Raw genomic sequence first — 72,089 nt, forward strand, 5'->3', positions numbered from 1 at the left:
ATATATATATAATTAAATTTAATTATATATATTATATTATATAATAAATAAATAAGCAGCCCACGTTTTTAAAGACTTTTGAGCCTCCCCAGCTGGCCATGCGATCGCATGGCCTTGAAGGGCAAAGCCCATGCGATCGCATGAGGCTCTTTTCCAGCCCACATGCCTATAAAAATCGAGCTTTGGTGCATCATATAATCATATATCCATCCAACTCTCTCATACGATATATATATATAATTATATTATAATTTTAATTTTAATTTTAATTTCTAATAATAAGGGTATGTTAGCGAATGTTGTAAGGGTGTAAGTCGAAATTCTGTCCGTGTAACGCTACGCTATTTTTAATCATTGTAAGTTATGTTCAACCTTTTTAATTTAATGTCTCGTAGCTAAGTTATTATTATGCTTATTTAAAACTAAGTAATCATGATGTTGGGCTAATTACTAAAATTGGGTAATTGGGCTTTGTACCATAATTGGAGTTTGGACAAAAGAACGACACTTGTGGAAATTAGACTATGGGCTATTAATGGGCTTTATATTTGTTTAACTAAATGATAGTTTGTTAATTTTAATATAAAGATTTACAATTGGACGTCCCTATAAATAACCATATACACTCGATCGAACACGATGAGCGGGATATTTATATGTACGAATAATCGTTCATTTAACCGGACACGGGAATGAATTAATAGTCTATGAAATTATTAAAACAGGGTTGAAATTATGTACAAGGACACTTGGCATAATTGATAACAAAGTATTAAAACCTTGGGTTACACACAGTCGATATCCTGGTGTAATTATTAAACAAAGTATTAAAACCTTGTTACAGTTTAAGTCCCCAATTAGTTGGAATATTTAACTTCGGGTATAAGGATAATTTGACGAGGACACTCGCACTTTATATTTATGACTGATGGACTGTTATGGACAAAAACCAGACGTACATATTAAATAATCCAGGACAAAGGACAATTAACCCATGGGCATAAAACTAAAATCAACACGTCAAACATCATGATTACAGAAGTTTAAATAAGCATAATTATTTTATTTCATATTTAATTTCCTTTATTTTATATTTAATTGCACTTCTAATTATCGCACTTTTATTTATTGTTATTGTATTTAATTGCACTTTTAATTATCGTACTTTTTAATTATTGCAATTTTATTTTATCGCACTTTTATTTATCGCAATTTCATTATCGTTATTTACTTTACACTTTAAATTAAGTCTTGTATTTATTTTTAATATTTTACATTAGGTTTTAACTGCGACTAAGTTTTAAAAATCGACAAACCGGTCATTAAACGGTAAAAAAAACCCCCTTTATAATAATAATATTACTTATTTATATATTTGTATTTTTATAAATTAAAACTAATATAGCGTTAAGCTTTGGTTAAAGATTTTTCCCTGTGGAACGAACCGGACTTACTAAAAACTACACTACTGTACGATTAGGTACACTGCCTATAAGTGTTGTAGCAAGGTTTAAGTATATCCATTCTTTAAATAAATAAATATCTTGTGTAAAATTGTAGCATATTTAATAGTATTTAGTTGTAAAAATAAAGCTATTTCATATACACCTCTGCGCACATCAGCTACCGAAAGGTATACTTGTATGACCTACACGAGAGTCACTATCCCAATGAATGACCGCAACCACACGTGTCATTGTGAATTCGAACTACACGAGACTCACTTCCTCAATATAATGACCGCATCCACATGTGTCATTGTGAATCCGAACTACACGAGAATCACGTCCACAATAAGATGACCGAACTACACGTGTCATCGTGAATCCGCAACCACACGTGATCCACTTCCCAAATCTTAACACATGAATGGTACTCAAATTTCCCACCGGTGTTCGTAACAACCGTTAGTGTACAACAACATATAACACTAACTCTGCGTAATCACTAACTCCCCGGGTGATGTCTTAAACATCGCGAATAACTCACCCCCATGACAATGTGGTGTCTTGAACACCGCGACTATTCCACATGTCAATCAAACCAATGAGTGGTGTCTTGAACACCGCGACAATCCCACTCGTTACGTAGAATGTGGTGTCTTAAACACCGCGACTATCCCACATTTCATGCTACACAATTTAAATACATTATATACGTACACGCATCACTCGTACGTGTATACATCGCCACCACAATCGAGCAAGAACCACCTATATCGCACATAGGCTCAAGACAATAATTCTCTAAAAGAGAATCCGACACGCACATCCCTTAACCGCGGGATCTCACCTTGCTCGTAAAACAAGTCCATTTTCTCTCAACGAGATTCACCACATTACCACCTCGGTGATAATTTAAATCCAAAAATCATAAGTACAATTTAACCGAAATTGTACTCTTCCACAAATCGACCAAATCTAGGTCCCGTCACAAATTCCAGATCTACTAAGAGCATCATCCGAAATCTCACACTAAAACCTCCTCGTGTGAGAGTGTAACTCCACCACTTGGAACCACGTTCCATAACCGCATCTTGTATGACCGTACAATGCTACCGAAAGGTATACTTTTCTAACAATTGGGTTCACACGACCCATCACCACATCTTGCTCCGATCTTGAGCATGCAAAGGATTTTAACCAATCCTCAAACACTTCGAACGAAAAGTGTACCACAAATTACACCAACTCTACTCTCGCAATCATCCAATTGCTCTAGTTTGTCAAATTTCAACCTAGTCACACATGTACCTAAGGGTTTCTCACCGGTACCCTAAGTACAATGTAACCGCAACACAATCGGAGTCGAACACCACTCTAGTAGGTATGAAAGAGGCACCTAACGTCGCGTCATGTAGACTCCTTTACCAACACACATCGAGATCAAAACACTCACTAAGGTTTCATCCACCCGATGAACCTCACGGTCCATCAACTTCAACACGAGAGCGAACACGCTCTAACATCCGAACACCAAAGCTCATACCCATGGTTTGGTAGAAACATTTCTCAACACTAAGGAATGTTTGGTTGCACCAAGTCTTACGCCCTTCACCCATTAATCAAAACGTCACCGTAGGGTAATTCCATTAGGAACGTCACCCATAACAATAATATGCACAACATAATGCATTCGACAAACCCGAACTCAAACGGCACATAATAAATATTCAAAGAACATATTTATTAAAATGAAACGTACCTTAACGTCTCCTTGCCGCACCCGTCCCCGCTAACTCGGGACATTCCGACTTACGATTTCCTTCCTTTCGGCAATGGAAGCACACCGTGCCATCACCCTTTGGCACCGAACATTCCCAAGACTTGTGACCTCTCATGTAACATCTAGAAACACAAGAATCCGATATACTCGTCCGTATACCACCCGTGCTCACACTTGCACCCATGGTCCTCTTACTTGGAGCACCATACGAAATAACCCTTCTCTCACTTGAAGGTTCACCAATCTTCGATCGCGAATACGACTCGAAACCCCTAGCCACGGCGAATAATTCCGCAAATGATTTCGCCTGACCTCTGCTAATTTTGTTCTTCAAGTCATCGTACAAAGTTCGATAGAAATCTTCCATCAACAAACGATCATTCCCCATATACTCCGGGCAAAAACGAGCCTTCGCCATAAAGGTCGTCTTGAGAGTATTCAAATCCATAGGACCCTGTTGCAAATTTCGCAACTCATTACGCAAATCCGACAAATCAGCTCCAGTTCGGAACTCCTCGAAGAATTCCTCCTTAAATTCGTCCCACGATAACGTCATAAACGGCTCACCACCGACAAGATTAATCTTACCATCCAACCAATCCTTCGCCATACCCCGCAACAAGCTAGTAGCGAGTATTGTCCTCTTCTCGGGAGGGCAATCAATATTACGAAAACACCCTTCGACATCCGAGATCCATGTTGTGCTTACCAAAGGATCCGGTTTTCCGTCATACATCGGGGGTTTAGTCCTCATGAAGCTCTTATGACAACGCTCCATTTCACCCCTACTTTGAATTTTGGAATACTTCCTATTCATTTCTTCTCAAAACGCACCCATTTGCTCCGCAACGGCGGCCGCAACTCTAGCGTTAAACTCAGCGTCATTCGTCTCGATCTCGTTTCCGTCGTCATTCTAGAGAATTCAAAACGATTAGTCCACGAACGTATAAAACCACACGCACAACACCACCCCATCTTGCTAAACACTCGTCGTACATCACTTGTTAGACACGATTTGCACCCGTAATAAGGTTTGCATGTCCTTATTACGCACACACGCCGTATCAACTCGTTAGTACAACGCCGCCTCGCTCGATGATATAAACCAACACAACGAAAATCCTACGCGATATAATTACACCCAAGAAAATAACATCACAACACGAGCCACATTCCTAGTTAGTTCACCTACACGCTAAGGCACTAACCAAGTCCCCGTCTGACCCGTTCACCTACAAGTCCTGCAGCAAATAAGCACACACAAAAGTCTAAGTCTAGGCACCTATATCAAGTCGCCTAAATCCCTTAGACCATGCTCTGATACCACTTGAAACAACCCAACCCGTATTTAAACCGGCCCGTAATTTTTTTTTCTTTAATACATCAATATTTAGGTCCCAATTATGTTCCCAAAACATCTTTAACACAAATAATAAGTTCAATAAACTTTTTAAAACATTTATTACATTAGTTTAAATATCCGAACGGGCAAACACGACCCGACTATTTTAATTTCCAACAAAACCGAGCATGGTGATTGGGGATACGCTACCCAATCCTAATCAATCCAAAAGCACGTCTTCTAAAGCACCCTACGTGAGTTCACTAGTTCTCACGCTTACCCGAGTCACCGCCTCCAAGCAAATCTATAAAAATGTAAACAACGAGAGGGTAAGCTAACGCTTAGTGAGTGAGAATATACTACATACATATATATGCATAAAATGGACACGCCACACGATAAATCAAATAACACATACCGGAGCATCCAAGCATAAAGGCAAGCTAATCTAAGCATACCGTACGAACACTAAGCAACAAGCTAATAACATCAACAATAAAGTAAGTACACCAACGACGATATGTACCACGCCAATAAGCTACACCGGAGGGTTAGCTACATCACAACAATACGACAATATATAACATTATATAAACATCCAAGGTTAACCCCTTAACCCAATACCGAAAACCAAAAACCACATTGAAGATTGGCCGAACTACACGAGCCTTAGTAAATCCGCATCCACACGAGACTACTAACTTCATTAACACAACAACGTCGAGGTTGGCCGAACTACACGAGCCTTAGTGAATCCGCAACCACACGAGATCACTACCTCAATACGATGACCGAACTACACGTGTCATCTTGAATACGCATCAACACGTGACTCACTTCTCACAACAAACCCATGCCATCGGGATTATACCAATCCACATTGATAGTGCCACAAACGAACATATATTTAGTCGCAATATCATCTCAATATGTAAAGTTTTTAGTTGTAATTATTCTATTTTTAAGTTGTAATCGTTTAAATAAATAAATGTGAAGACAAAGCACGAAGATTAAAGAATTGAAGAAAAAGTGCCACTAAAGCCTGAAAAGTACCACTAAAGCCATAGTGCACTCAAAAGTGCCACTAAAAGTGAGTTAAAGACTTGCGCGGATTTTGGGAGTTAAGAAAAATAATTTTTTGTGCAAATTACAAATTGCAAAACGCAAAGTATAAGATATTAAATAGTACGAAAGGACGTTCAAAAATCCAGAACCGGGACCTGAGCCAACTATCAACGCCCGACTCAACGGACCAAAAATTACAGGTCAACTATGCACATGAATATAATATAATATTTAAATAATTATATAAATTATTTATATATTATATATATTATATTAAATAACGTCGACAAGCTAGAAAACAAGGCATGTGGGCTGGATCCAGGTGGCCATGCGATCGCATGGCCTAGAAGTCATTTTTTCATGCGATCACATGGGCTGAAAATTCTGGCCACATCTATAAATACCAACGAATTTGGCCAGAATAATTACACAATAATAATAATACTCCCTCTGTAATATATATATATATATATATATATATATATATATATATATATATATATATATATATATATATATATATATATATATATATATATATATATATATATATTAGTTTAGTTTTATATTAGATTAAGTTTGAGTAAAGTAAAATGTTATTTTACGGGTTTTAATGTCGAAGTTCTGTCTGTGTAAAGCTACGCGATAAATACTCAATGTAAGTTATGTTCTTCTTTTTAAATTAATGTCTTGTAACTAAGTTATTATTATGCTTATTTAAGCCGAAGTAATCATGATGTTGGGCTAAAATATTAAAGACGGGGTAATTGGGCTTTGTACCATAATTGGGGTTTGGACAAAAGAACGACACTTGTGAAAATTAGACTATGGGCTATTAATGGGCTTTATATTTGTTTAATTGAATAATAGTTCGTTAATTTAATATAAAGATTTACAATTGGACGTACCTATAAATAACCACATACACTTGATCGGACACGATGGGCGGGATATTTATAAGTACTAATAATCGTTCATTTAACCGGATACGGGAATGGATTAATAGTCAATAGACTCATTAAAATAGGGGTGAATTACATACAAGGAAAATTGGTGTAATTATAGTTTAAGTCCCCAATTAGTTGGAATATTTGACTTCGGATATAAGGATAATTTGACGAGGACACTCGCACTTTATATTTATGACTGATGGACTGTTATGGACAAAAACCAGATGGACATATCGAATAATCCAGGACAAAGGACAATTAACCCAGGGTAATAAATTAAAATCAACACGTCGAACATCATGATTACGGAAGTTTAAATAAGCATAATATTTTTATTTCATATTTCATCGTACCTTTATTTACTGTCATTTTAATTACTGAAATTTACTTTATCGCAATTTAAATTCTGTCATTTATATTATCGTCATTTATCTTTACGCTTTATTTAAAATCGACAAACCGGTCATTAAACGGTAAAACCCCTTTTTTATAATAATAATAATAATAATACTATATTACTAATATATATATATATATATATATATATAAATATATATATATATATATATATATATATATATATACAAATATAATTGTTTAAAAATATAGTGTACGCAATAAGCCGTCTCCCTGTGGAACGAACCGGACTTACTAAAAACTATACTACTGTACGATTAGGTACACTGCCTATAAGTGTTGTAGCAAGGTTTAGGTATATCCACTCTATAAATAAATAAATAAAACTTGTGTAAATTATATCGTATTTCGTAGTAAAAATACTATTTCGTATACACCTCTACGCACATCAAGTTTTTGGCGCCGCTGCCGGGGAAGCGGCGAAACGCTATATTTTTAATATATATTTGTATAAATATATTTATTTATAATTTTTAAAAAAACAATATAAAATCTAAAAAAAAAAAAACTGGACTGACAGGCCATGCGGTCGCATGACCCATCAGCCTAAACCCCATGCGATCGCATGGGGTGGTCTGACACGTCTGACCTGGTACGCCATAAATGCAGTTAGGGTTTTTAATTTATAATTATTATTAATTAGGGTTTTAATTAGTTTATAATTTTAGTTTTAATTTATAATTTGTAATTTTAAGTTTATTTATTATTATTAAATATATAGATTAATATTTTTATATAATAATAATATAAAAATAATATTTATATAAAAATTGTAAGTTTATCATTTTTTTTATAATTTGTATATTTTAAACATTTGTATATTTATCGTTCGTAATTAGTTTTAAACTTAGTTTTTGTCGTAGTTATTTTATATTTCTAGATTTTTAGGCTTTGCCGTAAAATCCCTTAAGTGATTTTTCTTTAGAATTAAGATTTAGGCGCTTTAGAATTTTACGACGTCGTTTATCGCTTTAGTTTTAAATAGATTTTAGTGCCTTTTAAGTGATTGCCGTTTTTCGAATAAATTTGCATTTACCTTTAGACCTTTAGGCGCAACTTTTTAGATATAGTTTTTAGACTTTTAAGTTTCGACGTTTTTCTTTCTTATTTTTATTTTTCGACCTTTTATTTTTCGACGTTTTTCGACGCGCTGTTTTTCTTTCTTATTTCTCTTCGCTCTAGTTTTAGGACATAGAATTTTCTATTTCTTCTCTAAAATTTCAAAATTTCGACGAAAAATTATTTTAAGTGGTTAAATTGATAGACATCCAAAATTTTCTGTTTCGTAGTAATAGTTGGATTTGTTAGTGGCGAGTTGTGGGCTTCCAATTTAAAGGGTCCTAGCTACCTGCTGCATCTATTGGCTATTCAAAACGTGGGCAAAATCAGAAAAGTCTATTAATTTGATAACTTATATAATATTTTTTTTTTTGGTTTATAACTAACAGGATAATTAGTAAATGCACCACATTGTAGCTAAAATTTGGTAAAAAGTGTATTATGGAAAATTTTGAGAATATGTTGGAAACTCTTTCTGACATGCGAAATCAATTAAATCAATACTCTCAAACGAGTGTTGATGAAAATTCATTCGGTCAATCTTGGATCACGAATGACGAAACGATAACTGGTTGTGAAATCTGTGGAGATTATCACTCAACATGGGAATGTTTTTATTACGTTCCTATGGAAAATTATGCACCCATGGAACCTGAATGGAATGATTATGAAGAATACAATTCAAATTGGGATTATTCCCAAGAATATATCCAAACTCAACAACCAGAAGACGAAGAACATTATGTGTCTGAAAATCTTTTAGACAATATGAAAATCAAACTCGAAGAACTCGATGCTCAAAATGAACAAATGAGAGAGTTTGTAAATCGGCAAGCTGAAACTCTATCAAATTACACACCTGTTGATCTAAGGAGTATTGTGCAAGAAAATCTCATATCATCGAATTTTGATGAATTCGAGAGCTCCGAAATCACCAATTATCCCGATGATACTTTTTATTCAGCTTTACCAATTTCACAACATATCGACACATTAGCCTCTACCGACGAAATCAACGATCCATCAATGGATGAAGAAGAAGAAGTATGGGTGACAAATTGGTACTCTTGGGAAAATGATAACGTTGAAAATTTTACCCCCGAGACCAAAATGATGGGACCGATAAGTACCATTAATGAAGAAGAATTTGCTTCGATCCCGAAATTCACCATTCCACAACCTTCCAACCCAATATTCTCAATAGACGAGTCATCTACCAAAGATGAACTACAAGCTGTAATAGATATTGACACCTTGAATTTCACCCAATTGGGTAATAGAGGTGAAAACTTTGATCCCGAGAATAAACGGAAGGAAATGTTAGGAATTGTCCACCCTATAGAAATATGTATGTCGGTGTATATCGATCCATTTGACCAAGAACCAGAAAAGAGATATATCCATTTACAAAAAGCTACACTTAAAAAAGAATTAAGTAGTAACGATCGGGTGGGTCTAAACTTTAAACCCATTGATATATTTTATACCACCCGAGATGTAAATAACTGGCTCACTATTTTAATTCGTGGAACTTATTCTACCGACTTCACATGTCGTCAGCTAAGTATGGGGAAGTCTAACCCCACTTAACGTTAAATTCGGGGTTCGGGTTAGTGCATAACTCGTTAATAAACATGCATAATAAGTTAGGGTAAAAGACGCATTTTCAAAGATTAGCAAACAGTTCAGAAAAGCAACCGTTTTTGAAGAAAAACATGTGTGATAAAACAAGAAGGAATGAACGATGAGGCGCGCCATCTATCATTCGACGAGCTTTGTAATTACAAACTGGGTATTTTTAATCACTTTTTTACACTTATCACCCTCGTGAATTTATAATTATAGTCCGATTTCATGCAAATGAGCGCATTGCATGATCTCAAGTGTGGGGAAGGGCTATAAATTCTCTCTGGTTTGCACTTAGTTTATTTGCCAAATTTTGAGAAAATTTTAAAAATTTTTAAATAAATGAATTCAAAATCATGTTTATACATATTTATGAACGATGAAAACTAGGTGTTAATACCGAAATTATCGTTACCTCGGAAATGACATAAATTGAGAAACACCCTAAAACACTTGAATTCATTTAAAATGGAATAAAGGAGAACAAAAAGGCAAAGAGAGAAACTAAGTGTAGGGAGAATGTACCAAGTTATTCAATTAAAAAAAACTATCTATCACATGTTTCTGTAAAGTTATTGCAGGTGCTTTTATTTTAGACTAAATTGACTGTTTTACCCGCAATATTATAATAAAGATAAAAGAAAAGATGGATCTACACGATGAATCAATTCCATCATTAAAAGGAAGTAAAGTCTTCCGAAAAAGACACGCGCTTCTTGATTTAGGTCAAGAAGTTGTCGTCCAGACCAGCTGTAGGTTGACGAAAAATCTAGAAAAGTCATCTCTAGAATCAGCAGGAAATCCACGGACCTCAGCATCAAACAGGGTCGCCAAGTGGTCAGACTTATCCTAACCATAAGAGGATCTGTCTCGTAAAACGGGGAGGGCGCCGTGCAAATTAGCTTGATAAGACTAATGAATCAGACCCCCAGAAAGGATAATCTACTTAAAGATTAAAAATCAGCTTTTAAGACTGATATTACTCAATCCTTGAGATTGACTTTAAAGATTGAGAATTACAAACTCATGGAATTCGATGATATCTAAACTCGAGCTTGAATGAGAAAATATTTTGATCAAATTAAAACCGATTTGTTTTCTGAAAACCCATTTTCAATGCGTTCATTACCATTGAACGTAAAATCCTAGGAATTCACCTGGAATTCATTAGGTCACCTGAACCAATTCGGGTGTCAACCGTAAGAACGGTGGTTGCATAGCATGGTCGAAGACAGGACCTTGTGACAGACCTAAAAACTATAGGGTGATCTTTACTATTGCTCCTACAAAGGATAGTAATTGCATCCGACACGTTTTAGACCATGAACATCTGCATGTCATTAGACATTGCCTTAACAGTTGCTTGTTCAACGCTTTCCTTTACAACCGGACGGTAGTTTACCGAAAGGTAATATACGGAGCAAGTATACTGGACGTGTGCTTTCCTAAATACAAGGTTAGCAAGTGGGTGACACAAAACCGCAAGTTTTGAGCTAAAATTTTAAAATCTGAAACCCACAAAACTCACAAAAATATTTTGCAAACACCGGTGAAGGGTTATTCCGGAAAACTTATCTAGGGTAAAAGCTAGAATGAATTTTCAAAAGATCAAATGTTTTCATAAAGATCCAATTTCCTTAAGGATCTAAATTTTTATAGTCATATGGGACTGTAAACTACATCGTTACTATCATTGTTTATACCGCCGTATCAAAATCACTAATGTATAAAGTGTGAAGAATAAAGAAGTGATTCGTGTGATTTAATTTCAAGTTCTGTATTGCTTGAGGACAGGCAACGCTCAAGTGTGGGGTGTAGTGACCCGAACTTTTCCATGTATATATATATTAATTGAGATTGATGTTTACATGATTAAATGTTTCCAACATGTTAAGCAATCAAACTTGTTAAGACTTGATTAATTGAAATTGGTTTCATATAGACAATTGACCACCCAAGTTGACCGGTGATTCACGAACGTTAAAACTTGTAAAAAAAAAACTATATGATGACATATATATGGTTATATATATAGTTAACATGATATTATGATAAGTAAACATACCATTAATTATATTAACAATGAACTACATATGTAAAAACAAGACTACTAACTTAATGATTTTGAAACGAGACATATATGTAACGTTTATCGTTGTAACGACATTTAATGTATATATATCATATTAAGAGATATTCGTACATCATAATATCATGATAATATAATAATTTAAAATCTCTTTTGATATTATAAACATCGGGTTAACAACATTTAACAAGATCGTTAACCTAAAGGTTTCAAAACAACACTTACATGTAACGACTAACGATGACTTAACGACTCAGTTAAAATGTATATACATGTAGTGTTTTAATATGTATTTATACACTTTTGAAAGACTTCAATACACTTATCAAAATACTTCTACTTAACAAAAATGCTTACAATTACATTCTCGTTCAGTTTCATCAACAATTCTACTCGTATGCACCCGTATTCGTACTCGTACAATACACAGCTTTTAGATGTATGTACTATTGGTATATACACTCCAATGATCAGCTCTTAGCAGCCCATGTGAGTCACCTAACACATGTGGGAACCATCATTTGGCAACTAGCATGAAATATCTCATAAGATTACAAAAATATGAGTAATCATTCATGACTTATTTACATGAAAACAAAATTACATATCCTTTATATCTAATCCATACACCAACGACCAAAAACACCTACAAACACTTTCATTCTTCAATTTTCTTCATCTAATTGAACTCTCTCAAGTTCTATCTTCAAGTTCTAAGTGTTCTTCATAAATTCCAAAAGTTCTAGTTTCATAAAATCAAGAATACTTTCAAGTTTGCTAGCTCACTTCCAATCTTGTAAGGTGATCATCCAACCTCAAGAAATCTTTGTTTCTTACAGTAGGTTATCATTCTAATACAAGGTAATAATAATATTCAAACTTTGGTTCAATTTCTATAACTATAACAATCTTATTTCAAGTGATGATCTTACTTGAACTTGTTTTCGTGTCATGATTTTGCTTCAAGAACTTTGAGCCATCCAAGGATCCATTGAAGCTAGATCCATTTTTCTCTTTTCCAGTAGGTTCATCCAAGGAACTTAAGGTAGTAATGATGTTCATAACATCATTCGATTCATACATATAAAGCTATCTTATTCGAAGGTTTAAACTTGTAATCACTAGAACATAGTTTAGTTAATTCTAAACTTGTTCGCAAACAAAAGTTAATCCTTCTAACTTGACTTTTAAAATCAACTAAACACATGTTCTATATCTATATGATATGCTAACTTAATGATTTAAAACCTGTAAACACGAAAAACACCGTAAAACCGGATTTACGCCGTCGTAGTAACACCGCGGGCTGTTTTGGGTTAGTTAATTAAAAACTATGATAAACTTTGATTTAAAAGTTGTTATTCTGAGAAAATGATTTTTATTATGAACATGAAACTATATCCAAAAATTATGGTTAAACTCAAAGTGGAAGTATGTTTTCTAAAATGGTCATCTAGACGTCGTTCTTTCGACTGAAATGACTACCTTTATAAAAACGACTTGTAACTTATTTTTCCGACTATAAACCTATACTTTTTCTGTTTAGATTCATAAAATAGAGTTCAATATGAAACCATAGCAATTTGATTCACTCAAAACGGATTTAAAATGAAGAAGTTATGGGTAAAACAAGATTGGATAATTTTTCTCATTTTAGCTACGTGAAAATTGGTAACAAATCTATTCCAACCATAACTTAATCAACTTGTATTGTATATTATGTAATCTTGAGATACCATAGACACGTATACAATGTTTCGACCTATCATGTCGACACATCTATATATATTTCGGAACAACCATAGACACTCTATATGTGAATGTTGGAGTTAGCTATACAGGGTTGAGGTTGATTCCAAAATATATATAGTTTGAGTTGTGATCAATACTGAGATACGTATACACTGGGTCGTGGATTGATTCAAGATAATATTTATTGATTTATTTCTGTACATCTAACTGTGGACAACTAGTTGTAGGTTACTAACGAGGACAGCTGACTTAATAAACTTAAAACATCAAAATATATTAAAAGTGTTGTAAATATATTTTGAACATACTTTGATATATATGTATATATTGTTATAGGTTCGTGAATCAACCAGTGGCCAAATCTTACTTCCCGACGAAGTAAAAATCTGTGAAAGTGAGTTATAGTCCCACTTTTAAAATCTAATATTTTTGGGATGAGAATACATGCAGGTTTTATAAATGATTTACAAAATAGACACAAGTACGTGAAACTACATTCTGTGGTTGAATTATCGAAATCGAATATGCCCCTTTTTATTAAGTCTGGTAATCTAAGAATTAGGGAACAGACACCCTAATTGACGCGAATCCTAAAGATAGATCTATTGGGCCTAACAAACCCCATCCAAAGTACCGGATGCTTTAGTACTTCGAAATTTATATCATATCCGAAGGGTGTCCCGGAATGATGGGGATATTCTTATATATGCATCTTGTTAATGTCGGTTACCAGGTGTTCACCATATGAATGATTTTTATCTCTATGTATGGGATGTGTATTGAAATATGAAATCTTGTGGTCTATTATTATGATTTGATATATATAGGTTAAACCTATAACTCACCAACATTTTTGTTGACGTTTTAAGCATGTTTATTCTCAGGTGATTATTAAGAGCTTCCGCTGTCGCTTACTTAAATAAGGACGAGATTTGGAGTCCATGCTTGTATGATATTGTGTAAAAACTGCATTCAAGAAACTTATTTTGTTGTAACATATTTGTATTGTAAACCATTATGTAATGGTCGTGTGTAAACAGGATATTTTAGATTATCATTATTTGATAATCAACGTAAAGTTTTTTAAACCTTTATTGATGAAATAAAGGTTATGGTTTGTTTTAAAATGAATGCAGTCTTTGAAAAACGTCTCATATAGAGGTCAAAACCTCGCAACGAAATCAATTAATATGGAACGTTTTTAATCAATAAGAACGGGACATTTCAGTTGGTATCAGAGCGTTGGTCTTAGAGAACCAGAAAATTTGCATTAGTGTGTCTTATCGAGTTTGTTAGGATGCATTAGTGAGTCTGGACTTCGACCGTGTTTTCTTTAAAAATGATTGCTTAACATTTTTGTTGGAAACTATATATTTTTAACATATGAATATTATGTGATATATTAATCTCTTAACGTGTTTGATATTATGTGATAGATGTCTACCTCTAGAACAAGTCCCATTGACTCACCTAATAATAATGAAGAGTCAAATGTAAATTGGAATGATTTGTGGACTGATTCACAAGTTCCCGAAGAGGAACCGGAAGAAGAGTCGGAACCGGAAGAAGAATCGGAACCGGAAGAAGAATCGGAACCGGATGAAGAAATAGAACCGGTGGGGGAAATAATAAAACGGTTAAGTAAAAGAAAATCCTCAACCAACCGACCAAAGTTAATTATGGTCAATGGTGTTTCCGCCAAGGAAGCAAAATATTGGGAGGATTACCAATTCTCCGATGAATCGGACTCCGACGAGAATTCCGATGATGTTATAGAAATTACCCCAACTGAATTTAAAAAGGCAAAAGAAAATAATAAGGGAAAGGGCATAAAAATAGAGAAATCTAATTCCAACCCCGATGAACTTTATATGTATCGTCAACCCCCGAAGTCCTTAAGTTGTAACAATGACCCGGGAACCTCTAAACCACCAGGTTTTTCTAAACCAATGTGGACAACGACGGCTCGTATTAGGGGAACATCATATATCCCTAGAAACTTGGCAAAACGAACCAAAACCGAAGAAGAAGAAACGAGCGAGTCGGAATAAGATAGTTGTATTCGTGTGGTGTAATATATGGAATATAGTGTTCTTATGCTTTATGATATATGTAAAAATTGCTTGTATTAATAAGTATTTTTTTTATGAATCTAACTCTTGTCTATTTTACAGTTTAAAAACACAAAATGGATAGACAACCCAATATTTTAAGAGACCTACCCGGAGACATGATTGATGAAATCTTGTCTAGAGTCGGCCAGAATTCTTCGGCACAACTATTTAAGGCGAGATCAGTTTGTAAGACATTCGAAGAACGTTCCAAGAATGTCTTGGTTTATAAGAGACTTTCGTTTGAAAGATGGGGGATATCACATTGGGAAACCCATAAGTTACGATGTGTTTACTTTGACGCATATATTGCGGGGAACCCAAATGCTATTTTACGCAACGGGTTAAGAAATTATTTTGACTCAATATATCCGAATATTGGACTTCGTGATTTAGAAAAAGCGGCTAACATGCAACATAAAGAAGCATGTTATGCTTACGGATTAGTAATGTTCGCCTCTCACCAAAGTGAGAACAAGAACATCGGGCTACAACTATTAAACAAAACGTTTCCACAAGTGACGGAGTCGGTAATTGGGGTAAGAAATGAGGTTTTTAGATTATTACGGGACTGTTGGACATTACGTAACCCTCGTCCCTTTGATGACGTTACAACACGCTGTCTTATCAATGGCCATAACGGTTATGTTGCACAAGACCAAGGATGGGAAGTAGTCCTAGTAAAACCAGAATGCATGACTTGTTTCTGGACGTATGAATTACGTGTCTTTATTGCCTTTGCCGAACGACTTGTGTACTAGCTAGAATTGTCTTCACAACTATCTTGTATCAAAGTTATTGTGTGCTATATTTCATGCTTTATGTAAAATAAGCGGTATTGTAAGTTTGTAAAATATTGTATAAAAGTTTGAACGCGAAATATTATTACAATCAGTTTTTCATATAGAATTGTAGTAGTTGAATTGTATATTAGCTACTAAGTATGAACTTAACGGGTAGGTACTACCCGAATTTAAACTTATAAAACGCTAATATGAAGAAAAAGCTTTTATAAATCATATTATGCTACGAAATACTATTAACTACTCTTAATATTCTGTATGATTAACTTGTTCCATTTAACTATTTTGAAGGAAATGGCACCGACTACTCGACACACCGTGAATATGAATGAAGAGGAATTCCGTACTTTTCTAGCTTCAAACATAGCCGCAGTACAGGCTGCGCTACATACCAACAATAACCTTGGATCTAGCAGTACAGGAAATCGTGTAGGATGCACCTACAAAGAATTCACTGCCTGCAAACCTTTGGAATTTGATGGAACCGAAGGACCGATCGGATTGAAACGGTGGACCGAGAAGGTTGAATCGGTGTTTGCCATAAGTAAGTGTACTGAAGAGGACAAAGTGAAGTACGCTACGCATACCTTCACAGGTTCTGCGTTAACATGGTGGAATACCTATCTAGAGCAAGTGGGACAAGATGATGCGTACGACTACCGTGGTCAGCATTCAAGCACTTGATGAACGAGAAGTACCGTCCCAGAACCGAGGTCAATAAGCTCAAGACAGAACTTAGAGGGTTACGAACCCAAGGATTTGACATTACCACGTACGAAAGACGATTCACAGAATTGTGCCTATTGTGTCCGGGAGCATTCGAAGATGAGGAAGAGAAGATCGACGCGTTTGTGAAAGGATTACCGGAAAGAATCCAAGAAGATATAAGTTCACACGAGCCCGCCTCCATACAACAGGCATGTAGAATGGCTCACAAACTAGTGAACCAGATTGAAGAAAGAATTAAAGAACAGACTGCTGAAGAGACCAATGTGAAGCAAGTCAAAAGAAAGTGGGAGGAAAACGGTGATAAGAATCACCAATACAACAACAACAGCAATTACAACAATAATCGCAACAATTATCCCAGCAATCGCAACATCAATCGCAACTACAACAAACGGCCCAACAACAACAACAACAACAACAACAACAACAACAACAACAACAACAACAACAACAACAACAACAACAACAACAACAGCAACTACAACAATCATCCCAACAACAATAATAACCGCAACAACAACAACAATCAGAAGCAGCTATGCCAAAGGTGTGAAAAGTATCACTCGGGGTTCTGCACCAAATTTTGCAACAAGTGTAAAAGAAATGGTCATAGCGCGGCGAAGTGTGAGGTCTACGGACCAGGGGTTAATAGAACGAAAGGAACAAATGGTGTCGGAACGAGTAATGGCGGAGCAAGTAGTGTCGGAGCAAGTTATGCCAATGTAGTTTGTTATAAATGTGGAAAACCAGGCCACATTATTAGAAATTGCCCGAACCAGGAGAACACGAATGGACAAGGCCGTGGAAGAGTTTTCAATATTAATGCGGTAGAGGCACAGGAAGACCCGGAGCTTGTTACGGGTACGTTTCTTATTGACAATAAATCTGCTTACGTTTTATTTGATTCGGGTGCAGATAGAAGCTATATGAGTAGAGATTTTTGTGCTAAATTAAGTTGTCCATTGACGCCTTTGGATAGTAAATTTTTACTCGAATTAGCAAATGGTAAATTAATTTCAGCAGATAATATATGTCGGAATCGAGAAATTAAACTGGTTAGCGAAACATTTAAGATTGATTTGATACCAGTAGAGTTAGGGAGTTTTGATGTGATAATCGGTATGGACTGGTTGAAAGAAGTGAAAGCGGAGATCGTTTGTTACAAAAATGCAATTCGCATTATACGAGAAAAAGGAAAACCCTTAATGGTGTACGGAGAAAAGGGCAACACGAAGCTACATCTTATTAGTAATTTGAAGGCACAAAAACTAATAAGAAAAGGTTGCTATGCTGTTCTAGCACACGTCGAGAAAGTACAAACTGAAGAAAAGAGCATCAATGATGTTCCCATTGCAAAAGAATTTCCCGATGTATTTCCGAAAGAATTACCGGGATTACCCCCACATCGATCCGTTGAATTTCAAATAGATCTTGTACCAGGAGCTGCACCAATAGATCGTGCTCCTTACAGACTCGCACCCAGCGAGATGAAAGAACTGCAAAGCCAATTACAAGAACTTTTAGAGCGTGGTTTCATTCGACCAAGCACATCACCGTGGGGAGCTCCTGTTTTGTTTGTCAAGAAGAAAGATGGTACATTCAGGTTGTGTATCGACTACCGAGAGTTGAACAAACTTACCATCAAGAACCGCTACCCACTACCGAGAATCGACGACTTATTTGATCAACTACAAGGCTCGTCTGTTTATTCAAAGATTGACTTACGTTCCGGGTATCATCAAATGCGGGTGAAAGAAGATGATATTCCAAAGACTGCTTTCAGAACACGTTACGGTCATTACGAGTTTATGGTCATGCCGTTTGGTTTAACTAATGCACCAGCTGTGTTCATGGACCTTATGAACCGAGTGTGTGGACCATACCTTGACAAGTTTGTCATTGTTTTCATTGATGACATACTTATTTACTCAAAGAATGACCAAGAACACGGTGAACATTTGAGAAAGGTGTTAGAAGTATTGAGGAAGGAAGAATTGTACGCTAAGTTTTCAAAGTGTGCATTTTGGTTGGAAGAAGTTCAATTCCTCGGTCACATAGTGAACAAAGAAGGTATTAAGGTGGATCCGGCAAAGATAGAAACTGTTGAAAAGTGGGAAACCCCGAAAACTCCAAAACACATACGCCAGTTTTTAGGACTAGCTGGTTACTACAGAAGGTTCATCCAAGACTTTTCCAGAATAGCAAAACCCTTGACTGCATTAACGCATAAAGGGAAGAAATTTGAATGGAATGATGAACAAGAGAAAGCGTTTCAGTTATTGAAGAAAAAGCTAACTACGACACCTATATTGTCATTGCCTGAAGGGAATGATGATTTTGTGATTTATTGTGACGCATCAAAGCAAGGTCTCGGTTGTGTATTAATGCAACGAACGAAGGTGATTGCTTATGCGTCTAGACAATTGAAGATTCACGAACAAAATTATACGACGCATGATTTGGAATTAGGCGCGGTTGTTTTTGCATTAAAGACTTGGAGGCACTACTTATATGGGGTCAAAAGTATTATATATACCGACCACAAAAGTCTTCAACACATATTTAATCAGAAACAACTGAATATGAGGCAGCGTAGGTGGATTGAATTATTGAATGATTACGATTTTGAGATTCGTTACCACCCGGGGAAGGCAAATGTGGTAGCCGATGCCTTGAGCAGGAAGGATAGAGAACCCATTCGAGTAAAATCTATGAATATAATGATTCATAATAACATTACTACTCAAATAAAGGAGGCGCAACAAGGAGTTTTAAAAGAGGGAAATTTAAAGGATGAAATACCCAAAGGATCGGAGAAGCATCTTAATATTCGGGAAGACGGAACCCGGTATAGGGCTGAAAGGATTTGGGTACCAAAATTTGGAGATATGAGAGAAATGGTACTTAGAGAAGCTCATAAAACCAGATACTCAATACATCCTGGAACGGGGAAGATGTACAAGGATCTCAAGAAACATTTTTGGTGGCCGGGTATGAAAGCCGATGTTGCTAAATACGTAGGAGAATGTTTGACGTGTTCTAAGGTCAAAGCTGAGCATCAGAAACCATCAGGTCTACTTCAACAACCCGAAATCCCGGAATGGAAATGGGAAAACATTACCATGGATTTCATCACTAAATTGCCAAGGACTGCAAGTGGTTTTGATACTATTTGGGTAATAGTTGATCGTCTCACCAAATCAGCACACTTCCTACCAATAAGAGAAGATGACAAGATGGAGAAGTTAGCACGACTGTATTTGAAGGAAGTCGTCTCCAGACATGGAATACCAATCTCTATTATCTCTGATAGGGATGGCAGATTTATTTCAAGATTCTGGCAGACATTACAGCAAGCATTAGGAACTCGTCTAGACATGAGTACTGCCTATCATCCACAAACTGATGGGCAGAGCGAAAGGACGATACAAACGCTTGAAGACATGCTACGAGCATGTGTTATTGATTTCGGAAACAGTTGGGATCGACATCTACCGTTAGCAGAATTTTCCTACAACAACAGCTACCATTCAAGCATTGAGATGGCGCCGTTTGAAGCACTTTATGGTAGAAAGTGCAGGTCTCCGATTTGTTGGAGTGAGGTGGGGGATAGACAGATTACGGGTCCAGAGATTATACAAGAAACTACCGAGAAGATCATCCAAATTCAACAACGGTTGAAAACCGCCCAAAGTCGACAAAAGAGCTACGCTGACATTAAAAGAAAAGATATAGAATTTGAAATTGGAGAGATGGTCATGCTTAAAGTTTCACCTTGGAAAGGCGTTGTTCGATTTGGTAAACGAGGGAAATTAAATCCAAGGTATATTGGACCATTCAAGATTATTGATCGTGTCGGACCAGTAGCTTACCGACTTGAGTTACCTCAACAACTCGCGGCTGTACATAACACTTTCCACGTCTCGAATTTGAAGAAATGTTTTGCTAAAGAAGATCTCACTATTCCGTTAGATGAAATCCAAATCAACGAAAAACTCCAATTCATCGAAGAACCCGTCGAAATAATGGATCGTGAGGTTAAAAGACTTAAGCAAAACAAGATACCAATTGTTAAGGTTCGATGGAATGCTCGTAGAGGACCCGAGTTCACCTGGGAGCGTGAAGATCAGATGAAGAAGAAATACCCGCATCTATTTCCAGAAGATTCGTCAACACCTTCAACAGCTTAAAATTTCGGGACGAAATTTATTTAACGGGTAGGTACTGTAGTGACCCGAACTTTTCCATGTATATATATATTAATTGAGATTGATGTTTACATGATTAAATGTTTCCAACATGTTAAGCAATCAAACTTGTTAAGACTTGATTAATTGAAATTGGTTTCATATAGACAATTGACCACCCAAGTTGACCGGTGATTCACGAACGTTAAAACTTGTAAAAAAAAAACTATATGATGACATATATATGGTTATATATATAGTTAACATGATATTATGATAAGTAAACATACCATTAATTATATTAACAATGAACTACATATGTAAAAACAAGACTACTAACTTAATGATTTTGAAACGAGACATATATGTAACGTTTATCGTTGTAACGACATTTAATGTATATATATCATATTAAGAGATATTCGTACATCATAATATCATGATAATATAATAATTTAAAATCTCTTTTGATATTATAAACATCGGGTTAACAACATTTAACAAGATCGTTAACCTAAAGGTTTCAAAACAACACTTACATGTAACGACTAACGATGACTTAACGACTCAGTTAAAATGTATATACATGTAGTGTTTTAATATGTATTTATACACTTTTGAAAGACTTCAATACACTTATCAAAATACTTCTACTTAACAAAAATGCTTACAATTACATTCTCGTTCAGTTTCATCAACAATTCTACTCGTATGCACCCGTATTCGTACTCGTACAATACACAGCTTTTAGATGTATGTACTATTGGTATATACACTCCAATGATCAGCTCTTAGCAGCCCATATGAGTCACCTAACACATGTGGGAACCATCATTTGGCAACTAGCATGAAATATCTCATAAGATTACAAAAATATGAGTAATCATTCATGACTTATTTACATGAAAACAAAATTACATATCCTTTATATCTAATCCATACACCAACGACCAAAAACACCTACAAACACTTTCATTCTTCAATTTTCTTCATCTAATTGAACTCTCTCAAGTTCTATCTTCAAGTTCTAAGTGTTCTTCATAAATTCCAAAAGTTCTAGTTTCATAAAATCAAGAATACTTTCAAGTTTGCTAGCTCACTTCCAATCTTGTAAGGTGATCATCCAACCTCAAGAAATCTTTGTTTCTTACAGTAGGTTATCATTCTAATACAAGGTAATAATAATATTCAAACTTTGGTTCAATTTCTATAACTATAACAATCTTATTTCAAGTGATGATCTTACTTGAACTTGTTTTCGTGTCATGATTTTGCTTCAAGAACTTTGAGCCATCCAAGGATCCATTGAAGCTAGATCCATTTTTCTCTTTTCCAGTAGGTTCATCCAAGGAACTTAAGGTAGTAATGATGTTCATAACATCATTCGATTCATACATATAAAGCTATCTTATTCGAAGGTTTAAACTTGTAATCACTAGAACATAGTTTAGTTAATTCTAAACTTGTTCGCAAACAAAAGTTAATCCTTCTAACTTGACTTTTAAAATCAACTAAACACATGTTCTATATCTATATGATATGCTAACTTAATGATTTAAAACCTGTAAACACGAAAAACACCGTAAAACCGGATTTACGCCGTCGTAGTAACACCGCGGGCTGTTTTGGGTTAGTTAATTAAAAACTATGATAAACTTTGATTTAAAAGTTGTTATTCTGAGAAAATGATTTTTATTATGAACATGAAACTATATCCAAAAATTATGGTTAAACTCAAAGTGGAAGTATGTTTTCTAAAATGGTCATCTAGACGTCGTTCTTTCGACTGAAATGACTACCTTTATAAAAACGACTTGTAACTTATTTTTCCGACTATAAACCTATACTTTTTCTGTTTAGATTCATAAAATAGAGTTCAATATGAAACCATAGCAATTTGATTCACTCAAAACGGATTTAAAATGAAGAAGTTATGGGTAAAACAAGATTGGATAATTTTTCTCATTTTAGCTACGTGAAAATTGGTAACAAATCTATTCCAACCATAACTTAATCAACTTGTATTGTATATTATGTAATCTTGAGATACCATAGACACGTATACAATGTTTCGACCTATCATGTCGACACATCTATATATATTTCGGAACAACCATAGACACTCTATATGTGAATGTTGGAGTTAGCTATACAGGGTTGAGGTTGATTCCAAAATATATATAGTTTGAGTTGTGATCAATACTGAGATACGTATACACTGGGTCGTGGATTGATTCAAGATAATATTTATTGATTTATTTCTGTACATCTAACTGTGGACAACTAGTTGTAGGTTACTAACGAGGACAGCTGACTTAATAAACTTAAAACATCAAAATATATTAAAAGTGTTGTAAATATATTTTGAACATACTTTGATATATATGTATATATTGTTATAGGTTCGTGAATCAACCAGTGGCCAAATCTTACTTCCCGACGAAGTAAAAATCTGTGAAAGTGAGTTATAGTCCCACTTTTAAAATCTAATATTTTTGGGATGAGAATACATGCAGGTTTTATAAATGATTTACAAAATAGACACAAGTACGTGAAACTACATTCTATGGTTGAATTATCGAAATCGAATATGCCCCTTTTTATTAAGTCTGGTAATCTAAGAATTAGGGAACAGACACCCTAATTGACGCGAATCCTAAAGATAGATCTATTGGGCCTAACAAACCCCATCCAAAGTACCGGATGCTTTAGTACTTCGAAATTTATATCATATTCGAAGGGTGTCCCGGAATGATGGGGATATTCTTATATATGCATCTTGTTAATGTCGGTTACCAGGTGTTCACCATATGAATGATTTTTATCTCTATGTATGGGATGTGTATTGAAATATGAAATCTTGTGGTCTATTATTATGATTTGATATATATAGGTTAAACCTATAACTCACCAACATTTTTGTTGACGTTTTAAGCATGTTTATTCTCAGGTGATTATTAAGAGCTTCCGCTGTCGCTTACTTAAATAAGGACGAGATTTGGAGTCCATGCTTGTATGATATTGTGTAAAAACTGCATTCAAGAAACTTATTTTGTTGTAACATATTTGTATTGTAAACCATTATGTAATGGTCGTGTGTAAACAGGATATTTTAGATTATCATTATTTGATAATCAACGTAAAGTTTTTTAAACCTTTATTGATGAAATAAAGGTTATGGTTTGTTTTAAAATGAATGCAGTCTTTGAAAAACGTCTCATATAGAGGTCAAAACCTCGCAACGAAATCAATTAATATGGAACGTTTTTAATCAATAAGAACGGGACATTTCATGGGGATATTTGATAGTGCTCCAAACGAACATATATTTAGTCGCAATATCATCCCAATATGTAAAGTTTTAAGTTGTAATTATTCTATTTTTAAGTTGTAATCGTTTAAATAAATAAATGTGAAGACAAAGCACGAAGATTAAAGAATTGAAGAAAAAGTGCCACTAAAGCTCGAAAAGTGCCACTAAAGCCATAGTGCACTCAAAAGTGCCACTAAAAGTGAGTTAAAGACTTGCGCGGATTTTGGGAGTTAAGGAAAATAATTTTTTGTGCAAATTACAAATTGTAAAACGCAAAGTACAAGATATTAAATAGTACGAAAGGACGTTCGAAAATCCGGAACCGGGACCTGAGCCAACTATCAACGCCCGACTCAACGGACCAAAAATTACAAGTCAACTATGCACAAGAATATAATATAATATTTAAATAATTATATAAATTATTTATATATTATATATATTATATTAAATAACGTCGACAAGCTAGAAAACAAGGCATGTGGGCTGGATCCAGGTGGCCATGTGTGATGACCCAAAAATTTCTGACCAAATTTAAACTTAATCTTTGTATGATTAACATTTCCGACACGATAAACAAAGTCTGTAATATTGAGTCACGACAGTTTTGGAACTATATTCATATAATCAATTATTCTTTGACTGTTCCCTATGATTCACGAACAATATATATATAACTTAATGTGCATATATATATATGATTTCAAGTTATTTAGTAAACGATAGTAACATTCGTTTGTTAATTCGATTGATATTTAGATAAGTGAACTAAAACGTTTAAGATGAACCAGTTAAACACTAATTTGTTACAGTGTTTTCAAATTGCCACATTACTCAAAATGCTACAGTGTTTTCGAAAATCACTATTTGCTACAGTGAAATTGACTTTGCTACAGTGAATTGCTACAGTAAAATTTGGCTTTGTTACAGTAACTTTGCTACAGTAACTTTGCTACAGTAAAACGCTATTATAAAAATGTATTTTAACAAATAGCGAGACGATGATTTATAGAAGTAAATGACCAAAACACTCGAAAGTTTAAGATACACTTTGAGTGATATAATTAAGGGATAATTTAAGGCTATTGATAAGGCTAAAAAGGAACATATATTTCATAGCATTATCCCCCAAGAAAGACAGGATTTTAGTTGTAATTGTTCCATATTCAAGTAATATTCGTTTATATTTAATAAGTGCGAAGACAAAGGGCGAAAACGAAGAATTGAAGACGGAAAGGTCCAAAATGCTCAAATGTACAAGATACAATTAAAAAGGTTCAAATTATTGATGAAGAACGTCTAAAAATGACAAGAGTACAAGTTGCGGAACGCAAAGTACACGATATAAAATAGTACGCAAGGACGTCTGAAAATCCGGAACCGGGACCCGAGTCAAGAAGAAACGCCCGACGCAACGGACCAAAAATATCTAGTCTACTATGCACAAGAATAAAATATAATATATAAATAATTATATTAATTATTTATATATTTATATTTATTTTATATTATGTCGACAAGCTAGGAGCCAAAACAATGTGAGCTGTCCTTGGTCCTCATGCGAGTCGCACGGCCAGAAGGCCATTTCCATGCGAGTCGCATGACTCCAGATTTCAGGCCAGGTTCTATAAATTGCAGTTTTTGGCTCGAGATAATCACACACATACACAAATATAGATATACTCCGTAATATTATTTATTATTATTATTATTATTATTATTATTATTATTATTATTATTATTATTATTATTATTATTATTATTAATAAGATTATTATTAATCTTATTATTTTTATTATTAATGTTATTATTTTTGCGATACAAAAATAATAATGTACATAAAATATTACGACGGAGTGCTGTCCAAGTAATTTTCAAAACGTGTTTCCAAGCGAGCTAGAGCTAAGGAAAATATGGGTTATTGCCAAGGAAATTATGGGTAATGTTCGAGGGTATTTTTGTGAATCAAACCTCGTGTTTATCATCTCCGATGCGTCTACGTGCTTTTCTACAATATTGTATATCAATATTAAATAGTGAGTTTCATATGATCCCTTTTACTCTCTACATTTTTGGGCTGAGAATACATGCAAATACTTTATTAACCGATATACAATATTTATATGCGTGAGTTTCATTGATTCCTTTTTAATTGCTTTTGCAATATATATTTTTGGGCTGAGAATACATGCACTTTATTTTAAACGCAATGGATACAAGTACATACTAAATTCTACACTGAGTTTAAACCGAAAATCCCTTAGCTTTGGTAACTAGTAACTGCCGGTTATAAGAACTGGTGGGCGCGAGTAGTAGTATATGGATCCATAGGGCTTGACATCCCCGTCTGTTCCAGGTATAGAAACCCTAGCCTGAACTATAAAACAGACGTATGCTATTTGAGTTTAGTACACGTTGGTTTGCGTGTATTGTACATGTTGGTTGCATGTATGTTAAAATAGGGGTACTTATTATAGACGTTAAAGCTTAGTTACCAGGGTGCTCAATCTTGTAGAATCTTTTGATAAACGTTTCAGGTGAAACAACTGAAATCTTGTGATCCATCTTTATATACAGATTATGAGCAACATTAAAACTATGAACTCACCAACCTTTGTGTTGACACTTGTTAGCATGTTTATTCTCAGGTTTCCTAGAAGTCTTCCGCTGTTTGCTTAGATGTTAAACAAGCTATGTGCATGGAGTCTTACATGACATATTTTTCAAGGAGACGTTGCATTTACCAAATCATCACCATGTATCTTATTTTGACTGCATTGTCAACAGAAATGATGTTGTAAACTATTATTTATGGTGATTGTCTATATGTAGAAATCATCAGATGTCGAAAACCTTTGATTTAAATATTCATTTATGGTGTGCCTTTTCAAAAGAATGCAATGTTTACAAAACGTATCATATAGAGGTCAAATACCTCGCAATGAAATCAATGAATGACGTGTTCGTCCATATGGATTTGGAGCGATCGTCACACCATGCGATCGCATGGCCTGGAAGCCATTTTTCCATGCGATCGCATGGGCTGAAAATTCTGGCCACATCTATAAATACCAACGAATTCAGCCAGAATAATTACACAATAATAATAATACTCCCTCTGTAATATATATATATATATATATATATATATATATATATATATATATATATATATATATATATATATATATATATATATATATATATATATATATATATTAGTTTAGTTTTATATTAGATTAAGTTTGAGTAATGTAAAAGGTTATTTTACGGGTTTTAAAGTCGAAGTTCTGTCTGTGTAAAGCTACGCGATAAATACTCAATGTAAGTTATGTTCTTCTTTTTAAATTAATGTCTTGTAACTAAGTTATTATTATGCTTATTTAAGCCGAAGTAATCATGATGTTGGGCTAAAATATTAAAGACGGGGTAATTGGGCTTTGTACCATAATTGGGGTTTGGACAAAAGAACGACACTTGTGGAAATTAGACTATGGGCTATTAATGGGCTTTATATTTGTTTAATTGAATGATAGTTCGTTAATTTAATATAAAGATTTACAATTGGACGTACCTATAAATAACCACATACACTCGATCGGACACGATGGGCGGGATATTTATAAGTACTAATAATCGTTCATTTAACCTGACACGGGAATGGATTAATAGTAAATGGACTCATTAAAATATGGGTGAATTACATACAAGGAAAATTGGTGTAATTATAGTTTAAGTCCTCAATTAGTTGGAATATTTGACTTCGGATATAAGGATAATTTGACGAGGACACTCGCACTTTATATTTAGGATTGATGGACTGTTATGGACAAAAATCAGATGGACATATTGAATAATCCAGGACAAAGGACAATTAACCCAGGGTAATAAATTAAAATCAACACGTCGAACATCATGATTACGGAAGTTTAAATAAGCATAATATTTTTATTTCATATTTCATCGTACCTTTATTTACTGTCATTTTAATTACTGAAATTTACTTTATCGCAATTTAAATTCTGTCATTTATATTATCGTCATTTATCTTTACGCTTTATTTAAAATCGACAAACCGGTCATTAAACGGTAAAAACCCCTTTTTATAATAATAATAATACTACTATATTACTAATATATATATATATATATATATATATATATATACAAATATAATTGTTTAAAAATATAGTGTACGCAATAAGCCGTCTCCCTGTGGAACGAACCGGACTTACTAAAAACTATACTACTGTACGATTAGGTACACTGCCTATAAGTGTTGTAGCAAGGTTTAGGTATATCCACTCTATAAATAAATAAATAAAACTTGTGTAAATTATATCGTATTTCATAGTTAAAATAATACTATTTCGTATACACCTCTACGCACATCACACATCATCGGGGTTACTCAACCGCACTTCAAATACCAAATCCCACGCCATCGGGATTATCCACATCACAAGACCATGTGATACCGTACACACAAAATGTGCACCTCGCCAAAGGTGGTCAACCAAAACGCACAACCGTGCCGATTGGACCCATACACAAATCCATCAAATCCACCTATATGTGAAGTGAACTCTATAGCCGAGAATCACTTCACTCGACCCGCACCCATCCTACACATACATATGCACATAGGATATTAACACTCACCTTGAAGTCTTGATGGATGCCAAACCAAAATCCGAAATCGCCAACGGAAAGTACCTATTCCATTTATCACATAACAAACAACACAATTAGGGTGAATTTACAAATCACACAAATTGACACTTAGTGCAAATTTCGACCCAAATGCACTTCCAAGCACAAACCGCGCCCAAAACTAACCAATATTCACTAACATAAGTGAGAATGGTCCTAATACACCAATCAAACCCAATCATAAGCGTTAAACACCTATCTTGCCCAAATTGACACATAAACTCTAATTTTGACCCATTTCAAAATTAGTCAACCAAATACACCCAAAATGGTTCCAACACCTCCATAATCACTAACACTAGTGAAAATGGTTGCAACAACGCCAACATAACTAAACCACAAGTTTTAAACGCTTGTCTTCACCAAAATCAACTTACAAATTCTTATTTTGACCCAATTCAAAATCAAGTTTCCAACAACACCCATTTGAGTTCTTTCAACAATATAATCACTAATAATAGTGATTACACTCATATTAAAGCCCTAATCAAGGCTAAATCATCAACCATCCCAAAACCCACCAACAATAATTTTAAACCCGATTACTAGCATCAATAAACTCACTTCAAGAGTTTAAATGGGTTTCTTGACAATTTAAGTTCAAACCCTAACATTGAATCTCAAATCAAACAATGAAACTCGGAGTTAGAACTTACCAATACAACCACATCGTAGCCACGAACGAGATGAACAACTTTAACACTTGAGGTTTGACCCGAAACACCCTTCTTCTTCTCCAAATGGAGCTCTCTCTCTCTCTCTCTCTAAAAATGGGTTTCTCTCGCTAGATGAGATGAGAGAGTTTGAGAGGATGAGGATGAGTTGAAATGAGGATAAGATTGAGCTTGAGTCAGATTTGTGGCCTCAAATCCGTTCACATATGAAAAGACCGAAATACCCCTTCTTATTCTTTTACTAAATAACAAAACTGCACAAAAACCAGCCGTGGACCGCCGGTCCAAAGTGGACCGCCTGTCCGCTCCTGACCTGCCAATTCCTTGAATCATATGCTTGGACCGCCGGTCCAGGTTGCACCTGTTTTCACTTTAGATTGAGTTTAGACCGTCGGACCAAGGTGGACCGCCGGTCCACACCTGAGCTGTTAACATCTTACTTGTTGATGGACTGTCGGGCCAAAGTGGGCCGCCGGTCCAGTTTGTTTTCTAGATTTGGGATGTTACAAAGATATAGAAACAACTCATCTCCATCACCTGCATAACATTCACCATCATTTCCACCAGATTTTGTGTTCGGTATACTTAAGAGTGTATCTTCTAATCTATTTTCTATTTGAAATAATTGTAATTTAATATCGAATCGATATGAATCGATCAATATATATTGCATAAATGAATTTATGATTCATTAATTATTCATGAAGAATAACTTTATGATAATGAAAGATGGTGCTCGTAATTAATATTGTAAATTTATGAACGATACGTTTGTAAAAAATCAATATAGTGGACATTATGAATGGTGTATACTAGTTGATATTCTCTAGTAATTGAACGATTGGTAATATATAGAATATATGAATTGGTGTATTGAATGGTGCGTGCTATTTATAATGCTGGGATAAGTGTCACTATTCAAAATCCGTTAGGACTCAACGAAGGGGCTCTGTTATTCAGAATTTTAAAAAGACTCAACAGAAGAAAACTAGTGAGGTTTATTATCCAAATATAACATGAGAAATATTATACAACTAAGGTCTTTTTATATAGAGGAGCTTCGACACTATTGGACACTATACATAGATGCCCTGAGACCCGCGCACTACTTATACATTATTGCGCACTGAGACTTATTTAAATACATATCACACACGTATCTTACATTATTGGATCTACGGCCTACATGACCCACACCTTTAAACTATCGTTACCGACTATAATAATTACAATGACACGATACCTAACATTACATTATTACAATGGTTCACATGGATCCCACTTATTTATTCGTTGATATCTTTAGTCTTTTGTCTGCATCCGGAAAAAAAAGGACATATAGAAACACCACTTAATAAGAAACAAGTAATCTATTGCAATGGTGTGCGCCACAAACCTATACGCTATCATAAGTTCACAACTCATCCCCATCACCTGCATAACATTCACCATCATTTCCACCAGATTTTATGTTCGGTATAGTTAAGAGTGTGTCTTCTAATCTATTTTCTATTTGAACATACAAATAAGCAATACCACATACCTAGGTAGCTATTTTCAACAGAAAATAAACAGTGTCAAAAATTACTTGAAAACCACTTTATATATGCTTATTTAAAAGAAAATTAAGTTCTTAATAATTTACAGAAGATAACAAATACAAACCACCCCAAATTTGATACTGTTTGGTAGATCCGCCACTATATTATAATTTGTACAATCAAAAAAGAGTAGGTTGATGGTATATGGAAGAGGATGATACATTTACAATGTTACTCTCCTAGTGATATGCTAAAGTTAACTAAATTTTTTAACGATGTTAGTAGAGGGACTACTATCGTGCATTATGAAGTATAGTTGTGATGTGACAAATGTTATGGAAGAAAGATAAATAATAGGGATGGGTGATGGTATGCGATGAGGAGTACATCTAACCTTTTTCTGCTTATTTTATTTTTTTATTTAATTAGTTATATTGTTATTTTTCATCTTTTTTTTAACGGCGAATTTGCATCAGCGGATCATTTATTTCAACGACTCTCATCATTTGCACCCACAGACGCTAGAAGAAAACTCCTACCCGGGTTGCTTGGCAACTAATCGAGCGACCTGGGTTGCTTGGCAACTAATCGCAGGAAATTGGAGAGAAAACCTTCCGCCCCCAGGAATTGAACCCGGACTGCTTGACAACTAATCGCGGGCCCTTCCACACTGAGGCTTGATACCGTTGACGCAAACGTTCGTTGGTATTTTTCATCTTTTTTATTGGCGGGATATTTTGATACACTCAAATTTCTTCTTGTGATAGGTTCAATCACGCTAGCAAATTTCATCTCCATCACGCAGCATGATGGAGGCGCTATAGTGGTAATAAGATTCATGGCATTGCGTTAAAGATGGTTTAAAGATTACATTTAATCCTTTTTTATTTATTATGTAGACAAAATTACCCAAATCGTCCCTGTATTTTGATCATTTTTTTCGTTTCATCCCTATATTAAAATAGTTGCATTTTCCATCCTTAAATTTATAATATGGTATCAATTTTGTCCCTAGCTTAACATTCTGTTAAGTAGTACTTTAAGTGGATGCATGTGTCAGGCACGTGACTTACTAACTACTTCATCTTCATCATGTTAAAGATCATAAGCCCTAAATTAGTCAACCATTTAAATAATTTCAACATATTTCACTTTGATTCGTTCATCAAATCTCCAAACTAAAACTCTAGCAAAACCCTTAAAATCAAATCACAAACACCATCTTCTCCTTCCCAAACACAATTCAAAACTCTATCTTCATCTTCCCCACATCAAATAACATTCAAAACCCTAAAATCAAATTAAAATCTACACAAATTAATATTAATACTTTAATGAAAATCAAAATCAATTTCAATTTCACTTAAAATCTTCAATCTTCTATGTCACCAGAACCATAGGCAAATATCTTACTTCAACTTTCGACGACAATGATTCTGGAAGCATGTATACAGATTGGGATATCCTTCCGCCTCGTAAAAATAAAAAATGTTCATGCCAAAAAGGTGACTCTAAAACTGATTTCATGTACACTAGAGCCTGCTAAATGGATGATTCGGGCGGGTTTGGTAATGGGTTAAAAGTGTGTGTATTTTTTAGGAATGGGACAAAGCATAATTAGCAGTGTTCGAATACCTTGTAACACTTTTTGTCCGTAGCGTGAAAAATAAGATTACAATTACAAGAATTGTATTTGTAATATTAAAGTAGTATTCAATTTTCCTGAGTACAATCATTTTGGTATGCAAGTCATTGCCATTCAAAACATGTAAATGGACAAATCAAAGTGTAACTTTGGTGATGACTTTGTATTATTTACAAAAACTACTTTAAACTCTCAATATAATCATATTTTACCCTATTTAACAGACAGTTAACTTTCGTTAAGGGGAGAGATGAAATTGAGACCTGAAAATGTATTTAAGGATGAAAATTGCACAAAATAAAACACAAGGATGAAAATGGATAAAATGAGAAAATACAGGGACGAAATGAGCAATTTATTCTATTATGTATTTTGAAAAATGTTTTTCATCCTATTAAATGTAAAAGATACGACCTCGGTCTGGCGTGATGAAACGACGACATGAAGTAGCGATCGACGATCTTCATTACGAAGAGTGAGAGAATGTTGGAACTGTGACGGAGTTAGGGCGCCTTTTTGAACATTATTACCTATCAATTCCCGTCTCGCAGTGGCAAAGACGTCCATATTGATAAGCTCGAGGGGATGACATCACGTCCGGATAAACGGTATGGTAAGGGCGCCTCCTAATTACCTGTTTTTAGTTGTATGCGTTATAGGTTTATTTCGATTAATTTTTGTCTTGTGTTGTTGTATCGGTTTGTATTACCGTGTTGGTTTGTTTGGCATGGTTGATGTTATGTCCGTTAGAGTTTTGGGCTCGAATAGAGTTAGCTATTTTTAGACTTGTTCTTGATTGTTTACTCTTTTCGAGCCTTAATGGTCGTCGAGTTTGTTGTATCAGTTTTTTGGATCCTTCGTTTATTGATGTAGGCATCTCAATTTTAATAGTAATCGTTATCGTTGTTTTAGCAAAAAAAAAAAAAAAAAAAAAAAAAAAAAAAAAAAAAAATTGGATTTGTTTTGAAAACTCAATAAAATAATTTGACCCCTTTCTTTCTTTCTTTCTGTTCAAGTTACCCCACGTCCACATTCTAACATAAAACATTCAGCTACAAACCTCGAATTCTAACACAGATTTTAAAATTGCTGACTAATATGGAGATTGATCCATCAAATTCAGAAGCTGTAATCATTAAGGACGACGACCTGTTCAAAGCCGCCGAGAATGGCGACCTTTCATTCTTCAAAACCCTAACTCCGTCGCAGTTCCAACATTCTCTCACTCTTCGTAATGAAGATCGTCGATCGCTACTTCATGTCGCCGTTTCATCACGCCAGACCGAGGTCGTATCTTTTTTTGAAGAAAATAAACTTAATTTGTAGTCTATTAATGCTGCTTTATTGTAATTGTAATTGTAATTGTAATTGTAATTGTAATTGTAATTGTATTGTTTGAATTTGAACGAACTAGTTATGTTTTTATGTTTTTTTTTTTTTAGTTTAGTAGTTGCGTTCTAGTTCTACTTTGTTTATCAACTGCTTGTATTGATTACATGTGTTATTTTTAGGGTTTCGGTTTTGTTAGGCCTTATAACTAGATGTAAATAGATGCTATTTGTAATGGTGATGATGCAGACACCGATTTGAATTATTTTTTATTTCTAATTTCTAACATAGTTAGTTATAAAACGTTGATTTTGATAAATCAGGTGGTTAAGATACTTTCAGCTTTTGGTGAATCAGCTAGTGGTATTAACAGTACTGATGAAGAAGGTTGGGCGCCACTGCATTCTGCAGCAAGTAGTGGAGATGTTGAGATCGTCAAGATTTTACTAGACAAAGGTTCGATAATTGTTTTCCTGATGGATCCTTTGATAAAAAATCTGCTCTTTTTGTATCTCGATGATAGATGATTTTTAGTTTATTACGGAGTATATAATATGATATTGTAGTAATAGGAATGATAAATGTTGGCATGTAGGTTATTGGTTATATAAATAGGTCAATTTGTTTGCTTAATTGGTGAAAATATTGCGTGATTATGCTAGATGCTTTATTTCAGTTATACTATGTGTTATCTGATACGTTAACTGTAAAAAAATAAAAAAAAACTTGCCTCCTTAACATTGATTGTGTGTTTATAGTATATGGAGGTAAACTATTTCTAAGTGAAACATTCTTTTGACTTAGTTTATTTCGTTTAGACTGTTATTAGATTTTTGAAACATTCTTTCTGACTAATCTTATCTTTGAGTAATAATTTTCAAATTTTTTTCTTGTATATTAGTTAGATATTTTTTCCATCTAACTATCTGCCATAAATAACCATATGATGTTTAGGTGCTGATGTAAATTTGAAAAATGATGGTGGCCGCACTGCTCTTCACTATGCAGCCAGCAAGGGATGGGTGAAAGTAGCTGAAATTCTACTTTCTAATGGTGCCAATATCAATTCAAAAGACAAGGTTTTCAATTAAACTTATATATGTAATTTAATTTCCTAAAAGTTTCCATCTTTTTTGAATTCATCTTCATTTTGGTTGCTAGTTATTAATGTTCACCCAATGCAGGTTGGGTGCACCCCATTGCACCGGGCAGCAAGTACAGGGAAGTCAGAATTGTGTGAACTTCTAATTGAGGAAGGTGCTGACATTGATGCTGAAGATAGAGCAGGACAAACTCCTATTATGACTGCAGTAATATGCTATAACAAAGAGGTAGATACACGATTTTTAAGTGGATTTGTAGGCGTTTATACTTTAAACATATAACCAAATTTGTTTAACAAAACCAATAATTTATTCTTTGTGACTGTTTGATAATTTTTAATTTTTTTTTTTTGGGTGGAAAAGGTGGCTCTTTTACTCATCAGGCATGGTGCAGATGTTGATGTGGAAGACAAGGAAGGGTATACTGTACTTGGTAGAGCATCAGACGAATTTAGACCAATACTAATAGACGCTGCCAAGGCTATGCTTGAAGGATGAGTGCTGCTACAACGGAAGCTTTACGAGGAAAGCGTTGCACTTTTGTTTAGTATTTTTACAAGTGTATAACATGTCACCTCCTTTTCTTTTGTTGGAACTGGTTCGTTCAATTTTTATAAGCTTTATAGATGGATTTAATTTGAAGTGAACACCAAATTTTTTGGGGAAATTTTCAATTTAGATCATAGAAAGGTTAGTCGTGGTTGGTGATATTTCATGAAGAAAAATAATCCCTCCTAAAAGGTCAGTCCCGTACAAGCTTGTGAGCTGGGTCAGCTTTGCCCGAGCCATTAAAATTTTAGCGAGTCATGTTCACTTTCAGTTTACCTTTTGAGTCGCCACTTTTTACTGGTTTTTGACGTAACTCATACAATCCGAATTGCTGCTAATACGATCCGAATCACGACTTGTATCATCTGACTGGTTACTCATGGTAGTTTCATAACTAAGCTTTTCATAAAGAGGAAAACAATAGGATGATTAAGTTTCAAAAAAACAATAGGATGATTAAGCTTTTCTATTATTTGTATATTTATATATATACACAAGTTATGGCATATTGGTCAGGTATGTTATCTGGAACATCTAGGTTATACGTTACGAGTAAATTTTTAAGTAGTTATATAATTTTTATTAAAAGCCATCACTTTTAATAGTTTCAAGTTAATAAAAAAATGTCAAACGATGATATTATAGATATGAATAAAACTTTGGTTAATGAATTGCAATTCACAATCTCCGCTATGAAGTGGAATTGAACCAGCGACCTTCTGGTAGATTAACTACGCGCAAGACAACCAAGCCAGGAAATCAATTGTGTTATGTGTTATGACGTCTAGTATATATGCACTCAAAAAACACAGTATTTTTAAAACACATAAGACAAAATGTGAACAGTATTTTTCAATTTTTTCTAAATGATTATATATACAAATATATTTAAAAAGAATAAATTAACTTTATATTTTTGAATAAGTTTTAAGATTTGAACATTTCTATATTTTTGAATAAGTTTTAAGATTTGAACATTTCTATTTTTATATCTATTAATACTAGCTTAAGACCCGCGAATTCACGGGTTACATCAATAAAATTTTCAAAAATAATAAATTATTTGTTAACTCATGCAAAAATGCTCCACAAATTATGTATAATAAACACATGAATGCAAAATATGTAGTTAAACATAAAAATAGCTATAATAAGTAAAATGCATACATTAAATTAAGTATAATGCATACATTACGGAATAAATACATTTCCTTTACTTTTTATTAAAAGCTGCATCATTGTGGGGTTTGTCATCTTCTTTGTGCTAACGCTTATTATCTTATAAAGTTCTAGCAGCTTGCTCTTATCATTGCGTTCTTCGCCATATAACAAGGACCTCATACTCGTCTGTGACGTCAACAGTGTAGGAATTGATTTTTTTTAGAACGTTATATTCTGTCTTCTTCGTTATGAACACAAATGTGTTGTCCATAACATCTGCCCACTCTTTCGGAACAGCAAGAGTACCAATACACTGCGGTGCAATTAGGTACGACAATAATTAATAACTTGTGTTTAAGGTTCGTTTATATGGTACATGTAATAACAGCTTACAGTTAATATTACTCATATTAATAGCAGTTGCATTTAACCAAGCTGCCGAATGTCCATCCATCTTCGCAACTTGTAAACCAAAGAGAATCAGATTGCAACTACCAGTGGCGTCTCGAATATGAAACGTACTACGAATTCTAAAATGAACAAATAAGACAAGTTAGACAATGTCATATAGTATTACTGTAATATTATTAATAATTAATAGTATATCTTAAAATAAAGTAGTAAAACACTCACTTTGGGGAAAACGTCCACCTCAGTATTGCACAATTTACATTCAAATACGGACTCCTCTTTATCAACTGAGTAGATCTCCACGACCTTGTTCTTACACTTCCTACAGGCACAAAGTGAGAACATCTAACGTCCTATTAATGGTGCAGAGCAGTGACTCGTCCACGAACAACAAAGCTAGCGTCCTATTAAAAAAATATAGTTATAATTTACGAAGACGGATATATGTCATAAGGACACCACATGCCGGAAATGACATATTTATAAGTACCTTTGGTACTTGAGCAATTCGTTCCAAGACAACTGGAGCAAACGTAGTAAATTTACTCACTGCAGTTGTGATGTTCTGCCCAAAGTCAGGTGTCAGAGATGGGATCTCATTAAGTTGCTCGACCGTGTGATGATATACAGCAGAACATACCTATATCCAATGATGCTATATCTCGCGTCGTCAAAAAAAGATTGAATATATAACAACACGGGTTGAAATGTTCAAGTATTAGCAAACAGAGATATCAACAATGGAAAACTTGCAAGTTGATGCTAAAGTCGATGAACTTACTTAGACTATCAACCAAAAATCAAACGTATTAACTACATTTCACTAACAACGAATAAACACATAGAATCAATTTATACAACCTTTTGTATACACGACTCATTTTCTTTTACGCACTCCCATTTCCAAAGGCTCATCCTCAAATAACCAGTGGCCTTAAGTGACAATAAACACAAGAAAATCCCCAACTTTAGTTTCGTAAACAATGAAAGACTAAATACAACTATATTGACTTCCAAGCAAAAACAAAAGAAATGAATGTAAGCGTAATTTGTGTACATATTAAAATATATTGTCAATATATGTATATATATATGGTGAATATGTAAAATTTTCAATGACTAAAATTGTAACTAATCCAAACTTGCCAAGATTTGCCATTGACATTTCATTGAACACCTTATGTGTGTTCAAGAAACTTCAAAATTCATAGTATTATAATCACTGAAAATTCAAAACATATGACACGCATAGGTTACCATGATATTTGTGATTGAAAGTATTATAATTACTGAGAATTAAAAGATCCCAATGAATTGTAAGCAAACAAACAACAATATATTAACATCAAAAGTGAAAAAAGGTAAAACCGAACATAAGCAATGGATGAAACAGTATCTGCATTATTGATGAATCATCTGTGGAGTCTTGTGTGTGCAATTCATCGTCACATACTTGTTTGCAATTCAAATCGATGTTGAAAATAAAAATAACATTGAAAATGACGTAAATAAATATATCTAATCAAAATCGATTAGGTTAAAATCAAAATTAGGGTTTTGTAATATGAAACTGTTCATGAATTGTACAGAAATAAAAAAGTAGGGTTCTGAAACATTACATACCTTGTAACATTGGTTGATGTATGGAAACCTCATTTTGATCGAAGGGATTGTATGTACATGAACTATGATGATATAGGAACGATTGATCAACGAAATCTAGCCGCTAATCTTGTTAGATACTGATTGATTTTGGAAGAAGATGAATGTAGAAGGATTGGAATTTAGAGAGGTTGATATCCGTATACCATTAGTGGGTGTACCCCGCGTCTAATTTTAGGGGTATTAAGCGGATAAAAATGATTAAATTGAGTTATAATAATTAAATCAATCAATGGTTTAGAGATATGGTTAGTGATTGTGATTTATACATATATAAATATAAATATAAATTGTGGTAAATGGTGTTACCATATGATTGGTTGACACCATTCGTAAATAGTAACCTTTTTTTTTCTCTTCAAAACATGATTCTCAAGCCACTAACCCAATATCATCCGGCCCGAATATCCGCTACTGTAGCTACAGTACCTTTTTTATTTATTTATTTATTTATTTTTCGAAACCAACCCGCAGCGATAGTGCGGGCCAAAAAAACTAGTTTGTTTAATTTAATGGTTGAAATTAGAAGTTGAGTTTTAATATATCTCAATTAACAATTTCTTTTAATATATAGTAATAGATAGATAGATAATAGATTGATATAATCTAAATAGTAGATAGTAGATAGTAGAGTAAGTTTTCTATTTTATCTTTGAATCTTTCTGTTAATTTTAGTTATAAATTTATTTTGCTAAAGAACAAGATTTCAAATAACTTTGGATTTATGGTTCATTTTGTGTTCTGTGAATATTATAACTCAAAATTATTATCGCCTACTTTTATGAATCAATCTTGATTTAACATGTAGTATTTATCACTGTTATTTCAACTTTGAAAGGTAAATAACACAACCTTCGCCAAAACATTTTTCATATCTAGTTTAATGTCCGCGAATTCGCGGGGTTACTTTATGGGACTAATCAAGTATTAGTTAGAAGGCACTTAATGTAAAACATTATATTATTTGCGGGGCTTATTTATTAGACTAATCAAGAATAAATTTGAAACTATTGGTACCGATTACCTGTATTACACAACCGCATTAGATAAAAACACTTTAAATCCCTTGTCCCTTAGTGATGGAATAATTCGTATTTTCCGATCAAAGATTCAGTAGAAAATTGATGGACGATTTCATACACAAACACATGAATAAAGTTCACAATTGACTTCTTGTCATATTTTGTGATCGTTTGGGATCGTCGATCGTCTTTTTGAGATGAAACATATATTATATAGCTGGCTAGCACGATGCACCATAAAGCACATCTAATTCTATCTCCACTATATAAGTTAATATATAAGTTAAAACAATTATTATCTACACATATGTATTAGCAGTGGTAATTCAATGGATAAATGAAGTAAATGAAAATAATGACACAATAGGAAGATTGTTGTTAGCCCGAATCGTTTAAGAAAACTAAAGTATCATTAAACTTTGATGTAGAATCACCTATGTTGTGAGCTTATATCATGTAGGACTATTAAAAGAATAACAAAAGTTAAAGTTGTTCACAAATTAAGAAAAATATTAATCAGATTAAACTATGCAATTACAAATACAAATAAATAAATAATGATGAGCAGCCATTAAATTAATACATTTGGTTGTATTAATCATCATATAATCCATCATTTGATGGTCACAAACTTTGCCGCATTCGGAAGGCTCATAACCCTGGTAGTCTTCTTTACAAACAATCCAATTACTTGCGAAGTATAGTCGAGTATAAATTACTCCTAGAAAAAAGAAGAGCCTATAATGGAAACAACTCGATCAATAAATAACTTACCTCGAATAGTAGCAACAGCTTAATAAATTGTCATGGTTATACACTTGTACAGGATTAAAAAGAATGAAAAACTAAGTAGCCTGGAATCTTTACAATGATTAATGAGCAATTAATGAATCTGGATTGTACATATACGAATTCAGTGACAGAACAATTCAACCCAACCTGTTGCAGGTAATGACTGTATAAGGAAAAAAATAAGTATCACAATAAAGCGCAACATTTAATGAAATGTTGCTTTCGTTTTAAGGCCAAAAGGGACCAGTTGAGTTCCTCTTGTACATTCCTTATGTATCCGTTTGTGCTCGGTTTCAATAGTGAAAACTGCTCCTTAAAGTAGAATAATTCATCAAAAGTTTGTGTCTTAGATAGAGCCTGCAGATTTAGGATGAAAAAAATAAACTACTCTTAGTATGAATTTAATTAGGAAGTGAAAAAAGGCAAGATTAATCATACCCGTAAAGTAGCTTTACGAAGTTTTGATGCACAAATATAACGTTTCACAAACTTCATTATCGAAATGTCAAAAGGTGTTTTCACTATATTATCATTTCGAATCCATGGATGACCTGAAATAGTCAATCACTTTAAGATTAAGTGATCGAGTTTTTCAAAGGTAAAACTATTTATCTAGGTCTCAATTGCCATGTATATTTATATTTATAACTGTATAAAACAAAAGATAAAAATGACAAAAGCCATTTGGGTAAACCCAAACCGTTTCCATGTGCACAAAGAAATGCATGTCCTGGCCGCTTATCCAACGGACCCAACTTTTCTACCTCTGGCATGGTCTTTGGAGCCTCTGTTTCTATTACCAAGAAAAAATATGGTTCATGATAATTTGACTCGTAACTATTAGGTGCTCGATCAGAATGTCAAGAAAACAATCTCATGAAATTATTGATTGATCCCAAAGATATTGAGAAAAAAGATCAAAGAACTCATACCGACAGAAGGTTGAACAACAAGGCAAGTGGGGCCAGAATCTAAAATTTGATGAATGTGACCTGAATATATACAACATAAATCACTAAATGCCACCACACAATTATAATGTGAAGAAAAAAAAACCTAGACTAATGCTAAACCTTGTTCACTTTGTTATTCATCACGGGAGAGGGATAAGTTATCATTGTCATTATTTCGAATGCAAGATACTAATCACCAAGTTAAAACTTAAGACTAAGCTTAAGGTTCATATTATACAATAACCCTAATGACACAAGCTATATAACATTTGCTAAGACCTAGATAAAGTTTCAATAAGCAAGAACTTACATAGCAATCATTAAAGCTAAATAGAATGGTAGGTGTCAAGATACCTATATTAGTTGCCTGTAAGTTTGTTCCCATGAGCGATGGATGTCTATGAGAAGCTTGAGGGACATTTCTCCCACTATACTCAACTCCAAGACTTTTGGGAAACGGTGCATTGTTGGAAGCTGGCCTACAACCAACCCAACATACTTGAGGGGCTGTGTTCTCCTCTGAGTAGGCATTGCATTTAGTGATCCAAGATTCCAAGATGTCCTGAAAGAATATCATAAAGACAACTAATTGCTTCAATAAAAATAATTCACATTTATTAACACTAATAAACATGATTTATCATAAAGAAAACTCTAACAAGGTTTTCTTGTAAGAGTACCTCTTTTATGAAAAGATCATAATGTAATGAAACAACTCTAATATCATCAAACTTTCATACCTGGTGGGGATCCTTTGCCCGCTCTGCTCAGGATGATAGTATATAAGAAAATATACAGTAAAGGTTATTAAAAGCAATAAATTATACTCAGGCACCAATATTCCTCACATGTAATTTGGTCAAATTATGTACCATTAATGAAAATAAGTGAAATTAGTGTTCTAGTTGAGAAAGAGAACAAATATCAAATCGTTCAGTATACACATATCAGTATGTACCTCTCCAATGGTTTGACGAAGAGCTTCTCGTTGCGGATTCAAACTCTGCTCAAGATGATAGTAAGTGTATAAGAAACTAAAGGTAAAGATAAAAGCAATAATTTTTTATTGAATACACTTGCAATAAATTTCTATTGATTTACTAATCATGGCATATAAGACGAAGCAAAATATAAGTAGAGCTATATATAGGTTACCTGAAAAGCAAGTTATCAACATTCTGTTTTTGGTACTCTGAATGCAGCCAATTTCGTTTCATCGCAAACTGTCACTTATTAAGGTAGATATTGTTGTTAATTGCCCCTGGATTAACTGAATTTGCAGTTATGTTTGTTCCATCCTTCTATTTGTGAAACCATTTCCGTTATCAAAACACTATTCTTATCAACAACACTATTCAGTTTATTATGATAAACAATATACCTAATTTTCATGTACCTTCAAGAAACTTATGAGCAAATTAGATCCGATACATTTGCCAAGTATGACTGATCATATGCAGATAATGCGTCGTACCTGTACCGAATAAAGTTTTGATAGATTACAAAAATAAGTACTATATGAAAGATAGAGGTATTAAGGAGATTTTAACTCCTAATCTCCCCTTAATCACGTGATTAGCCATTGTTTTAAAAATGGATGGATGAGATTAAAGGATTATATACTAATGGGTGGCTAAGATCTTATTTTAATTGGAATTGTCACTCATTTAGCATGTTATTACCTCCTACATCATTTTTATTTATGAATTAGACTAATTTTTTCAACGTCTGTTATTGATTGTAACAATTAATAACATAGTTAATACAACATTTCTTATTAAATGAAAGGTTGAATAACATATTATGGTTCCGGTACCCGTCCAACAGTGAACCCATTCTGATGCTTACACAGCACCAGCTCCCTAACCCGCCTGTATTATCATCACTATATCTCTTTAGATTTAACGTAACCAAAAACACGTACTTGGTTACGTTATAAGCAATCTACTACCGCCCTCTTTGATACCTGTCCCGAAGGGCAGTAAAATCTTTTGACCCCTGACCACTAGATATTTTTAATCCTCTACCACCCAAGTATCCTACACTTTTATGAACACAACTAAAAAGCATGATTGCATATTTTAGTGTACATGATTACCTTTCAGTAGACAACGACAAAGGGTTCACGATTACCTTTCAGAATTTGAGGGTACATGATTATATATATATATATATATATATATATATATATATATATATATATATATATATATATATATAAAAAAAAACAAACAAACAGATAAGCTACATAATCAAAATCTAAAACTAACATGCATTATGGAATGTAATTCATAAAAAATGAGAATGGAGAGTTACCAAGACAATAATTTCAGTAAGCAGACTAATGGCTTCATCAAAGTTTTGATCGTTGATAAGGTCTCTAACTTTCTTGATTATTTCCAGCCGAGATACATCATTTGTAATTGCAACTGCAAGTTTTCAATTATTAATAAATGTAACAGATAAAAACACTTAGATTTTGTAGATGAAAGCCTTGATATCAAACATTTAATTTGCACACCTGAACCAGAGGCAGATGGGTAATGGAAAAATACTTTTTCCAATGAAAGTGAACTTTCACTTTGACCTCCAAGTCATCTCGGCCTTTTGTGCTTTCGTTGAGGGGGTGAAAACTTCATTTGCAGCCATTGTTTAGAGCTAGTGATCATTCTTGGTTAAGAGTATGAATAAAAATGAGGATTGACTGGCCTATATAATGAACAGAGATGAGAAAATCACAAAATTCCCTGAGCTAATTGGTTTGTAATTATCTTTAATACGCGTTTTAATTACGTTAATTAATTTGATTGCCAAAATTTTAGGAAGTTTATTACAATTATTTTTAGATAATATATTGGTTCCTTAACTTTAAAAATATTTTAATGAGTCGTAACTAACAGAATCAATTCCATAATTAAAAGGATTATTTTTTAGGGACCAAATATTGAATAGTATATTTCTGGAAACTATATACGTCGCATTTCCTGTTATATGGTTTTCCATTAGTATTTAAAACACTAACATAGTTGTAAGTTATAATATATTCATTAACAATGATGGAAAACGTAAGCTAAAGTAAATAATTTAGATGACCTGGACTGACCCGTCTATTTTGACACCTATGGTGAATTTACAGTTACATACCTCTGGTGCCCTTACAATTGCAACCCATTCACAAAATATAGTTAAGAATTGTTTACTACTGTTCATCAGTATTCATTATAAATCATTTACTACTGTTCATCATTATCATTATCATTATTCATTATAATTATAATAGTAAAAAAAGAAAAGAACTAAAACAAAACAAAAAAACAATACCTGTTTTCATTATTACATATGGAGACGGTGTATTTGTAACCTGAGTTGATGAGTCAGAATCACAAGCGTTGGAGAAAACTAAGATCTGTAAATACATTTCAAAATATCATAATCAAATATCAAAAACAAAATAAATGTAAATCAAAAATTACAGTCAGCCCAAAGTTCAGAGATATTTATTAGATAAATCTCAAACCGGAACCAAACAAAACATTTGTCCAGTCAAAAGATTGTTAGTTCATGATATAAACTACCAAGGAGGATCATAGTTGACTTTTGAGGTCAAAGTAAGTATTCAAAGGGAAAATTGAACCTTAACGATATTTTCAGGTTCAAGACCATTCTGAAACCGAGACTCATAAGAATGGGCCAACCAGTATCTGCTTGAATCGGGTGTATGAACCTGCATATACTGTCACGATTGCTATTATTTATATGAAATGGTCAATACATATGTTACCCATTGAACTTATATATGTGAATGCAAATAAGAGCAAGAAGAAGACAAATAGAGAAAAATTCCTCGTCAATCAATAGCAGTTAAACATTTAGACCAATTTCTTACAGGTGCTATGCTAAATACGATTATATATATATATACATATATATATATATATATGTATATATATATATATATATATACATATATATATATATAGTGGTAGGATCAAGATTCAAGAGGGAAGTAACCAATCGGGGGGAAGGGAAGCGGGGGGAAGCAAAAACTTTTTTTTTTTTTTTTCGTTTTTTGAAAAAACTTTGTTCACGAACATTATAGATGAGATGAAAATATGAACATTTAGTAGAGACACTTTGTGATAAATGTTTTTATTTTGGCGGAAAAACGCTCGAAGAAGTAATATATAACAATTATCGTGTTTTTCGAGCGTATATTGAGGTTTTAGCTATTGGGGTTTAGATATTAGGGTTTAGATATTAGGGTTTATAGGGTTTAGAAATTTAGGGTTTAGGGTTTAGATTTAGGGTTTAGATTTAGGATTTAGATTGAGTTTTTAACACGAACGGTTTAGAGTTTAGGTTTTAGGGTTTAGTGTTTTGGGTTTATGGAATAAACCCAAAACACCAAACCCTAAACCCTAAACCCTAAACTCTAAATCGGGCTAAATTTTACTTCACAAAACATGAAAAAAAACGTTCATATTCTTCACGAACAATATTATCTTGAATGTTATTTTTGTCGATCGTTTTCCCGCCTAAATAATAACATTCATCACGAAGTGTCTCTTCTAAATGTTCATATTTTCGTGTGATCTTGATGCCGGAAAAAAAAAAATTCCAAAAAAAACGAAAAAAAAAAAAAAATTTGCTTTCCCCCAATTGGTTACTTCCCCATTGATCCTGCCCCTATATATATATATATATATATATATATATATATATATATATATATATATATATATATATATATATATATATATATATATATATAGATTTATCAAGTAACTCAAAACCTATAATTTTATTAGCTTATATTGACCCGTTAGACAATACATCTGATCCGCCCTTTTTGCAACATCTAATGAACACACAGAGTAATAAAATTTGTACCTTCAATGTAATACCTGCAGGGCATTTCTTAAACCTCACCACCTTCAAACCCCGTCACCACTCAAAAAGGACACGATTTTTTGAGCCCAAGTCTAAAAACCACGCCCCCATGAGAAAACAAAAATTCGTGGTGCTCAATCAATTCATAAGCAGTCATTGCTTCCTCAATACCTAAAATCCTAGACGTTCACAGTTTTTTCACTTACATTTTAAATGCCCCATTGGCTTGTTGAAAAACCATAGTAATTTTCCGAGCCCAAACAAACTGACCCGTTTGGTTCCAAGACCAGAAAGCCTAAGAACAATATGAATGTTTGAAACACAGCAAAACTTCACTATGCTCTTATATTATAAGATCACGAGTATGTTCAGATTTTAGAATTTCCAATAAAAGCTCCAAAATATCTACAAATAATCATCATCATCAGTAAGTTTACATAGCAAATTTGAATGTTTATGTGCACCTTAATAACTAACTCAAAATAAACCACATCAGTGTCCAGGGTGGTCGGTGTGTATGGTTTAATCACATCTTCTCCTTGGCTATCCTCACCCCTGAAGTTTAAACATGTTAAATAATAGGGTAAAACAAATCAATGTTTTTCATCACATACAAAACCTAATACACCCTACACTTAAAAACAAAGAAGATAGACTTCCAACTTCTGATTTGTGCATTTGTAGTGCAATTTCATTCATCTAATTTTGATTATACTTTTGTTAGTAGTATTGATAACATGAAGAGTATGAATGAGTTACACACGTGAAAACATAGATTATAGAACAGTTTACATAAATGTAGATATTAAAGATGCATTGTCAAAATGGTGACTTATAGTCCCTAGTTTCCACAATTAATCACTCAATCAGATAACTTGACAACACATCGATTATAGAAAGATCAAGAGAACAGAATGACCAAAGGGGTCGATTTTCAGACCAATTTTCGATGTTACACATAGATTAGTGGAAAGCTAAACCAGGGTGTAATCAATCCTGCATCTCAGTTGCATCATCGCATAAATTGAAATAAAAGTTTATGTTCTCTGAAGGTCGTGAATGAAGTTTAATTGATTTCAATAATCAAAACATACCTTGTTGTGATATTACACTATGCGAGTTACATGTAGATGCATGACGAATTGAATTCAATCTTGATGATTGTCATGTATTTTCTTAGAGGGAATTAGGGTTGAGTTTTTTCTATCAGCGAGTATCGATCAATCTGATTCAAGTATCGATTGGTTCTTCCATCAGTTATCGAAATCGCGGGCCCGATTATGTGAAGGAAGAATTGATTCTCGAGCTTCATGGTTTCGTGTGATTTAGAGAGGAATTTAGGGGTTTTTTTTTTCCAGAAGTAGATGGATAGTGAATGGCTTGATTAGGATTGATAACGGATATCCTCAATTGTGGTTAGAAATCATATATCTTGAACAAATAGATGTTGAATAAAATAAAATTAGATGTTCTTGAGCAATGAGATGTTCTTGAGCAATGAGATGTTCTTGAGAGGTTGAGAGGGTTTTTTTTCTTTTTTTTTTTTTTTTTCCAGCAAACAAGAACAATATATTAATTTTCAAAAACATACATGGGGCAGTACATACCCTTAACCCAACACCAAAGGAAATACAATCAACAGGAAAAACAAATGCCAAAACAAACTCTAAAAATACCAGCACAGCCCAATACACCAAATTAACCTAATGTATACTTATGATCGACTAGAATAAGATTCCACATGCTAGCAGTCCTTAATACAGCATCCGTTTTCTTCACTTTCACCAGAAGTAACTTCAAGCGAACATGATTCACAATGCAATCACACACATCATCAACAGACCTATTCTTTTGTTTGAACATCCTAAAATTTCTTTCTTGCCACAAGAAATACACACTAGCAGCCACTACTAATCTGTTTATGGTGCACCAAATATTATTTTTGTAGGGGTATTGAGCAAGCCCGTGCACCACCTCATGAACATTATCTCGCAACCCTTTGAACACCAATCTGTTTTTTACATGATGCCATACCATCTTGCTATAATTGCAGTTATAAAATAGATGATCAATAGAATCCCTGCATTGACCACATAAAACACACTTGAATATCTGATTAGGCAACCATTTCTGAATCCTGTCATGAGTATTTAATCTCTTAAGCATCGTAAGCCATAGGATGAAAGCATGCTTAGGATCAAAATACCTAAACCAAATCACATGATACCACTCCACCTGGTTTCTATCATGTCTAAAGTCACTCCAAACCTGATTAGTAGAAAACTTAACCTTCCTGCCATCATTAGTAATCCACTTATATACCTCAACACCATTAATAACTTCCATACTAATATGAGGTTTCACCTTTTCTTTCAATTTCATGAGATATTTCCATCCCCAACTATCATTATAATCAGGTTTAACATCTCATAGACTAACCCCTTTAAGCTTGACTAAATTAACCCATTTTCCCCATAATGAGTCATTTTGGGTTAAAATTCTCCAAATATGCTTAACAAGGAGAGTTTCATTCCAAGCTTCAAGAGGCTTTATACCTAGACCCCCTTGATCCTTTGGCAAACATACATTATCCCAAGCCACCTTTGCCCTACCTGCTGACTTATAAGCCTGACACCACAGGAACCCTTTTAGACACTTATTAATATCATTAATAATCCCACTAGGCAGTAAATGAATGGATGCCCAATAAATCTGCATAGCAGATAACACAGATGTAACCAATTGAAGCCTGCCTGCATATGAAAGGTTCTTATTTTTCCAGTTGTCCACTTTGAATTTAACCTTGTCCACCAAACATTTACAATCACTTATACTAAGTTTCTTGGATAATAATGGAAATCCAAGGTATTTTGGGTTTTAGTCTCGTGATTGATAGTAGAAAGGTTGCAAATGATGAAAAAAGTGAAACCCCTAATTTTGTGGAAAAGGCATTTTTGAGATACAGGGGTATATGGCGTATATGTGTAATCAAACAATTGAAGTTTAGGATTATTAGCTCATAATCTAGATTAGTAGTTTATCAATAGTTGAGATTAAAGAAAGCTAATGTAGATTAGTAGTTAATCAATAGTTGAGATTAAAGAAAGCTAATGTAATGGGTGGTTAAGATTGTTTCTCTATATAGAGAGTGAGCTAATTTAGGTTTTGTTATTTATATATAAAAGAGAAGAGAGATTCGCCAGCAACATTCATTTACAAAAATAAAATAAAATAAAAAACATCTATGGTGCCCATTCAATATACTTATATACATCAAATCAAAACTTTTCTAATCAAAACTTTATGCAAATGACCTACAAACATTATACTCCTTAATATAGGTAGTGTTATAATTTAGAGTTTATGATTATCTTTAGTGGCCTAATTCTTAATTATAGACTACTGATAAAATTATAGGAGAAGTAGATAAAGTATATGAGAGAGTATATATTATCAAAAAATGTACATCTTGCAACATTACATGGTGCATATTTATAGTGCGACATGTAACAACTCAAACCAAACCACCATCGAACCCGCGGAAAATATCAAAAAATGTACATCTTGCAACATTACATGGTGCATATTTATAGTGCGACATGTAACAACCCAAACCAAACCACCATCGAACCCGCGGAAAATATCAAAAAAAAAAATTTGTTTGTTCAACAACTGGCGCGGCGCGCCAGTACCCCGCGCGGCGCGCCGATCTGGTCTGTCCAAAAAGTCTTGAAACGTGAAAAAGATTGGCCACTTCCCGACATAATTAGACAAAACGCTTTTAACAACATATTCAAATATGTACAACTAACACTTTTCAAACCTAAAATAAGTTTTACAAACCGGGGCCCACATCGGCCGTTTTACGAGTTTAATACATAACGAGAGTTTCGACCGTAAAAGTTTAAATACCAAACGACCCTACGAGCATGGTGTTTGGGGTTAAACTACCCAAGTCTCAGTCAAACCCCAAAAGCTAATATCTCCAAAAGCGTCCCCTAACACGACGGGATCTCTACTCCAAACAAACGCCCTTACCTTTGTCCATACCTGAGCCTATAAAAAGGTAAACAACGCGAGGGTAAGCAAAGCTTAGTGAATGCAATAATTACACATACATATATATAACTCATCTATTTGCAATCACATTCACCAAATACCTCATACGAACTTGTAACTCAATTAGCATGTCATCGTACCCAAAACACTTAACAAGTCGTACATTAACACAAAACCGCATTAGCATATATTCAACACAATGAATATATATATATATATATATATATATATATATATATATATATATATATATATATAAACAATATGCTAAATAATCGACAATCTCAATATGGTTAACCATAAACGCTATGGTGCTACCGGCTCGTGGTTCACACCATACGCAATTGAGTCATACTCTTTTATAGTGCTACCGGCTCGTGGTTCACACTCGATGCTACCGGCTCGTGGTTCACATCTTATTTTATAGTGCTACCGGCTCGTGGTTCACACTCGATGCTACGGCTCGTGGTTCACATCTTATTTTATAGTGCTATCGGCTCGTGGTTCACACTCGATGCTACCGGCTCGTGGTTCACATCTTATCGCACACATGTTATGGCACTACCGGCTCGATGGTTCATACCATAACACTCACAAATAAACGTGTCACATACACATACGTATAATTACTCCACTCACCTCAAAATCTCTTGTGAAAGATAATCAAGCTCGGAAATCTTCAATGTAACGTACCTATTACATTATACATAATATCAATCACAAACTCAAGTTGGTCAACCAACTAAAACTCCATTCTAGTGTTATCTTGACCCATGGTGCAATTTCGACCCATTTACACTCTTAACCCTAATATTTGGGTTAACATCTCCAAAACCCTAATCATTAGCCAAGTTAGGTTTAAAACGCATTTCAACACAAGGTTTATGCATTACACAACAACATTAACTAACTTAGGTCCATTTTGACCCATTTGACCAAATTAAGGTCAACGCACCCATTTCGGGTCATCCACCAACCCACACAACGCCCATTTACTTATATCTAGGTGTGCTAGTAATTAACTAACTAATTTAAGCTCATAAACATCAATTAATACTTCGAAAAACCCTAGTTAATCATCTTTAGGTCTACATGACCCAAATTCACCCAAAACACCCAATTTACTAACAAAGTGGGTTTTAAGTTCACCATTAGCCCTAACACTAACCCTTTCACAAAATTAAATTAGGAAATCAAGATTAGAGCATACCACAACAATCAAAACGTAGCTAGAGGATAGATGAACAACTTTAATGCTTGCACTTAGACCCGAAATCGGCTTCTTCTTCCTTGATTTGAGTTCTCTCACTCTAGAAAACCCTTTCTCTCACTAAATTAATTTGGAAGAGGTGAAGTAGGTGAAAATGGTGTTATTGAGGCTCACCAAACTGAATCTAGAGCCTTAAAGTCGGCCCTTTAGTGAATTTACCAGTTTGCCCTCAAAATATCTAATAAAAAAAGGAATCTGTCACAGACCAATGACGCGGTGCGCCAAAGTCCTGCGCAGCGCGCCACTCCCCCAGATCAGATTCTTTCTCCTTTTAAATATGTACAACAATACCCCAACTTCAAGCATCTTATTTACGCTTATGTACACAACAAATATTTGGGTCTTACAACTCTCCCCCACTTGAATCAGAGCGCGTCCTCGCGATCCAAACCGCATGACAAGAAGGAAGATAAACTAACACGAATTCTTCGGGCTCCCACGTAAACTCGAAACCTTTACTCCGACGCCATTGAACTTTAAAAGTCCTTACTTCTTTATTTCTCAACCTTTTGACCTTCTCATCGAGTATGGCAATCGGCTCCTCAATATATTCTAACTTGTTGTTTAGCTCAATTTCGTCTAATGGTACCTAAGATGAATCATCCGCAAGACACTTACGGAGATGGGAGACATGGAAAGTATTATGAATCCCCGCAAGCTCTTCGGGTAATTCCAAACGATACGCGACTTCACCAACATGAGCTAAAACCTTAAATGGCCCAATAAACCGAGGAGCTAACTTTCCCCGTTTTCGAAATCGAATAATACCTTTCCATGGCGAAACCTTAAGCATCACCATGTCACCTTCTTGAAATTTGATCGCTCGTCTACGTTTATTGGCATACGACTTTTGTCTATCTTGAGCCTTCTTCAAGTGATCCCGAATAATATAAATCTTGTTATTCGTCTCCAAAACCAAATCGGTACTCCCGATTTCTCTTTGACCAATTTCACCCCAACAAATCGAAGTTCGGCACCTCCGCCAATAAAGCATCTCGCAAGGTGGCATCCCGATACTAGTATGATAACTATTATTGTACGAGAATTTCACCAAAGGTAAGTGCTCGTCCCAACTCCCACTAAAATCAATAATACACGCCCGTAACATATCCTCCAAAGTTTGATTCGTACGTTCGGTTTGACCGTCCGTTTGAGGATGATACGCCGTGCTCAATTTCAATTGTGTACCCATATCTTTGTGAAACGTTTCCCAAAACCGAGATGTAAAACGGGTATCTTGATCCGAAATAATAGATATAGGAACACCGTGTCGAGAGATGACTTCCTTGATGAACAACTTAGCCAAGGTCTCCGACGATATCCTTCCCGAATGGGAAGAAACAAAGCACTTTTCGTCAATCGATCAACTATAACCCAAATCGAATCAAATTGGGTTCTCGCCATTTTAGGTAACTTTGTGATGAAATCCATGGTAATGTGCTCCCATTTTCATTTCGGGATTTCTAACGGTTGTAACTTGAAATGTCCCGTTCTTATTGATTAAAAACGTTCCATATTAATTGATTTCGTTGCGAGGTTTTGACCTCTATATGAGACGTTTTTCAAAGACTGCATTCATTTTTAAAAACAAACCATAACCTTTATTTCATAAATAAAGGTTTAAAAAGCTTTACGTAGATTATCAAATAATGATAATCTAAAATATCCTGTTTACACACGATCATTACATAATGGTTTACAATACAAATATGTTACATCGAAATCAGTTTCTTGAATGCAGTTTTTACACAGTATCATACAAACATGGACTCCAAATCTTGTCCTTATTTTAGTATGCAACAGCGGAAGCTCTTAGTATTCACCTGAGAATAAACATGCTTTAAACGTCAACAAAAATGTTGGTGAGTTATAGGTTTAACCTATATATATCAAATTGTAACAATAGACCACAAGATTTCATATTTCAATATACATCCCATACATAGAGATAAAAATCATTCATATGGTGAACACCTGGTAACCGACATTAACAAGATGCATATATAAGAATATCCCCATCATTCCGGGACACCCTTCGGATATGATATAAATTTCGAAGTACTAAAGCATCCGGTACTTTGGATGGGGTTTGTTAGGCCCAATAGATCTATCTTTAGGATTCGCGTCAATTAGGGTGTCTGTTCCCTAATTCTTAGATTACCAGACTTAATAAAAAGGGGCATATTCGATTTCGATAATTCAACCATAGAATGTAGTTTCACGTACTTGTGTCTATTTTGTAAATCATTTATAAAACCTGCATGTATTCTCATCCCAAAAATATTAGATTTTAAAAGTGGGACTATAACTCACTTTCACAGATTTTTACTTCGTCGGGAAGTAAGACTTGGCCACTGGTTGATTCACGAACCTATAATAATATATACATATATATCAAAGTATGTTCAAAATATATTTACAACACTTTTAATATATTTTGATGTTTTAAGTTTATTAAGTCAGCTGTCCTCGTTAGTAACCTACAACTAGTTGTCCACAGTTAGATGTACAGAAATAAATCGATAAATATTATCTTGAATCAATCCACGACCCAGTGTATACGTATCTCAGTATTGATCATAACTCAAACTATATATATTTTGGAATCAACCTCAACCCTGTATAGCTAACTCCAACATTCACATATAGAGTGTCTATGGTTGTTCCGAAATATATATAGATGTGTCGACATGATAGGTCGAAACATTGTATACGTGTCTATGGTATCTCAAGATTACATAATATACAATACAAGTTGATTAAGTTATGGTTGGAATAGATTTGTTACCAATTTTCACGTAGCTAAAATGAGAAAAATTATCCAATCTTGTTTTACCCATAACTTCTTCATTTTAAATCCGTTTTGGGTGAATCAAATTGCTATGGTTTCATATTGAACTCTATTTTATGAATCTAAACAGAAAAAGTATAGGTTTATAGTCGGAAAAATAAGTTACAAGTCATTTTTGTAAAGGTAGTCATTTCAGTCGAAAGAACGACGTCTAGATGACCATTTTAGAAAACATACTTCCACTTTGAGTTTAACCATAATTTTTGGATATAGTTTCATGTTCATAATAAAAATCATGTTCTCAGAATAACAACTTTTAAATCAAAGTTTATCATAGTTTTTAATTAACTAACCCAAAACAGCCCGCGGTGTTACTACGACGGCGTAAATCCGATTTTACGGTGTTTTTCGTGTTTCCAGGTTTTAAATCATTAAGTTAGCATATCATATAGATATAGAACATGTGTTTAGTTAATTTTAAAAGTCAAGTTAGAAGGATTAACTTTTGTTTGCGAACAAGTTTAGAATTAACTAAACTATGTTCTAGTGATTACAAGTTTAAACCTTCGAATAAGATAGCTTTATATGTATGAATTGAATGATGTTATGAACATCATTACTACCTTAAGTTCCTTGGATAAACCTACTGGAAAAGAGAAAAATGGATCTAGCTTCAACGGATCCTTGGATGGTTCGAAGTTCTTGAAGCAGAATCATGACACGAAAACAAGTTCAAGTAAGATCATCACTTGAAATAAGATTGTTATAGTTATAGAAATTGAACCAAAGTTTGAATATGATTATTACCTTGTATTAGAATGATAACCTACTGTAAGAAACAAAGATTTCTTGAGGTTGGATGATCACCTTACAAGATTGGAAGTGAGCTAGCAAACTTGAAAGTATTCTTGATTTTATGTAACTAGAACTTGTAGAATATATGAAGAACACTTAGAACTTGAAGATAGAACTTGAGAGAGATCAATTAGATGAAGAAAATTGAAGAATGAAAGTGTTTGTAGGTGTTTTTGGTCGTTGGTGTATGGATTAGATATAAAGGATATGTAATTTTGTTTTCATGTAAATAAGTCATGAATGATTACTCATATTTTTGTAATTTTATGAGATATTTCATGCTAGTTGCCAAATGATGGTTCCCACATGTGTTAGGTGACTCACATGGGCTGCTAAGAGCTGATCATTGGAGTGTATATACCAATAGTACATACATCTAAAAGCTGTGTATTGTACGAGTACGAATACGGGTGCATACGAGTAGAATTGTTGATGAAACTGAACGAGGATGTAATTGTAAGCATTTTTGTTAAGTAGAAGTATTTTGATAAGTGTATTGAAGTCTTTAAAAAGTGTATAAATACATATTAAAACACTACATGTATATACATTTTAACTGAGTCGTTAAGTCATCGTTAGTCGTTACATGTAAGTGTTGTTTTGAAACCTTTAGGTTAATGATCTTGTCAAAAGTTGTTAACCCAATGTTTATAATATCAAATGAGATTTTAAATTATTATATTATCATGATATTATCATGTATGAATATCTCTTAATATGATATATATACATTAAATGTCTTTACAACGATAATCGTTACATATATGTCTCGTTTAAAAATCATTAAGTTAGTAGTCTTGTTTTTACATATGTAGTTCATTGTTAATATACTTAATGATATGTTTACTTATCATAGTATCATGTTAACTATATATATATTCATATATATGTCATCATATAGTTTTTACAAGTTTTTACGTTAGTGAATCACCGGTCAACTTGGGTGGTCAATTGTCTATATGAAACATATTTCAATTAATCAAGTCTTAACAAGTTTGATTGTTTAACATGTTGGAAACATTTAATCATGTAAATATCAATCTCAATTAATATATATAAACGTGGAAAAGTTCGGGTCACTACAGTACCTACCCGTTAAATAAATTTCGTCCCGAAATTTTAAGCTGTTGAAGGTGTTGACGAATCTTCTGGAAATAGATGCGGGTATTTTTTCTTCATCTGATCTTCACGCTCCCAGGTGAACTCGGGTCCTCTACGAGCATTCCATCGAACCTTAACAATTGGTATCTTGTTTTGCTTAAGTCTTTTAACCTCACGATCCATTATTTCGACGGGTTCTTCGATGAATTGGAGTTTTTCGTTGATTTGGATTTCATCTAACGGAATAGTGAGATCTTCTTTAGCAAAACATTTCTTCAAATTCGAGACGTGGAAAGTGTTATGTACAGCCGCGAGTTGTTGAGGTAACTCAAGTCGGTAAGCTACTGGTCCGACACGTTCAATAATCTTGAATGGTCCAATATACCTTGGATTTAATTTCCCTCGTTTACCAAATCGAACAACGCCTTTCCAAGGTGCAACTTTAAGCATGACCATCTCTCCAATTTCAAATTCTATATCTTTTCTTTTAATGTCATCGTAGCTCTTTTGTCGACTTTGGGCGGTTTTCAACCGTTGTTGAATTTGGATGATCTTCTCGGTAGTTTCTTGTATAATCTCCGGACCCGTAATCTGTCTATCCCCCACTTCACTCCAACAAATCGGAGACCTGCACTTTCTACCATAAAGTGCTTCAAACGGCGCCATCTCAATGCTTGAATGGTAGCTGTTGTTGTAGGAAAATTCTGCTAACGGTAGATGTCGATCCCAACTGTTTCCGAAATCAATAACACATGCTCGTAGCATGTCTTCAAGCGTTTGTATCGTCCTTTCGCTCTGCCCATCAGTTTGTGGATGATAGGCAGTACTCATGTCTAGACGAGTTCCTAATGGTTGCTGTAATGTCTGCCAGAATCTTGAAATAAATCTGCCATCCCTATCAGAGATAATAGAGATTGGTATTCCATGTCTAGAGACGACAACCTTCAAATACAGTCGTGCTAACTTCTCCATCTTGTCATCTTCTCTTATTGGCAGGAAGTGTGCTGATTTGGTGAGACGATCAACTATTACCCAAATAGTATCAAAACCACTTGCAGTCCTTGGCAATTTAGTGATGAAATCCATGGTAATGTTTTCCCATTTCCATTCTGGGATTTCGGGTTGTTGAAGTAGACCTGATGGTTTCTGATGCTCAGCTTTGACCTTAGAACACGTCAAACATTCTCCTACGTATTTAGCAACATCGACTTTCATACCCGGCACCAAAAATGTTTCTTGAGATCCTTGTACATCTTTCCCGTTCCAGGATGTATTGAGTATCTGGTTTTATGAGCTTCTCTAAGTACCATTTCTCTCATATCTCCAAATTTTGGTACCCAAATCCTTTCAGCCCTATACCGGGTTCCGTCTTCCCGAATATTAAGATGCTTCTCCGATCCTTTGGGTATTTCATCCTTTAAATTTCCCTCTTTTAAAACTCCTTGTTGCGCCTCCTTTATTTGAGTAGTAAGGTTATTGTGAATCATTATATTCATAGATTTTACTCGAATGGGTTCTCTGTCCTTCCTGCTCAAGGCGTCGGCTACCACATTTGCCTTCCCGGGTGGTAACGAATCTCAAAGTCGTAATCATTCAACAATTCAATCCACCTACGCTGCCTCATATTCAGTTGTTTCTGATTAAATATGTGTTGAAGACTTTTGTGGTCGGTATATATAATAATTTTGACCCCATATAAGTAGTGCCTCCAAGTCTTTAATGCAAAAACAACCGCGCCTAATTCCAAATCATGCGTCGTATAATTTTGTTCGTGAATCTTCAATTGTCTAGACGCATAAGCAATCACCTTCGTTCGTTGCATTAATACACAACCGAGACCTTGCTTTGATGCGTCACAATAAATCACAAAATCATCATTCCCTTCACGCAATGACAATATAGGTGCCGTAGTTAGCTTTTTCTTCAATAACTGAAACGCTTTCTCTTGTTCATCATTCCATTCAAATTTCTTCCCTTTATGCGTTAATGCAGTCAAGGGTTTTGCTATTCTGAAAAAGTCTTGGATGAACCTTCTGTAGTAACCAGCTAGTCCTAAAAACTGGCGTATGTGTTTCGGAGTTTTCGGGGTTTCCCACTTTTCAACAGTTTCTATCTTTGCCGGATCCACCTTAATACCTTCTTTGTTCACTATGTGACCGAGGAATTGAACTTCTTCCAACCAAAATGCACACTTTGAAAACTTAACGTACAATTCTTCCTTCCTCAATACTTCTAACACCTTTCTCAAATGTTCACCGTGTTCTTGGTCATTCTTTGAGTAAATAAGTATGTCATCAATGAAAACAATGACAAACTTGTCAAGGTATGGTCCACACACTCGGTTCATAAGGTCCATGAACACAGCTGGTGCATTAGTTAAACAAAACGGCATGACCATAAACTCGTAATGACCGTAACATGTTCTGAAAGCAGTCTTTGGAATATCATCTTCTTTCACCAGCATTTGATGATACCCGGAACGCAAGTCAATCTTTGAATAAACAGACGAGCCTTGTAGTTGATCAAATAAGTCGTCGATTCTCGGTAGTGGGTAGCGGTTCTTGATGGTAAGTTTGTTCAACTCTCGGTAGTCGATACACAACCTGAATGTACCATCTTTCTTCTTGACAAACAAAACAGGAGCTCCCCACGGTGATGTGCTTGGTCGAATGAAACCACGCTCTAAAAGTTCTTGTAATTGGCTTTGCAGTTCTTTCATCTCGCTGGGTGCGAGTCTGTAAGGAGCACGAGCTATTGGTGCAGCTCCTGGTACAAGATCTATTTGAAATTCAACGGATCGATGTGGGGGTAATCCCGGTAATTCTTTCGAAAATACATCGGGAAATTCTTTTGCAATGGGAACATCATTGATGCTCTTTTCTTTAGTTTGTACTTTCTCGACGTGTGCTAGAACAGCATAGCAACCTTTTCTTATTAGTTTTTGTGCCTTCAAATTACTAATAAGATGTAGCTTCGTGTTGCCCTTTTCTCCGTACACCATTAAGGGTTTTCCTTTTTCTCGTATAATGCGAATTGCATTTTTGTAACAAACAATCTCTGCTTTCACTTCTTTCAACCAGTCCATACCGATTATCACATCAAAACTCCCTAACTCTACTGGTATCAAATCAATCTTAAATGTTTCGCTAACCAGTTTAATTTCTCGATTCCGACATATATTATCTGCTGAAATTAATTTACCATTTGCTAATTCGAGTAAAAATTTACTATCCAAAGGCGTCAATGGACAACTTAATTTAGCACAAAAATCTCTACTCATATAGCTTCTATCCGCACCCGAATCAAATAAAACGTAAGCAGATTTATTGTCAATTTGAAACGTACCCGTAACAAGCTCCGGGTCTTCCTGTGCCTCTGCCGCATTAATATTGAAAACTCTTCCGCGGCCTTGTCCATTCGTGTTCTCCTGGTTCGGGCAATTTCTAATAATGTGGCCCGGTTTTCCACATTTATAACAAACCACATTGGCATAACTTGCTCCGACACTACTTGCTCCGCCATTACTCGTTCCGACACCATTTGTTCCTTTCGTTCTATTAACCCCTGGTCCGTAGACCTCACACTTCGCTGCGCTATGACCATTTCTTTTACACTTGTTGCAAAATTTGGTGCAGAACCCCGAGTGATACTTTTCGCACCTTTGGCATATCTGCTTCTGATTGTTGTTGTTGTTGCGGTTATTATTGTTGTTGGGATGATTGTTGTAGTTGTTGTTGTTGTTGTTGTTGTTGTTGGGCCATTTGTTATAGTTGCGATTGATGTTGCGGTTGTTGGGATAATTGTTGCGATTATTGTTGTAATTGCTGTTGTTGTTGTATTGGTGATTCTTATCACCGTTTTCCTCCCACTTTCTTTTGACTTGCTTCACATTGGCCTCTTCAGCAGTCTATTCTTTAATTCTTTCTTCAATCTGGTTCACTAGTTTGTGAGCCATTCTACATGCCTGTTGTATGGAGGCGGGCTCGTGTGAACTTATATCTTCTTGGATTCTTTCCGGTAATCCTTTCACAAACGCGTCGATCTTCTCTTCCTCATCTTCGAATGCTCCCGGACAAAATAGGCACAATTCTGTGAATCGTCTTTCGTACGTGGTAATATCAAATCCTTGGGTTCGTAACCCTCTAAGTTCTGTCTTGAGCTTATTGACCTCGGTTCTGGGACGGTACTTCTCGTTCATCAAGTGCTTGAATGCTGACCACGGTAGTGCGTACGCATCGTCTTGTCCCACTTGCTCTAGATAGGTATTCCACCATGTTAACGCAGAACCTGTGAAGGTATGCGTAGCGTACTTCACTTTGTCCTCTTCAGTACACTTACTTATGGCAAACACCGATTCGACCTTCTCGGTCCACCATTTCAATCCGTTCGGTCCTTCGGTTCCATCAAATTCCAAAGGTTTGTAGGCAGTGAATTCTTTGTAGGTGCATCCTACACGATTTCCTGTACTGCTAGATCCAAGGTTATTGTTGGTATGTAGCGCAGCCTGTACTGCGGCTATGTTTGAAGCTAGAAAAGTACGGAATTCCTCTTCATTCATATTCACGGTGTGTCGAGTAGTCGGTGCCATTTCCTTCAGAATAGTCAAATGGAACAAGTTAATCATACAGAATATTAAGAGTAGTTAATAGTATTTCGTAGCATAATATGAACTCATTTATAAAAGCTTTTTCTTCATATTAGCATTTTATAAGTTTAAATTCGGGTAGTACCTACCCGTTAAGTTCATACTTAGTAGCTAATATACAATTCAACTACTACAATTCTATACGAAAAACTGATTATAATAATATTTCGCGTTCAAACTTTTACACAATATTTTACAAACTTACAATACCGCTTATTTTACATATAGCATGAAATATAGCACACAATAAATTTGATACCAGATGGTTGTGAAGATAATTCTAGCTAGTACACAAGTCGTTCAGCAAAGGCAATAAAGACACGTAATTCATACGTCCAGAAACAGGTCATGCATTCTGGTTTTACTAGGATTACTTCCCATCCTTGGTCTTGTGGAACATAACCGTTATGGCCGTTGATAAGACAGCGTGTTGTAACGTCGTCAAAGGGACGAGGGTTACGTAATGTCCAACAGTCCCGTAACAATCTAAAAACCTCATTTCTTACCCCAATTACCGACTCCGTCACTTGTGGGAACGTTTTGTTTAATAGTTGTAGCCCGATGTTCTTGTTCTCACTTTGGTGAGAAGCGAACATTACTAATCCGTAAGCATAACATGCTTCTTTATGTTGCATGTTAGCCGCTTTTTCTAAATCACGAAGTCCAATATTCGGATATATTGAGTCAAAATAATTTCTTAACCCATTGCGTAAAATAGCATTTGGGTTCCCCGCAATATATGCGTCAAAGTAAACACATCGTAACTTATGGATTTCCCAATGTGATATCCCCATCTTTCGAACGAAAGCCTTTTATAAACCAAGGCATTCTTGGAACGTTCTTCGAATGTCTTACAAACTGATCTCGCCTTAAATAGTTGTGCCGAAGAATTCTGACCGACTCTAGACAAGATTTCATCAATCATGTCTCCGGGTTGGTCTCTTAAAATATTGGGTTGTCTATCCATTTTGTGTTTTTATACTGTAAAATAGACAAGAGTTAGATTCATAAAAAAAATACTTATTAATACAAGCAATTTTTACATATATCATAAAGCATAAGCACACTATATTACATATATTACACTACACGAATACAACTATCTTATTCCGACTCGCTTGTTTCTTCTTCTTCGGTTTTGGTTCGTTTTGCCAAGTTTCTAGGGATATATGATGTTCCCCTAATACGAGCCGTAATTTTCCACATTGGTTTAGAAAAACCTGGTGGTTTAGAGGTACCCGGGTCATTGTTACAACTTAAGGACTTCGGGGGTTGACGATACATATAAAGTTCATCGGGGTTGGAATTAGATTTCTCTATTTTTATGCCCTTTCCCTTATTATTTTCTTTTGCCTTTTTAAATTCAGTTGGGGTAATTTCTATAACATCATCGGAATTCTCGTCGGAATCCGATTCATCGGAGAATTGGTAATCCTCCCAATATTTTGCTTCCTTGGCGGAAACACCATTGACCATAATTAACCTTGGTCGGTTGGTTGAGGATTTTCTTTTACTCAATCGTTTTATTATTTCCCCCACCAGTTCTATTTCTTCATCCGGTTCCGATTCTTCTTCCGGTTCCGATTCTTCTTCCGGTTCCGACTCTTCTTCCGGTTCCTCTTCGGGAACTTGTGAATCAGTCCACGAATCATTCCAATTTATATTTGACTCTTCATTATTATTAGGTGAGTCAATGGGACTTGTTCTAGAGGTAGACATCTATCACATAATATCAAACGCGTTAAGAGATTAATATATCACATAATATTCACATGTTAAAAATATATAGTTTCCAACAAAATTTGTTAAGCAATCATTTTTCAAGTAAACACGGTCGAAGTCCAGACTCACTAATGCATCCTAACAAACTCGATAAGACACACTAATGCAAAATTCTGGTTCTCTAAGACCAACGCTCGGATACCAACTGAAATGTCCCGTTCTTATTGATTAAAAACGTTCCATATTAATTGATTTCGTTGCGAGGTTTTGACCTCTATATGAGATGTTTTTCAAAGACTGCATTCATTTTTAAAAACAAACCATAACCTTTATTTCATAAATAAAGGTTTAAAAAGCTTTACGTAGATTATCAAATAATGATAATCTAAAATATCCTGTTTACACACGACCATTACATAATGGTTTACAATACAAATATGTTACATCGAAATCAGTTTCTTGAATGCAGTTTTTACACAGTATCATACAAACATGGACTCCAAATCTTGTCCTTATTTTAGTATGCAACAGCGGAAGCTCTTAGTATTCACCTGAGAATAAACATGCTTTAAACGTCAACAAAAATGTTGGTGAGTTATAGGTTTAACCTATATATATCAAATTGTAACAATAGACCACAAGATTTCATATTTCAATATACATCCCATACATAGAGATAAAAATCATTCATATGGTGAACACCTGGTAACCGACATTAACAAGATGCATATATAAGAATATCCCCATCATTCCGGGACACCCTTCGGATATGATATAAATTTCGAAGTACTAAAGCATCCGGTACTTTGGATGGAGTTTGTTAGGCCCAATAGATCTATCTTTAGGATTCGCGTCAATTAGGGTGTCTGTTCCCTAATTCTTAGATTACCAGACTTAATAAAAAGGGGCATATTCGATTTCGATAATTCAACCATAGAATGTAGTTTCACGTACTTGTGTCTATTTTGTAAATCATTTATAAAACCTGCATGTATTCTCATCCCAAAAATATTAGATTTTAAAAGTGGGACTATAACTCACTTTCACAGATTTTTACTTCGTCGGGAAGTAAGACTTGGCCACTGGTTGATTCACGAACCTATAATAATATATACATATATATCAAAGTATGTTCAAAATATATTTACAACACTTTTAATATATTTTGATGTTTTAAGTTTATTAAGTCAGCTGTCCTCGTTAGTAACCTACAACTAGTTGTCCACAGTTAGATGTACAGAAATAAATCGATAAATATTATCTTGAATCAATCCACGACCCAGTGTATACGTATCTCAGTATTGATCACAACTCAAACTATATATATTTTGGAATCAACCTCAACCCTGTATAGCTAACTCCAACATTCACATATAGAGTGTCTATGGTTGTTCCGAAATATATATAGATGTGTCGACATGATAGGTCGAAACATTGTATACGTGTCTATGGTATCTCAAGATTACATAATATACAATACAAGTTGATTAAGTTATGGTTGGAATAGATTTGTTACCAATTTTCACGTAGCTAAAATGAGAAAAATTATCCAATCTTGTTTTACCCATAACTTCTTCATTTTAAATCCGTTTTGGGTGAATCAAATTGCTATGGTTTCATATTGAACTCTATTTTATGAATCTAAACAGAAAAAGTATAGGTTTATAGTCGGAAAAATAAGTTACAAGTCGTTTTTGTAAAGGTAGTCATTTCAGTCGAAAGAACGACGTCTAGATGACCATTTTAGAAAACATACTTCCACTTTGAGTTTAACCATAATTTTTGGATATAGTTTCATGTTCATAATAAAAATCATGTTCTCAGAATAACAACTTTTAAATCAAAGTTTATCATAGTTTTTAATTAACTAACCCAAAACAGCCCGCGGTGTTACTACGACGGCGTAAATCCGGTTTTACGGTGTTTTTCGTGTTTCCAGGTTTTAAATCATTAAGTTAGCATATCATATAGATATAGAACATGTGTTTAGTTGATTTTAAAAGTCAATTTAGAAGGATTAACTTTTGTTTGCGAACAAGTTTAGAATTAACTAAACTATGTTCTAGTGATTACAAGTTTAAACCTTCGAATAAGATAGCTTTATATGTATGAATTGAATGATGTTATGAACATCATTACTACCTTAAGTTCCTTGGATAAACCTACTGGAAAATAGAAAAATGGATCTAGCTTCAACGGATCCTTGGATGGCTCGAAGTTCTTGAAGCAGAATCATGACACGAAAACAAGTTCAAGTAAGATCATCACTTGAAATAAGATTGTTATAGTTATAGAAATTGAACCAAAGTTTGAATATGATTATTACCTTGTATTAGAATGATAACCTACTGTAAGAAACAAAGATTTCTTGAGGTTGGATGATCACCTTACAAGATTGGAAGTGAGCTAGCAAACTTGAAAGTATTCTTGATTTTATGTAACTAGAACTTGTAGAATATATGAAGAACACTTAGAACTTGAAGATAGAACTTGAGAGAGATCAATTAGATGAAGAAAATTGAAGAATGAAAGTGTTTGTAGGTGTTTTTGGTCATTGGTGTATGGATTAGATATAAAGGATATGTAATTTTGTTTTCATGTAAATAAGTCATGAATGATTACTCATATTTTTGTAATTTTATGAGATATTTCATGCTAGTTGCCAAATGATGGTTCCCACATGTGTTAGGTGACTCACATGGGCTGCTAAGAGCTGATCATTGGAGTGTATATACCAATAGTACATACATCTAAAAGCTGTGTATTGTACGAGTACGAATACGGGTGCATACGAGTAGAATTGTTGATGAAACTGAACGAGGATGTAATTGTAAGCATTTTTGTTAAGTAGAAGTATTTTGATAAGTGTATTGAAGTCTTTAAAAAGTGTATAAATACATATTAAAACACTACATGTATATACATTTTAACTGAGTCGTTAAGTCATCGTTAGTCGTTACATGTAAGTGTTGTTTTGAAACCTTTAGGTTAACGATCTTGTTAAATATTGTTAACCCAATGTTTATAATATCAAATGAGATTTTAAATTATTATATTATCATGATATTATCATGTATGAATATCTCTTAATATGATATATATACATTAAATGTCTTTACAACGATAATCGTTACATATGTGTCTCGTTTAAAAATCATTAAGTTAGTAGTCTTGTTTTTACATATGTAGTTCATTGTTAATATACTTAATGATATGTTTACTTATCATAGTATCATGTTAACTATATATATATCCATATATATGTCATCATATAGTTTTTACAAGTTTTAACGTTAGTGAATCACCGGTCAACTTGGGTGGTCAATTGTCTATATGAAACATATTTCAATTAATCAAGTCTTAACAAGTTTGATTGCTTAACATGTTGGAAACATTTAATCATGTAAATATCAATCTCAATTAATATATATAAACGTGGAAAAGTTCGGGTCACTACATAACTTACCATACGGCTTTTGGTGCTCGGCCTTAACTTGAAAACACGTGACGCATTGCTCAACATACTTCACAACATCACGTTTCATACCCGGCCACCAATAATCTTTTCTTAAATCTAGATACATTTTCGTCGCGCCCGAATGAATGGAATACTTTGACTTATTTGCTTCATCAAGTAGCACTTGTCGATAATCACCCATCTTAAGCACCCACACTCTTCCTTGAAAAGACAACAAACCACGCGAGCCCATAGTAATGAACTCCGATTGCCCCATGATTCGTTCCGCATGCTTGTTGTGAACGTAAGCCTCTATTTGAATCACACTAAGTTTTTCAAGAAAATCGTTAGTAATAATCATACGTAACAATCCCAATCGTAACGCCGGGTGATGACTCTTTCGACTTAACGCATCCGTGACCACATTCGCCTTGCCCGGATGATAAAGTATTTCACAATCATAATCTTTCACCACATCCATCCACCTACGTTGGCGATAATTCAAATCTCGTTGATTGAAGAGGTGTTTCAAACTCTTATGATCCTTATAAATCGTACTCTTGACACCATACAAGTAATGGCGCCAAATTTTCAACGCATGCACAACCGCCGCCAACTCAAGATCATGAGTCGGATATCTTGTTTCGTGTTCCTTTAGTTGTAGAGAGGCATAAGCGATGACTTTACCTCTTTGCATTAGAACACAAACCCAGGCCCATTTAACGAAGCATCACAATAAACCGTCATGTCTTCCACTCCTTCCGGAAACACTAACACCGGAGCTAGACACAATTTCTTTTTTAGCAATTGAAAAACAATTTCTTGCTCGTTCTCCCAAGTAAATCTCGCGTTCTTCCTCGTCAATTTCGTCAACGAAGAAGCGATCTTAGAAAAGTCTTGGATAAACCGACGATAATAACCGGCCAATCCGAGAAAACTTCGGATATCCGTAGGCGTAGTCGGTCGTTCCCAGCTCTTCACCGTCTCTGTCTTCCCCGGATCTACTTGAATACTGTCTTTGTTCACAATGTGGCCAAGGAATTGAACCTCCCTTAGCTAAAATTCACATTTGGAGAACTTAGCATACAACTTCTCCTTTCGTAACGTCTTCAATACTTCGTGCAAATGACGTTCATGTTCGTTCATACTTTTCAAGTAGACTAGTATGTTGTCAATGAACACAATCACTGACTTGTCCCACATAGGTTGGCACACTCGGTTCATAAGATCCATGAATACCGCCGGTGCATTCGTAAGACCAAAAGGCATTACCACAAACTCAAAATGCCCATAACGCGTTCGAAAAGCCGTTTTCTCGATATCTTCCTCACGGACCCGCATTTAGTGATAGCCGGATCGTAGGTCGATTTTAGAGAAATACGTTGCACCTTGGAGTTGGTCAAACAAATCGTCAATCCGAGGTAATGGATAACGATTCTTGATCGTCACTTTATTTAACTCCCGATAAACGATGCACATCCGCATACTACCATCCTTCTTCCCTTACGAATAAAACCGGAGCGCCCCATGGCGAAGCACTCGGTCGAATAAAACCCTTCTCAAGCAACTCTTGGGTTTGATTTAACAACTCTTGCATTTCCGTCGGCGCTAAACGTTAAGGAGTTTTAGCAATGGGGGTAGCCCCCGGAACCAACTCAATGCGAAATTCAACTTGTCTTTCCACCGGAACACCCGGTAACTCGTTTGGAAAAACGTCTTCGAATTCACTAACCACCGGAATTTCATAAATGGGTGGTGGCTCATCACGAGTATCAATAACATGGGCAAGAAAATCCATGCCACCACTATCGAGGAGACGACGTGCCCGTGCAAAAGTGCATATCGGCACAAGTCTTCTATGCTTATCACCGTGAATAATTAACTCTCCCCCACTTGGGGCCTTTACACGAATAAATTTTTCATGGCATGCAATATCGGCTCTATTATGATCGAGCCAATCCATACCAACAACGATATCGAAATCGCCCAAAGTCATCGGGATAAGATCAATCTTAAAGTTTTCGGCACCAAAAACGACATCACAATTTTTACACACATCAACCACTAGCACCGTCTTGCCGTCCGCTATTTCAACTTCTACCGGACGACTTAACTTAGCTAAAGGTCTATTAAGTCTAGGCACAAATTTTGGAGATACAAACGACAAATTTGCGCCGCTATCAAATAGGATCCTTGCTGGATTAGAGTTAACCATAAAAGTACCTGAAACAACTTCATTGGATTGCTTGGCCTCATCATTGGTCATCAAGTAATTGCGACCCCTAGCCGTACCCGCCGCTCTCTCCAACTTCTTCACATGATCATTATTCAAATCAGGACATTCCGACCTCTTATGTCCCTCTTTACCACAATTAAAACAAGTAAGCTTGGTCGTCGCCTTGGTACAATCACGGGCGATGTGCCCTCTTTGATTACAATTATAACACGTGGGTCCGAAACCTCCGGAAGCACCCTTCTTCACACTATTAACGCTTTCAGAGGCTTTCTTGTTCTTTTTATTTGAAAAGTTCGAATAACTCGAACCTTCAAACTTTCTCTTCGAAAAAGTGAAATCGCTTTTCCTTGAAAACTCCGGCTCAAAACCCCTAGCCAATTCGTATAAATCTTCAAATGACTTAGCCATTTCCCGGCTAATCTTTCCCTTCAACTCATCACTTAAAGTATGGTAGAAATCTAGCATCAACTTGTAATCATCACCAACATACTCCGGACAAAAACGAGTCTTTGCCAAGAAGGTAGACTTGAGAGTAACCAAGTCCATTGAACCTTGTCGTAAATTATGCAACTCATCCCGGATTTTATCAAGATCGGAAGAAGTTCGGTATTCTTGGAAAAATTCCTTCTTAAACTCCTCCCATTTCAAGCACATGCATTGCTCTTCACCATATAATTTGATTTTATCATCCCACCACAACTTGCCCTCTTCGCGCAACATGCTAGACCCATACCTCATCTTCTTCTCGGGAGGACACTCCGCGGTACGGAACGCTCTCTCGATATCGGAAATCCAACAAGTGCTTTTCAATGGATCCCTCACCCCATTAAACATCGGAGGTTGGGTATCCTTGAAATTTTTGTAGTGGAAGTCCCGCCTTCCACCCCCACCATTACCTTCACCCCCTTGCCTCGAGGATAAATGTTTCTAGCCTCTAAAGCCTCCTCTATTGCGGCTTTCATTCGATCATTGATCATTTCGGTCACTTGTCCATCGACCGACTCTTGGAAGACCTTTCGAACGTCGTCAAGAAAATCCTTCTTTAGCCTTTTAAAGATGGCCTCAACCTTGGCCGCGAGTTCAACGTCCTCACTCGTACTTCCGTCATTGGTGTCGTTTCCATTTCTCATCTTCATTCTATAAAACGAAGTAAATTAAGCAACAAAACGAAAGGACTTAATACATATGTATATACATATACGCCACACTACCCCATCTTGCTCAACAATCGTCGTACGTCGCTTGTTTGACACGATTTGAACCCGTAACAATGGTAGCTAATCATTGTTACGCGAGCACATCGCATTAACTCACTAGTACCACGTCTATCTCGCTTGACGATTTCAAATACCACACAAAACAATAGCGCTTGTTTAGTTCACATAAACCTATGCACTAACCAAAACCGATCCGATCCAAAGTCCTACAAGTTCCGCATAACGCGCACACAAAAAGTCTAAATCTAGGCGCCTATCTCAAGTCACCTAAATCCCTTAGACCATGCTCTGATACCACTTGTAACAACCCAAACCAAACCACCATCGAACCCGCGGAAAATATCAAAAAAAAAAATTTTGTTTGTTCAGCAACTGGCACGGCGCGCCAGTACCCCGCGCGGCGCGCCGATCTGGTCTATCCAAAAAGTCTTGAAACGTGAAAAAGATTGGCCACTTCCCGATATAATTAGACAAAACGCTTTTAACAACATATTCAAATATGTACAACTAACACTTTTCAAACCTAAAATAAGTTTTGCAAAGCGGGGCCCACATCGGCCGTTTTACGAGTTTAATACATAACGAGAGTTTCGACCGCAAAAGTTTAAATACCAAACGACCCTACGAGCATGGTGTTTGGGGTTAAACTACCCAAGTCTCGGTCAAACCCCAAAAGCTAATATCTCCAAAAGCGTCCCCTAACACGACGGGATCTCTACTCCAAACAAACGCCCTTACCTTTGTCCATACATGAGCCTATAAAAAGGTAAACAACGAGAGGGTAAGCAAAGCTTAGTGAATGCAATAATTACACATACATATATAACTCATCTATTTGCATTCACATTCACCAAATACCTCATACGAACTTGTAACTCAATTAGCATGTCATCGTACCCAAAACACTTAACAAGTCATACATTTACACAAAACTGCATTAGCATATACTCAACACAATGTATATATATATAAACAATATGCTAAATAATCGACAATCTCAATATGGTTAACCATAAATGCCATGGTGCTACCGGCTCGTGGTTCACACCATACGCAATTGAGTCATACTCTTTTATAGTGCTACCGGCTCGTGGTTCACACTCGATGCTACCGGCTCGTGGTTCACATCTTATTTTATAGTGCTACCGGCTCGTGGTTCACACTCGATGCTACCGGCTCGTGGTTCACATCTTATTTTATAGTGCTACCGGCTCGTGGTTCACACTCGATGCTACCGGCTCATGGTTCACATCTTATCGCCCACATGTTATGGCACTACCGGCTCGATGGTTCATACCATAACACCCACAAATAAACGTGTCACATACACATACGTATAATTACTCCACTCACCTCAAAATCTCTTGTGAAAGATAATCAAGCTCGGAAATCTTCAATGTAACGTACCTATTACATTATACATAATATCAATCACAAACTCAAGTTGGTCAACCAACTAAAACTCCATTCTAGTGTTATCTTGACCCATGGTGCAATTTAGACCCATTTACACCCTTAACCCTAATATTTGGGTTAACATCCCCAAAACCCTAATCATTAGCCAAGTTAGGTTTAAAATGCATTTCAACACAAGGTTTATGCATTACACAACAATATTAACTA

At 34.8% G+C, this 72,089-nt stretch overlaps 2 protein-coding genes and 1 long non-coding RNA gene across 17 annotated transcripts; 1 reads left to right on the forward strand and 2 right to left on the reverse strand.

The window, feature by feature from the left end:
- Positions 1–34,246: 34,246 nt before the first annotated feature.
- On the forward strand, positions 34,247–36,609 carry LOC139892798 (uncharacterized). Its single transcript, XM_071875925.1, has 5 exons — positions 34,247–34,528; positions 34,894–35,026; positions 35,525–35,649; positions 35,755–35,901; positions 36,037–36,609. Exons 1-5 carry the CDS (start codon positions 34,340–34,342, stop codon positions 36,169–36,171), a joined length of 729 nt encoding a protein of 242 aa, XP_071732026.1. The 5' UTR covers positions 34,247–34,339; the 3' UTR covers positions 36,172–36,609.
- Positions 36,610–38,022: 1,413 nt separating this feature from the next.
- On the reverse strand, positions 38,023–39,609 carry LOC139892800 (uncharacterized). The gene is made up of 3 exons (XR_011774239.1): positions 39,418–39,609; positions 38,285–38,449; positions 38,023–38,190 (listed from the first exon to the last, which is right to left on the reverse strand). It is a non-coding gene; the product is annotated as an uncharacterized lncRNA (long non-coding RNA).
- A 1,747-nt stretch (positions 39,610–41,356) lies between these two features.
- LOC139894540 (uncharacterized) lies at positions 41,357–48,602 on the reverse strand. Of its 15 annotated transcripts, none has more exons than XM_071877882.1 (16): positions 48,208–48,602; positions 47,605–47,668; positions 47,114–47,518; positions 45,858–45,947; positions 45,545–45,629; positions 44,745–44,932; positions 44,540–44,652; positions 43,620–43,697; positions 43,379–43,524; positions 43,182–43,226; positions 42,964–42,986; positions 42,578–42,785; positions 42,203–42,262; positions 41,971–42,063; positions 41,709–41,821; positions 41,357–41,627 (listed from the first exon to the last, which is right to left on the reverse strand). In XM_071877882.1, the coding sequence occupies exons 9-16, from the start codon at positions 43,398–43,400 to the stop codon at positions 41,457–41,459; spliced, it is 735 nt and encodes a 244-aa protein (XP_071733983.1). In that variant the 5' UTR covers positions 43,401–43,524; positions 43,620–43,697; positions 44,540–44,652; positions 44,745–44,932; positions 45,545–45,629; positions 45,858–45,947; positions 47,114–47,518; positions 47,605–47,668; positions 48,208–48,602; the 3' UTR covers positions 41,357–41,456. The 15 variants fall into 15 exon arrangements, with proteins under 15 accessions (XP_071733983.1, XP_071733982.1, XP_071733981.1 ...); XM_071877881.1 differs by having other exon boundaries at positions 47,591–47,668; XM_071877880.1 differs by having other exon boundaries at positions 47,578–47,668.
- Between the last annotated feature and the right edge of the window lie 23,487 nt (positions 48,603–72,089).

The sequence above is a fragment of the Rutidosis leptorrhynchoides genome, chromosome 2 (assembly GCF_046630445.1).
Source record: "Rutidosis leptorrhynchoides isolate AG116_Rl617_1_P2 chromosome 2, CSIRO_AGI_Rlap_v1, whole genome shotgun sequence".
NCBI classification, from domain to species: Eukaryota; Viridiplantae; Streptophyta; class Magnoliopsida; order Asterales; family Asteraceae; genus Rutidosis; species Rutidosis leptorrhynchoides.

What these genes read in the sequence shown, in the direction of transcription:
- LOC139892798 (XM_071875925.1), top strand. Translation starts at nt 34,340, where the DNA reads ATGGAGATTGATCCATCAAATTCAGAAGCTGTAATCATTAAGGACGAC. An exon ending in TTTCATCACGCCAGACCGAG is followed by an intron (nt 34,529 to 34,893) that starts GTCGTATCTTTT and finishes TTGATAAATCAG; the next exon opens with GTGGTTAAGATACTTTCAGC. An exon ending in ATATCAATTCAAAAGACAAG is followed by an intron (nt 35,650 to 35,754) that starts GTTTTCAATTAA and finishes CACCCAATGCAG; the next exon opens with GTTGGGTGCACCCCATTGCA.
- LOC139894540 (XM_071877882.1), bottom strand. Translation starts at nt 43,400, where the DNA reads ATGTTGATAACTTGCTTTTCAG. An exon ending in CTTACAGGCAACTAATATAG is followed by an intron (nt 42,263 to 42,577) that starts GTATCTTGACAC and finishes GTATATATTCAG; the next exon opens with GTCACATTCATCAAATTTTA. An exon ending in TGTTGTTCAACCTTCTGTCG is followed by an intron (nt 42,064 to 42,202) that starts GTATGAGTTCTT and finishes TCTTGGTAATAG; the next exon opens with AAACAGAGGCTCCAAAGACC.